Source organism: Lithobates pipiens, unplaced genomic scaffold (assembly GCF_037356315.1).
Source record: "Lithobates pipiens isolate NorthernLeopardFrog02 unplaced genomic scaffold, aLitPip1_a1.2 Scaffold_18, whole genome shotgun sequence".
Classification (NCBI taxonomy): Eukaryota; Metazoa; Chordata; class Amphibia; order Anura; family Ranidae; genus Lithobates; species Lithobates pipiens.
In genome coordinates, this window is record NW_027507758.1 from 570,182,205 (window position 1) to 570,254,293 (window position 72,089).

The 72,089-nt window shown below is 41.6% G+C and overlaps 3 protein-coding genes across 3 annotated transcripts in view; all 3 read right to left on the minus strand.

Annotated features, from left to right (window-relative positions):
• The window catches only part of LOC143990286 (interleukin-17F-like), a 5,670-nt gene extending 348 nt beyond the window's left edge, over nucleotides 1–5,322 (minus strand). The window contains exons 1-3 of the mRNA XM_077490345.1: nucleotides 5,236–5,322; nucleotides 2,264–2,469; nucleotides 1–1,234 (exon numbers count right to left, since the gene is read on the minus strand). The exon at nucleotides 1–1,234 is cut by the window's left edge and continues 348 nt beyond it. Of these exons, the coding sequence (XP_077346471.1) occupies nucleotides 1,000–1,234; nucleotides 2,264–2,469; nucleotides 5,236–5,259 (465 nt within the window). The 5' untranslated portion in view covers nucleotides 5,260–5,322 and the 3' untranslated portion in view covers nucleotides 1–999. The remainder of the gene's footprint in view (nucleotides 1,235–2,263; nucleotides 2,470–5,235) is intronic.
• A 17,974-nt stretch (nucleotides 5,323–23,296) lies between these two features.
• LOC143986778 (interleukin-17F-like) lies at nucleotides 23,297–27,044 on the minus strand. The gene is made up of 3 exons (XM_077485183.1): nucleotides 27,021–27,044; nucleotides 25,407–25,615; nucleotides 23,297–23,546 (listed from the first exon to the last, which is right to left on the minus strand). Exons 1-3 carry the CDS (start codon nucleotides 27,042–27,044, stop codon nucleotides 23,297–23,299), a joined length of 483 nt encoding a protein of 160 aa, XP_077341309.1.
• Nucleotides 27,045–66,579: 39,535 nt separating this feature from the next.
• Nucleotides 66,580–71,137, minus strand: LOC143990287 (interleukin-17A-like). The gene is made up of 3 exons (XM_077490346.1): nucleotides 70,949–71,137; nucleotides 68,899–69,104; nucleotides 66,580–67,039 (listed from the first exon to the last, which is right to left on the minus strand). The coding sequence occupies exons 1-3, from the start codon at nucleotides 71,135–71,137 to the stop codon at nucleotides 66,805–66,807; spliced, it is 630 nt and encodes a 209-aa protein (XP_077346472.1). The 3' UTR covers nucleotides 66,580–66,804.
• Nucleotides 71,138–72,089: the final 952 nt, after the last annotated feature.

A 72,089-nucleotide genomic window follows, 5' to 3' on the forward strand; every position in this document is an offset into this window, starting at 1 on the left:
GGTCAAGCCTACAATATAGTTGGGTGACAGGATGTATGTAAAGTGCACCTGTCATTGTGCAGTAAAATATATACTGCAAAGGACTAGGATTAAGAAATACATAGCACCGGCTAGGTATGTTTCTTCTCTTGTTACGAAACAAATTTGGAAGTTGAATGACTGTTTACACTAACCTTTGCCACAACCTAAACTCCTTGTGCTATCATGGTAACGTATATAAAGTTTATCAAAAGCAGCAAATTCACAATGCAAGGGATACAAGGACACACAGACCTATGTTAAGTGTCTAACAGGAAACTTTCAAATTAATCCAAACCTTGTTCATTGAAGAAAAAAAAAAGGGATAGTTCACACCTTATCTACTCAGACCTCCAGCATGATCTACTTTGTATGGTACAGAATGCTTTGCTCCTGGGCTTCTCTTTTTCTGAATTATATTACCTGACAGCTAAAGTGTATCCAAAGACACTTCTTTTTGTTTTTGGATGGAGTGTAGAAGGGTTAGAACCTCTGCCATGTTTTTTTTTCTGTCGGTGGGAAGATTCACCCATTCTATTTGTCCTGGTCCATTGCCACCATTGTCCATTATCCATTGTTATGGGACAGAAAGCAAAGAGATAATCTAATATTTTGAGTTGCCAGAGTAAAAGACATGAAATCCTCCATTAAGGACTCTTTTTCCAGTGGCAAGAATCTAACAGAGGATTTTAATTAGTGTGGAGAGATTTCTCCTTATTTCCTGTCGTGGCAAAGGAAAATCTCCCCAATGGGACACAAAGCGGAAAAAAAAAAGCTGACAGGAGTTGAACCATTCCTTACGTTATCCAAAAGTTTGGCTTTGGATATATTTCAAGTAAACTCTTTGAGTACATTAATATTATTTTAGGTGTGGAACTTTTTTTTTACCCACGGCGAGTGGGAGGTTCTGTCCTTATCCTTTAGAGAACTATGTATGGTGGGTATGTTAACAGAGTCCAGTAACATCACTCTTATTCTGTGTTATTGCTCCTGGACCGTGGGCCGGACACAGGTGCAGCCAACAGTGACCATCTTCTTCTCCAGCTTGAAGGTGGGGACACAGCCTTTCATCTCCCGATGGACAACCAGGATTTCCTGACTGATGGGAACCGAGTTCAGGTTGATGTCCACATTACCCTCTGCATCCAAACACCCAGTATGGAGACACTTGGCTTCAGCAATTGTAGAGGGAAATCGATTGTTGTTTACATCATAGCTGTGAACAAGAGAAAGCATACATTGTAAGCCATTATGGAGCGACCTCAGACAACAAGTAAAGTCAGTCAGAGAACTTCTAATGGTAACTGGGTCTACTGGCAAAAGGACTAAGATCACAACCTGAATACATTTTACTGAGCTGAGAGGAACACCAAGGTAACCACTTCTGAGCTTTCCTTCTGAGCGTTAGTCATGCTGATCCTCCAATTTCACCACTCTAAAATCCAGAAAGAACACAGCTATACCAATCCAGTCTGTGCTTAGTGGTTGGTTTACAGCTAGTCACGTTGCAAAAGAATTTTCAATTTTCTCCTAAGCTTAGTGAATGTGGTGGAATTTTGCTTTGCAAAGAATACCCAATCACATGCAAGGAAAATTAAACCAGCAATTTGCTTACACATGATTCACCAAATTCATTAAGCTCTGAACTAAATTTCCTTGCAAAGTGAACAGTCTATTTTTCTATAGTAAACCAACCCCTATGTACAGACTGGATTGGTATAGCTGCTTTCTTTAAAGTTTTTGGAGTAGTGCAGAAACATTTTGTATTCATACATTTCATTTTGTTCATTTCTTTTTAAATTTCGTTTGTCCCTTTAGGTGGACATCTACACACCTAAAAATATAATAAAGCCTAAAAAAGTTGTTTTGTTGCAATATTATTATAAAGTATTAAAAACATTTTTAAAATTTCAAATTCTATTTAATGAAAGCATCTGCATCATAATATAACTTGTGTTGTGCGGCAGGCAGTATAAATATTAGGACGGGCTGAACAGAAATACCAATACTTTGGCAGGGAGAAGAGCTCCCCTTTACTTATTGCAATGGTATATTAAGCTACATTTAAAGTTAAATGCAAAAGTTTTAATAAAAGACATCTTTTTAATTATTCTCTTTTCAAACTATGAAAATGTAAGCTAATGTGAATTATAAATAATGCACATTTAGAAAAAAGCTGCACACACAATCTCCATATTTGTCTCCTAATGCATTTTTATCAGAGATGGCAGAAGTAAAGAGTTACCTGTACTCCCATGGAGAGAGGGAACGTGTCCTCACATCACCGCTTATGGCGAGGGCCCCCTGTCCATTAATGTTCAGATTAACTTTCACTGATGGGGGGAACTTTGTACCAAGCGCACACCCTCCTTTTTTGTGATGGGGATCCACAGCCGCAATAGGGATCAATAGGGAGTCTCCCAGGAGCAAAACCAGCACAGTGAGCTGAATCTGGGAGGAGCAAATAAAGACCAGTTAATGATGTAGAATTTACAACACAAGTGGGTCATTTCTTATAGAACAGAGGCTGTTCACTTGGCAAAATGAATGTTTGCTGAGCTTAGTAAATAAGATAAAATTATGTTTATTTACCTCAACCTAATAACAAAAAGCCTGATTTTTCAACTTCCATTACTCATAATTGAGTATTCAAAGTGAACAGAGGTTAATCTTATTTACTTACTTTGCATTTTGCAAATTGATAATTCAGTTTGCTAGTGAACAGCATTTACTCTTTACTAAAGCAACTCCACTGGATTGAAATCTGTAAAAATGTAATTGTTATCTGATCACAAAAAATATGTTTGATTGGCGTTGCAGATAAAAATATTTTTGCAAAGAGTTTTTTTCTACAGAAAATGCCACAGTTAAAGATCATGTGCCACTTTTTGCATGATTTCCCAGTTTGAAACACCCAAAATTGCAGTGAAAATCCAACAAAACAATTCCAGCCTATAGGTGCTTCTAAAGCCCCATACACACTATCAGATTATCTGCTGAGTTTTTCCTTCAGATTTACCAAAACCATCTAATATGAGGACAAACCTTAGGAGTTTCAATGTGTATGCAATCAGGCAGGCCCTTCTACTACATGGTTTTGGTAAATCTGAAGGAAAAACTCAGCAGATAATCTGATAGTGTGTATGGGGCTAAAGCTAGCCCCACTACAATTTTGGTAATTTTAGTTAATTGCCAGAGAGGGTTCAGTTCCAGGCAATCATGTTTCTACCAAACAAAATTGGTGAAAAGAAATTGCCAAATATAAGAACACCAGAATAAAGAAACTCTGACCTAATACAGCTATTCAATCCTTTCTAATGCTAGACTGGTGTATTTGAATATTTTAGAGTCTTTTTTCAATGTAATCTGAATGTGTCTCACACTTTTTTTTCTTAGTTAAATCAAAACTGATAACAAAAAATAAAGGAAAGCACAATTACCAATTTTGTTAAAATTACATTTAAATTAAAATTCATTCAATACAGTTTTGATCAATATGGATGCACAAGTAGTGAAATTGGGCAATCAGATTATATGATCACAGTACATATTCTGTGTTGTGTTTGCTTTAATTTGCAAATCACATTTAATTAACTTAAAAGGAAGGATATTTTCGAAAATTATATATTTAGTTCTGACCAGAAAAAAAAAAAAAAAAAAAAAAAATATATATATATATATATATAGAGAGAGAGAGAGAGAGAGATAGAGAGAGAGAGAGAGAGAGAGAGAGAGAGAGAGAGAGAGAGAGAGAGAGAAAATAATGTTTTTTTAAATTGTTATATTTAGTTCTGAGCATAAAAAATAAAATACTGGTATAAAGAGAAAGAAGAATAGTTTTGAAAATTTTATATTTAGTTCTAAACATAGAAAATAAAATATAAAGAGAAAGAAAAATATTTTTGAAAATGTTATATTTAGTTCTAAACATAAAAAAAGAAAATATAAAGAAAAAAAAGGTGTAGGAATGCTCAATGGTAATTTAACTCTTTATGTCTCTATGATACTTTTAATATTGTACAGCAATACAATTCAGTTGTTGCATTGTGCAACAGATAATCACACCAATAACCTCACAGATTGTTGATCCAGGGAATATTTGATCGCCTGAGGGGATCAAGGAAGAACTGTAAAATGTACGGTTGGTGCAAATTAGACCATGCTTTATTACCTTCCTTTGGACAAATTGTGGGTTTAGAGTTCGGTATATAAGATATATATTATAGGTAATAACACCAAGGATTGTTGATTCAAGGAATATAATTGCTTAATGGGGGATCAGAAGGGATTTTTTTTCCCTGCTGGAGCAACTGTGTGTGTATGATTGTGTATATGGAGGTTTTTTTCCTTTTTAGCCTGAATACTATGTAACTATATGGTTTTTAAACATTTAAATTTATTTTTCGAATGGTTGGGTTCAATGAACTTATGCATTTTTTCAACCTGACTAAAGCCAGCTATAGATGGATTGAATCTTGGCCAGTTCAGTAGCAACTTCAGTATCCCCAGCCTGTCAAATATTTTGCATGCGATTACTGCCAGCAGCTATAACTGCCTGCAGTATTCATTGCTTTCTGCCAGCAGAAAAGGCTCCCTACCTGCAGAACACAATAGCACTGCCAGAGGGAATCCCCCATCAACATTGACTGTGTTGATGAGGGAAACCAGCGATTTTCTTTCCTGCAATCCATGGTTGCAGAAAAGAAAATTGAGTCATCTATGGGTTGCTTAACTGTGTAATCTCTCTATGCTGTAAAGCCTTTACATGCCTTTAAAATATCATTTTTAGCCAACAGAAAATTGTCACGGAGAAGAAAATAAAAAATAGGACTCCTGCTGCCCTGAATTACAATTTGAAACAATATGATAAAATAGGCATTTAAATATCCATACTAGCCAACAGAAGTTGTCATGGATGAGGGAAAATCTGACAATGGAATAATGACAAAGACTCAACATTTCATGTCTACATTTTTTCACAAGCTGAAAGTGAAATAAGAATTTTTCCAACTGTAAATCGTTGGCAATTTTAAGAGTATTTACTAGATACACCGTGAGAAAATATTTGCAGAATAAGTTTGCTGCTCTGGCTTACAATTTGTAACAATATAATAAAAACGTAAAAATGCCAGGCTTCCTCTTAATTTTGCATGGTTTGAGAGAGACATCTAATCAAGAAAGCTGAAAATAAATAAGGGTCATTAAAGTGGTCCTCACCATGGTGGCTCTTGTGATGTCCATAGTTCTCCTCTGTCCTCTATGTGAGTGTCTCTGCAGCAGGTAGATGTTCTGAGCTGTACAGCAGGTAGGTGCTCTGAGTTGTACATCAAGTTGGGACCCCGGCATTATATATCCAGCTTTGTGGGCTTTCCACTGCTCTCTGATAATCTGTGGTTTCCTCTGTTACTCTATTTGTTGAGTTGAAGGAAAATATTACCTTTATAAATCATATAGACAGTGGTCAGGCTTCCTGAACTGGAACGTATTGCTGATATATGATAAACCATATTTGCATATCTCTAGCAGACGTCACTGTGTCATTTTCATTCTGGTTTTCATTCAGAAATAGTTCATGAGTTGTGGCTGTGTGTATGTTGTCACACTGACATGTTGGCGTTTGTCAAAAAGTAAACTAAGGTCGCGTACACACGCGGGGACTGTTCGCTCAACTTTGTCTGCTGAACAGTGTTTCAGCGGACAGTCCGCCCGTGTGTGGGCTTTCAGCGGACAGTTTCAGCGAACAGTCTGCTGAACAAAGTTTTTCGGAATTTCCGAAAAACTGTCCGCTGAAACTTTGTTTCAGCGAACAGTCCCCTCGTGTGTAGGCTTGTTCGTCAAACTAAGTTCCGCGCATGCTCAGAAAGGATTTACACGCCGAAGGTTGCATTGCAGTGTATAGGACGTCGTTTTCTAGTCCCGTCGTACGTGCCGTTCACGTCATCGCGCACGGTTTCAGCGGACTGTTCGTTCATCGTGTGTGGGCAAGTCCGTCCATGCTAAGTTTGAGCGGACTGTCCGCTGAAACTGTTTGACAAACAAAGTTGAGCGAACAGTCCCCGCGTGTGTACGCGGCCTAAGAATACTAAAGCCACTAAGAAAAAAAATCTTTATTTAATTTGATGTTAATACTAATTCCAGGTTGGGCAGCACCAAAGACCAAAGAATCCTTCTCGATCAGTAAACCCCTAGCCCCCCTGGATTTTTCTTCAATTTCTATATATATATATATATATATATATATATATATATATATATATATATATATATATATATTTATATATCTTATTTTGGTGTCTGAATAATGCAAAACAGGTTCATGATGAGGGTCCCAAAAATGGCATGCTATCCTTTTAATTCAAGTAAAAAATCCCTACACATGTTTATATATATATAATCACTGTACAAAATTATTATATATTAGCCACTTCAATATCAGGCACTTTCCCCCCTTCCTGTCCAAGCCAATTTTCAGCTTTCAGGACTGACTTTCCGACCGGATCACGCCGATATACGTTGGCAGAATGGCACTCCTGCGCTACCTGACGTACCTGACGTACCTGTAAGTCATTCCGCAAAAGCAGGATAGTGGCGGCCCGTGATCGTGGCGAGGAGAGGCAGAATGTGTAAACAAGGCATTTCACTGTTCTGCCTAGTTACATGACAGGGATCTACTGTTCGTTCCCTGTCATCGGGAACAGTGATCTCTGTCTGGTCAGTGGTAGGGATGAGCTTCGAGTTCGAGTCGAACTCATGTTCTACTCGAACATTGCCTGTTCGCCTGTTCAGTGAACAGTGAACAATTTGGGCTGTTCGCAGCAAATTCGAAAAGCCGGAACACCCTATACAAGTCTATGGGAGAAATCTAAAGTGCTCATTTTAAAGGGTAATATGCAAGTTACTGTCCTAAAAAAGTGTTTGGGGACCTGGGTCCTGCCCCAGGGGACATGGATCAATGCAAAAAAAAGTTTTAAAAACGGCCGTTTTTTTAGGAGCAGTGATTTTAATAATGATTAAAGTGAAACAATAAAAGTGTAATATTCCTTTAAATTTCGTAGCTGGGGGGTATCTATAGTATGCCTGTGAAGGGGCGCATGTTTCTAGTGCTTAGAACTGTCCCTGCACAAAGTGTCATTTGTGCAGGAAAAAAAGTCATTTAAAATCACTTGCGGCTAAATTGTCGGCTCCCCGTAATACAGAGAACACTCAATGAGTGTTCTCTGTATTAGCCGACAATTCATTCATTCATTGATAAAAAAAAAAAAAAAGCATGGGGTTCCCCTAAATTCAATTACCAGGCCCTTCAGGTCTGACATGGATATTAAGGGGAACCCATCTGTGCCGCCTATCAGTGCCCATTCGTGCCACCTACCAGTGCCCATCTGTGCCGCCTATCCATGCCCATCTGTGCCGCCTATCCATGCCCATCCATACCGCCTATCCATGCCAATCTGTGCCAGTTAAACAGTGCCAATTTGTGCTACCTATCAGTGCCCATCCATGTCGCCCATCAGTGCCGCCAATCAGTGCCCATCAGTGCCGCCTATCAGTGCCGCCTATAAGTGCCACATATCAGTGTCCATCAATGCCACCTCATCAGTGGCACTTCATTGGTGCCACCTCATCGGTGCCCATCAGTGCCCATCAGTGTAGCCCCATCAGTGCCCATCAGTGAAGGAGAAAACTTACTTATTTACAAAGTTTTGAAACTGAAACAAAAAAAAAACATATTTTTTTTCCAAATTTTCGGTATTTTTGTTTAGCAAAAAATAAAAACTGTAGAGGTGATCAAATACCACCAAAAGAAAGCTCTATTTGTGGGAAAAAAAATTATAAAAATTTCATTTGGGTACAGTGTAGCATGACCGCACAATTGTCATTCAAAGTGCGACAGCACTGAAAGCTGAAAATTGGTCTGGGCAGGAAGGTGTTTAAGTGCCCTGTATTGAAGTGGTTAAAGCTGAATTCCTGGAATTTAGTGCCTTTGTAAAAAGTGAAGCTATCTCTCTATTTTTGGGAGCCCAATGCTGATGCTTCAGGTCTAAGCATCTTCAACATTAGAGTCGGTGCAGTTGCTATGCCTGCCCCTCTCCTCCTCCTGCTCAATCACAGAAGCCTTTGTTTTATGTGAACTCATTTACAAAATACAAAGGCTTCTCTAAATGGGCAGCAGAGGGAAAGGGTGGGCATTGCTGCTCTGTGTGCCTCTCTCTCTTCTCTTACAGCCCCGTGCATCAGTGTATGCTCCGGCAAAGCCAAAAACCTGTCAGATATAAATAATAGAGATAAGTTCTGGAGATGTCATGTACCTCCTTGAACTTAAAGCAGAGTTCCACCCAAAAGTGGAACTCACGTTTCTGGCTTCCTCCCACCCTCCGGTGGGTTTCTGTTTTTGGCAGGTCCCTGTCCCCACTTCCGGCCCCCCCTCCTCCTTGCTTTGCCACTGGCCTAATTAAAAAAAAAGTGCAGCGCGCTTCAAGTATGCACAGTAGGGAACCGTCTGTGAAGCCGAAAGGCTTCACTGCTAGTTTCCCTTAGATGGCGGTGAAAACACCCGACAGCCGATCTAAAGAGGCTCCCTGAACAGGTAAATGTCCATATATTAAAAGTCAGCAGCTACATTATTTGCAGCTGCTGACTTTACATTTTTTTTCCTAGGCTGGAACACATCTTTAACTCTTAATGTGCTTACACTTTTTACAAAGTGTCTGAATTCCTGGAATTCAGCTTCAAACATGTCATCCTTTAGTGACCTGGAACATGTAAACAGATCAGGAACGCGGTTGAAAAGTCAAAAGTCCCTATTGGGATACTTGCTCCTGATCACCAACCTAAAGTATTGAGGCCAGGGTGTTGGGATGACAGCCAACTAACTAGCATTTTCCGAAGCGATGGAGCCTCCAGTTCTCCCCATGGTATGTTTATTTTTAAAGGAGGCCTAACGCCGATGTTCAAAATGTTCACAAATGAATAAGAAACACATTACCAAAATCGGTTATTTTAATTATCACAATATCAGTTATTAATTATCATGGTATGAAAGTCTGAAGCTTGAATTGTTTATCAATTACACCAGATTAAAGATACATTTGCATATTGAAAGTTTTGTGAAATATGCCACATGTATAATATGATCAAAATAAAAGAAACCTGTATTAGAAATTCATAAGCGTACAGAAAAACGTTATGCCATGTGAAATACGCAATGTAAATGCCTTTTAGATATTACGTGGGTGATTTACTTAGCCAAGGAAGCCTGTGTTCTATGAACACCAAATCATCTGCAGAAGAATTCAACAGAATAGGAATTTCCTTTGCACATGATTAGATGAAGTGAGTACAATGATCAGCAGGACAAATAGAGAGAGGAAATCTTCCTAGCGGTGACACAGACAGTAATAAAAACCTGGAAAGGCACTTCCCTAATGAAAAATATATAGTGCGGTGTATTTTCCTGTTAGTTTTGGATACATTGGGAACACTGTATCCAAAACTAAAAAAAAAAAGTACACTGCAATATACTGAATATTTTTGAAGTGACACAAGGGAACAATCTGAAACATTACCAGGTTCTGCTTTTTTTATGGTGCAGGGACTTCGTGGCTTTGTTACTAGACATTTGCATTAGTTTTCGTCCGAATGCATTTTCGTCCAAATTTCAGGTATATTCATTTTCATTTTGACAAACGATAACGAAAGCACAGAAGCCGAAAAATAAAAGATCCAACATAAATAAATGCTTTATTTTTGTTTTTGTTGATACAACAGTTCGATATAGAATAGGAGACTCTACGTGATTCTGACAATAACAATCTGTATCTATAGAAGCTGTGGTCGAATGTGCCTAACCTTACCTCTATTAGTCCAAGATTATATAGAGAAAATATTTGACAGAGAGAAAAGATTCGACATAGAGAGAAAAGATTCGACAGAGAGAAAAGATTCTGGAATTGGGTGGGGGAAGTAAAATAAAAATAATGATGATGATGAATGTTATTGGCTGATTGTAACCAAAAAGGAGGAGCAGTAAAATAGCTAGAACTAATTACACATGTACAGCCAACTTACTTTTACTTACGATTGCTAGCAGAGAGACACGCACACACTGAATCAGTTCAGAAGACATTCAATCTTAGCTGGTCCATTTGAATTGTCACTTGTCAGAGAACCTGAATTATTATTAAAGCCACGTATACACGTAGCCGTCTGTCCGACTTACTTAGTCTGGCGGACGTCCGCCAGACTGTCCGTCGAAATTTCCGAACGGGCTACTTGCCCACACACGGCACTTTTTCAGCGGACTAATACGGCGTACTAAGTCCGCCATACTAACTCCGCCGTACTTTCGAAATGAACGGACTCGCCCACACACGCGGAGGAAAGTCCGCTCATTTCGAGCGCGTCTCCAGGTAGGCGGGGCCCGCGAAGGAGACATCGCTGGCCCTGCCGCCTGGTATGGACTTAAAGGGGAACCCCAACGCCAAAAAAAAATCGGCGTGGGGGTCCCCCAAAGTCCACAATAGACCCTTGTCCGAGCAAGTTACTCGGACGGCCAGGAAAGGGGGGGCGAGCGAGCGCCCCCCTCCTGAGCCGTACCAGGCCGCGTGCCCTCAACATGGGGGGGTGCCTTGGGGAAGGGGGGGCCCCGCGGCCCCTCCACCCCAAAGCACCTTGTACCCATGTTGATGAGGACAAGGGCCTCTTCCCGACAACCCTGGCCGTTGGTTGTCGGGGTCTGCGGGCGAGGGGCTTATCGGAATCCGGGAGCCCCCTTTAATAAGGGGGCCCCCGGATACCGGCCCCCCACCCTATGTGAATGAGTATGGGGTACAATGTACCCCTACCCATTCACCTGTAAAATAAAAGTACAAAAAAAAAAACACAACACACAAGATAAAATAATTTATTGCACAGCTCCGGGGGTCTTCCGTCTTCGGGTCTTCGGGGGTCTTCTCGCCGGACTCCTCCGCTATCTTCTTGTAGCTCTTTTGCTAGCGGAGGAGTCCGGCTTTCTTCCTCGCCGCCGGCCTCTTCTTCCGACTTCGGGGGTCTTGTCCCCCTCTTCGGTTCTTCTGTCGCCGCCGCCGCCGCCGCCGCCTTCCGTTCTTCTTCTTCTTCTTCTCCTTCTTCTCCTGGAGATGTTGACTCGACGCTCTCTCCGGCCACAATGCCAGGGACGCGCTGCGAGGCCACTTATATAGGGACAAGGGGCGGTGTCACATGGCTTTATGTCACATGGGTTGGTGTCACATGGTGACCCCGCCCTCTTACGATGTCACAGTCCCCATGTGACATCAACCCATGTGACCAACCCATGTGACATAAAGCCATGTGACACCGCCCCTTGTCCCTATATAAGTGGCCGCGCAGCGCGTCCCTGGCATTGTGGCCGGAGAGAGCGTCGAGTCAACATCTCCAGGAGAAGAAGGAGAAGAAGAAGAAGAACGGAAGGCGGCGGCGGCGGCGCGCGGCAGAAGAACCGAAGAGGGGGACAAGACCCCCGAAGTCGGAAGAAGAGGCCGGCGGCGAGGAAGAAAGCCGGACTCCTCTACTAGCAAAAGAGCTACAAGAAGATAGCGGAGGAGTCCGGCAAGAAGACCCCCGAAGACGGAAGACCCCCGGAGCTGTGCAATAAATTATTTTATCTTGTGTGTTGTGTTTTTTTTTGTACTTTTATTTTACAGGTGAATGGGTAGGGGTACATTGTACCCCATACTCATTCACATAGGGTGGGGGGCCGGTATCCGGGGGCCCCCTTTTTAAAGGGGGCTCCCGGATTCCGATAAGCCCCTCGCCCGCAGACCCCGACAACCAACGGCCAGGGTTGTCGGGAAGAGGCCCTTGTCCTCATCAACATGGGGACAAGGTGCTTTGGGGTGGAGGGGCCGCAGGGCCCCCCCTTCCCCAAGTCACCCCCCCATGTTGAGAGCACGCGGCCTGGTACGGCTCAGGAGGGGGGGGCGCTCGCTCGCCCCCCCTTTCCTGGCCGGCCGGGTAGCGTGCTCGGACAAGGGTCTGTTGTGGACTTTGGGGGACCCCCACGCCGATTTTTTTTCGGCGTTGGGGTTCCCCTTTAAGTCCATACCAGGCGGCGGGGCCAGCGACGTCTCCTTCGCGGGCCCCGCCTACCTGGAGACCCGCTTGAAATGAGCGGACTTTTCTCCGGGCGGGAAAAGTCCGCTCATTTCTAAAGTACGGCGGACTGGCATACACACAGCCGGATTGTCCGCCGAAATGCGAGTCCGACGGACAGAATTTTGGAAAAACCGAAATTCTAAGTCCGTCGTACTGTCGGGTCAAAAAAGTATGCCGGAGGCTACACACGGGGGGGATTGTTTGGCGGACTTGAGTTTGCCGGACTTTTCCACCGGATTGTTTGATCGTGTGTACGCGGCATAAGCACAGCAGCAGAACAATGGTGAAGCAAGCTACAGTTCAACTTAGCTTTTTCCTAATAATCTGCTGCTATTGTGTTAGTGTGAGAACCTTATAGTGATACTAGTGTTGCTGCTAGTGTTGTTGTGATAGCCTCAGTGGCTGCCTGTGATGTGGGGGGATTTATTATTACAGAATCTTGTTACCTGTCTGATCAGTGATCGCTATCACCAGTCCACCAGTTTCTCTTTGAACAAGTATATAATATATATATATACAGAAACACTTGTAGATGGCCCAGGAACGTCCTCCAATGCCTCCATGTCGCTCTCACAATGGATGCCGCCATATTCCTTATTATCAGTCACTCACTATCTGACACCTGACACTGTGAGACTCAGATCATTCATTCAACATGAACGATGGAGATTCGACAAAGCAACGAGAAACACACACATTTATAATAATATACGACGGAGCATCGAAACTGTACGTCGCTGCAATTGTACATTTCCGGAGTCAAATGCTCCGCCTATAGGCTATATAAAGTTTAGCAGCTCCGTTGAATCTTCTTTATACATTCGACAGACACCATAAGCCTTCAAAGACAGGTTCGACCATAATTCATGTGGATTTTTGGACAAATGCAATTTTTGAATGAAAAACAAAATAAATAAAAACAAATTTCGGGAGTAACTAAATAAATTTATTTTTCAGACGAAAACGAAATTCCGAAACAAAATATTTCACTCTGCACATGTCTATTTGTTACTGAGCCTTGGTGCCCAATGGTCCAATACTTTCTGCAAAGGCAAAGTAAATTTGGATTTCAAGAGGTTAATTATAGGGTAGTGGTTATAGTTATATTTTAAGGGTTTAAATTTTAGGTTCTTATTAAGTGTGGTAGTCTTAGGGTATGCCTAAGGGATGTGTAAGGGAAGGTAAGATATTATGGACTAATTTGGGGGGTATAGTTTTATGGTGGAGGTGGGGAATCGATGATAAGAATCCCCTACAGCCAGTAAGGTTGAGCTCTGTAAAGAGCCCAAAGAGGAGGACAAGTCAGAAGATATCTCTGTTTTGTCTGCTGAACATCTGGCAGCCAGCTGGGATGACAACAAGTCTACTACAGAGGCCTGTCCTGCGGTGACACCCACAGAGCGGGCACAGGTTCCACTCATGTTGGAACCTCTAGGTCCAAGGAAGGAGGAGTTATCCTCAGTGAAAGAGGAGGTGCCTGAGAAGTGGCAGGAGGCCTTGTGGAATGCCCCTGAGGTTACATCAGTGGCTATGGAGTCTGCTGCCCCTACTGCATCCAATGCTGCCCCTACTGCGCCTATGGAGACGACAGAAATTGGTTCCTAATCCCGGTGAAGGCTGAAGTCCTTGTTATCTAGAAGGGGGGAAGAAGATGAGGGGGGTGAGTCTATCAGCACTCAGGAGGCTGCTCAGTGGTTGACTTCCTACCTTCCTCCAGGACGAGAACTAATCAGGCGGCTGACACTCCTGCAGGACTACATGATTTGAAAAGTTTAGGAACTCTATGGGCTGGAGTTCCCTTATGTCACAGAGGCCCTCTTCCGATATGATTGAGTCACAGCAATAGCACATGTATGGAACAGCAGCTTGGGAGAACCTGTTGGTTAGTTTGCTTACCATGATTTACATGTATACATAGATAAATATGTAAAGCTACCCCTTTAGGAATAGTGAAAATCATACAATTATAATGGTGAATACAGTTATTATTATTATCATTCAGGATATATATAGTGCCAACAGGCTGCACAGTGCGTTACAATATAAAGGAGGACAGTGCAATTACAATGCAATTTCAAGTGGTTGTAAACCCTGTTACACCACTTTTACCTACAGGCATAAGCATGAGCAGATTATTACACCCCAAAGTTCAAACACACATGCGTATGTGTATATATATATATATATATATATACAGTATCTCACAAAAGTGAGTACACCCCTCACATTTTTGTAAATATTTTATTATACCTTTTCATGTGAAGACCATGAAGAAGAAATTACACTTTGCTACAATGTAAAGTAGTGAATGTACAGCTTGTATAACAGTGTAAATTTGCTGTCCTCTCAAAATAACTCAACACACAGCCATTAATGTCTAAACCGCTGGCAATAAAAGTGAGTACACCCCTAAGTGAAAATGTCCAAATTGGGCCCAATTAGCAATTTTCCCTTCCTGGTGTTATGCGACTAGTTAGTGTTACAATGTCTCAGGTGTAAATGGGGAGCAGGTGTGTTAAATTTGGTGCACTGGAAGTTCAACATGGCACCTCATGGCAAGGAACTCTCTGAGGATCTGAAAAAAAGAATTGTTGCTCTACATAAAGATTACCTAGGCTATAAGAAGATTGCCAAGACCCTGAAACTGAGCTGCAGCACGGTGGCCAAGACCATACATTGGTTTAACAGAACAGGTTCCACTCAGAACAGGCCTTGCCATGGTCAACCAAAGGAATTGAGTGCACATGCTCAGTGTCATATCCAGAGGTTGTCTCTGTGAAATAGACATATTAATGCTGTCAGCATTGCTGCAGAGGTTGAAGAGGTTGGGGGTCAGCCTGTCAGTGCTCAGACCATATGCCACACACTGCATCAAATTGGTCTGCATGGCTGTTGACCCAGAAGGAAGATGTAAAGTTGTGCATCATCTTCCAAAGATGATGTACAAGAAAGCCCACAAACAGTTGCTGAAGACAAGCAAACTAAGGCAATGGATTACTGGAACCATGTCCTGTGGTCTGATGAGACCAAGATAAACTTATTTTGTTCAGATGGTGTCAAGCGTGTGTGGCGGCAACCAGATGAGGAGTGCAAAGACAAGTGTGTCTTGCCTACAGTCAAGCATGGTGGTGGGAGTGTCATGGTCTGGGGCTGCATGAGTACTGCCGACACTGGGGAGCTACAGTTCATTGAGTGAACCATGAATGCCAACATGTACTGTGATATACTGAAGCAGACTATGATTCCATCCCTTTGGAGACTGGACCACAGGGCAGTATTCCAACATGATAACGACCCCAAAAACACCTCCAAGATGATCACTGCCTTGCTAAAGAAGCTCAGGGTAAAGGTGATGGACTGGCCAAGCATGTCTCCAGACCTAAACCTTATTGAGCATCTATGGGGCATCCTCAAATGGAAGGTGGAGGAGCGCAAGGTCTCCAACATCCACCAGCTCTGTGATCTCATCATGGAGGAGTGGAAGAGGACTCTGGTGGCAAACTGTGAAGCTCTGGTGACTTCCACGTCCAAGAGGGTTAAGGCAGTGCTGCAAAATAATGGTGGCCACACAAAATATTGACACAGAACCCATTAATAGCGAGTACGTCACAAGCTTTTTACTCAGCCTGCCACACCCATCACATCTCCTTCCACCGCAGCCCAATGACACCGATAAAACATAATCCTGCATTCCCAGCAGGCCAATCGGATGCGTTTCTCACTGGAATGTGGCAATCACCTGACATCAGAGCCCTGCATTTCTTTTCCAATGACCGACTTTGATCTATACCAGAACTCCCCACACAACCCTCAGGGCGCCCCCTTCCCGCTGTGGGTTTATTTTCAAATCAGACACTTCCTGACGTGTCGACAAACGAGATCGGACTTTGCAAGGAAGCTCACGCTATTTGAAACGCTATGCAAACAAACGGAACCACAACGCCATGTCATCTCCAGTATATATGCGATGTTCTTCTCAACACACAGCCCAAAAGCCAACTTGGCCATTCATAGTTGGGAAACTGACCTATCCTTGTCTTTGACGGACGTTGACTGGACGAATATATACACACACATTCACAAAGGCTCCACAAATGTCTCCGTACAGGAAAACAATTTTAAAATATTCTCACACCCGCCAAACTCCACAAACTTGATTCAAACATAACTCCTACATGTTGGAGATGCTCAGAAAGCACGGGCTCACTTCTACATGTATGGTGGTCCTGTCCACGACCGTTTTGGAGGGAGATCCACCGCCTTATATGCCAAATTACCACGCTTCCCATCGACTTCTCCCCAGCGCAAATGCTTCTACACCATTCTACACTCCCCATGAAGGTATACTACCGCTCTCTAGCGCAACACCTGTTAAATGCCGCAAAGATGTGCATTCCACCTCTCTGGAATTCCAATACACCTCCTTTAGTTTCTGACTGGATTAAGCGATCTTCCAACATGGCTGAGATGGAAAATGTAATATACCAAGCGAAAGACACATCATCTAAATACTGGTCGACTTGGGCTTGCTGACATCACTTCAGAGCCTCGGCAGAGTGTAGCCAACTGTTAACCAGAGTCCCCCCACCTTAAGAATCAGATATCCAAAATTCCCATTTGAGCAGGAACACAGACACTGTTCCACAACAAACTCTACACCTCTTGACTCCCGTAGGTATTAGGACCATACTACTGGCCGTCTATATGGAGATCGACGAACGAACAGCAGACCTCTGTTAACTAATAGTTCTAGATATCCTTAGAACCCTGCACCCGAGGTCGTTACCTCAGATGACTAGCTCCTAGTGGACGTTTACTAATACTCCAATTGGTACCACTTAACTGACCCACCATCTCTGGCCACACGGGGGTATTATTTGTTTGTTTTTGTTCCGTGACCTCCTCTCCGCTCCTGCCTTTTTATGGCGCCATGCTATTTTTGTAAGATCTAGCTAATTCAGTGGGTAAGGTTATCTCGTAATAGATGCCATGATGGCAATTGGTGGTTCCCCCCCCTCTCGGTAATCTACCCCTCGCTCTGAGCTTAGTAGTCGATCTGGTCGACAACCCTATTCTTGATAGACACATACCCAATGCTTATTAATTCTTCTGTTTATAAGTTGGATATACTTGGTAAACTTGTTACAACATCGTTGAGCTTTGTTACTTTGGAAGAAAAATAGATGAACAGAAATAAATGGCTTTATTTACAAAAAAATATATACACACACCCACACCCACACACACACCCACACACACCCACACCCACACACACACACACACACACACACACATATACACTATATTCCCAAAAGTATTGGGACACCTGCCTTTACACACTCATGAACTTTAATGGCATCCCAGTCTTAGTCCGTAGGGTTCAATATTGAGTTGGCCCACCCTTTGCCACTATAACAGCTTCAACTCTTCTGCAAAGGCTGTCCACAAAGTTTAGGAGTGTGTCTTTATGAATGTTTGACCCTTCTTCCACAAGCGTATTTGTGAGGTCAGACACTGATGTTGGATGAGAAGGCCTGGCCCACAGTGTCCGCTTTAATTCATCCCAATTCTGTCGAGTTGAGGTCAGGACTCTGTGCAGGCCAGTCAAATTCCTCCACCCTAAACACGCTCATCAATGTCTTTGTGGATTTTGCTTTGTGCACTGGTCCAAGGGATTATGGTGTGGGGTTGTTTTTCAGGGGTTGGACCTGGCCCCTTAGTTCCAGTGAAGGGAACTCTTAAGGCGTCAGCATATCAAGACATTTTGTATAATTTTGTGATCTGAACTTTGTGTGAACAGTTTGGGGATGGCCCCTTCCTGTTCTACCATGACTGCACACCAGTTCAGAAAGCAAGGTCTATAAAGACATGGGTGGTGGAAAATGAACTTCAAATGCAAAAAGTCACATTATAATAGAAACTAAAACATATAAAATGAAGTGTAACAATCTAAAATATAAAAATTCCAAAGTCTATCTGTAGAGGGGTTTCCACCATCCCTGCTAAATTTTGAAAAAAAAATCTTATGCCCTGTACACACGGTCGGACTTTCCGACGGAAAATGCGCGATCGGATTTTGTTGTTGGAAAATCCAATCATGTGTGGGCTTTTTCCGTCTGAACTTCCGACACACAAAGTTTGAGAGTTGGATCTAAAATTTTCCGACAACAAAATCCGATCGTTTAATTCTGATCGTGTGTAGACAATTCCGACGGACAAAGTGCCACACATGCTCAGAATAAATTACGAGACAAAAGCTATTGGCTACTGGCCTCTTTATAGTCCCATCGTACGTTGTTGACGTCACCTCGTTCTGAACGATCGGATTTTCCAACAACTTTGTCCAACCGTGTGTATGCAAGACAAGTATGGGCCAAAATCTGAAAAAAAATCAGACAGATTTTGTAGTCGGAATGTCCGACCGTGTATACAGGGCATAATTTTCATTTTGATGTGTATTACATGTGAAATCACATATCACTGGAATTATTGCAACGGAAGTTAATCTGTGCAGCAAATATCTATAGGAGTGGTTTCCACCATCCCTGCTAAGTTTAATTTTTTATGTCTTTTTTCAGTTTGATGTGTATTATATTTCACATTACATATCACAGAGACTGGTATTGTGGTAATATTGAAGTTTATTGAGATTTCCATACATTAGAGGGTTCCACCATTATTGTTAAGTTATTGATCAGTAAGTTAGCGCTACACTTTTTATTTTTTTGTGATGTGGGAACACGTAACAGTGCTTGCCGGCAAGCCTTTTATGGCCATTTTTTTTTATTTTACTTTATTTTTATTTTATTTTAAAAGGGGCTTTGACCCTTTGATGAAGTCACGTGTTCAGTGATGCAACGTGTTAGGGAGGAGCCAGGTGTCGTCACTTCCGGTCGAGGCTGACACCAGGAGTATCCTACTTAGCTGTACTCAGGATTTTAAGATTGTAAATTACTATTTTTCATTTAAATACATGGATTGATTATACTACACTATGGAGCCCCCCTCTTTATTGCAAGATCCTACAACATCGGATTAGCTTAAAGTCCATCTTAGTATCATATTGCTGTGGCCATCTGCGGGGATCGATCAATCACTGAGGGTTCTGGGTGTATTTATACCAAGGCCTGACTTGACCTGTAGGGGTCTTTATATGAGGGGAGAGGCTGGGGGATATGAGTGGTGCACCACGGATGGCGATAATTATTGGATGAAGTGGATTTTGTTCGATCATACTGCACAAGTGCATATGCACTTTGTTCTTTTTATATGAAGGGATATTACATTCTAAATGATTATTATAAGTGGCTTTGTACTAAACTAAGAATTCATACTTGTTATTCTGTATGAAATTGGCAGGACCTCTCACTCTTACACCCCTTTCACACCAGGGCATTTTGCAGGCGCTATAGCGTTAGAAATAGCGCCTGCAATCCGCCCTAAAGAAGCTGCACCATTGTGTGTAGTGTGAAAGCCCCGAGGGCTTTCACACTACAGCGGTGCACTGGCAGGACATCAGAAAAAAGTCCTGCCAGCAGCTTCTTTGAAGCGGTGAAGGTGCGGTGTGTTTACTGCTCCTCCACTGCTGCTCCCTATTGAAATCAATGGGGCAGCGCTGTAATACCCTTTCGCGGCCGCTAGCGCAAATACGGCGGTAAAAATAGCAGCATTTTACCGCCGACGCAATGGGCGGTGTGGTGTGAAAGGGGTCTTTATGTTAGTTTTTTTTGGCCAGGCTTTGGGGAAGCTTGGTGTACAAGTATGGTATGGTATTTTTATAAACTGCACTACTGGGGTCTTTTGCCTGCATATTTTTTTTATTCTGTTTCAATAAATTTATATTGAATAAACTTCAAAGACAACATCATTTCAAATGCACATCTTTTTTACGGATGTATGCAGATGTAACATCCAAGAAAAAGGATGGGTGTCCTAGTATTAGGGCATATGGTTAATGTGATCTCATTGTCATGTTCTAGAAACCAGTGGTGATGATTTGAGCTTTGTGACATCGTGGCAGCTTAGTGCATTATCCTGCTGGAATGAGCCATCAGAAGAAGGGTATATTGTAGTCATTAAGGGGGTACATTGTAGTCATTAAGGGGTGGACATGATCAGCAATAACACTCAAGTAGGCAGTGGCATTTAAACAATGCTCAATTGGTACTAAGAGGCCCAAAGTGTGCCAAGAAAATATCCTCCACACCATTACACCACCACCAGCCCGAACCGTTGATATAAGGCAGGATGGATCCATGCTTTCATGTTGTGTACGGCAAATTCTGACCCTACCATCTGAATGTCACAGTTAAAATTGAGACAAATCAGAGCAAGCAACGCTCTTCCAATCTTCTATTGTCCAATTTTGGTGAGTCTCTGCAAATTGTAGTCTCAGAATCTTGTTCTTAGCTAACAGGAGTGGCACCCAGTGTGGTCTTCTGCTGTAGCCCATCTACTTGCGCATTCAGAGATGGTATTCTGCATACCTTGGTTGTAACAAGTGGTTATTTTAGTTACTGTTGCCTTTCTATCATCTGAATCCAGACTGCCCATTCTCCTCTGACCTCTGACCGCAACAAGGCATTTTCCTCCACACAACTGCCGCTCACTGGATATTTTCTCTTTTTTGGACCATTCTCTGTAAACTCTAGAGATGGTTGTGTGTGAAAATCCCAGTAGATCAGCAGTTCTTGAAACACTCAGACCAGCCCGTCTGGCACTAACAACCATGCCATGTTCAATGCCACTTAAATCCCCATTCTTCACCATTCTGATGCCTGTTTTGAACTTCAGCAAGTTGTCTTCACCGCGTCTAGATGTCTAAATGCGTTGAGTTGCTGGCATGTGATTGGCTGATTAGCAATTTGTGTTGCCAAGCAATTGAACAGGTGTACCTAATAAAGTGTATATATTTAGAAAAACTTTACAAGTTGGAGGCTATTCCAGACCTGGCTCCTATTTTTTTTTTTTTCTTATTTCTCCTCTTATCCATCCCCTCTTCTTGAATACCCTTAAAAATCATTAAAAACCCAATCCACACGGTCAAAATGGAAGTTACATTAATACAACTCATATTGGACATGGATGTTCCACGATGCTTTGTCTACATCAGTGGCCTCCTAATCGCGGCCTGGGGGCCGGATATGGCCCTTTGCTTGCCTTTTTTCTGGCCCTTCGGGCACTTTTTCTCTCATTGATACAAGATACTATTCCTCCCACTGACATCAACAATATAGCATAATTCTTGCAAGTGCTATCAGCTATAGGGCACTATTTCTCCCACTGATGCCAATGATGGGGCACTATTCCTCCCCTATTACCAAAGATGCATTTGTTACTCCCACTGACGCCAGGACAATTTCTTCTCCCAATGGCCACAGTCCCTCTAAAGTCTGAAGGACGGTAAACTGGCCCTTTGTTTAGAAAATTTGAAGACCCCTGGTCTACATCCTAGTTTCTAAAGCTTTGTAATAATTATCCAAGCGGTGTCTCTCACTCACTGCATGTTTATTACTAACTGTATTGAGACTGCACTTGCTGGCTATGTTATGCTTTGTCTTGGATTGTGCTTTTATTCTATCTCCACTTTTTGTGGACTGTACAGTATAAATAAAGAATTAAAAAAAAAAACAATTCAACAATACAACATTCAACTTTATTTATTATAATATAAAAATAAAAGTAGTAAAACAAGGTGTAGATAAAAAGATATAAATAATATAAATATAAATACATAGTTAAAATGCAGTTACTATAACATTTGCAATGTACATTGCTACGCATGTAATCTCACTTCATCAGTGAAACTGATCCAATATATATATCTGGTAATATATAATAAAGGCAAAGGCCAAGTTCTGTAGAATCTGTTAAAGGTGGTAATCTTATGGGCTGACCCAATCCTTGGTCTTTCATGTCACTAGGACCATGCCACATCACAGTGGACAGGAGACAACTAGTGGGATAATAGCTTCACCGTACTGGTTAAGCCTACAATATGGCTAAGTAACAGGATTTATTTAAAGTCATTGTGCAGTAACATATATTATGTAAAGGACTAGGCATGGGAATGTTAGGCACAAGCTCTACCTCAGCTATGAAGCTTAGCGTAATTTGGAAGTTGAGTGATTTTTCACACCAAAACCTAAGGCACCAAACTCTCCCATAACCTAAACTCCTAGTGCTATCAGGGTAAGATATAAGAAGTTCATCATTAGCAGCAAACTCAAGATCTAAAGGGTGCCAGAACTCAGAGAACTAAGGTAGGTGTTTAACAGGAAGCCTTCCAAATTACACTAAAGCTTTTCATTGAAATAACCAGACACAGCATGATCCATCCCTTATGGTACAGAATACTTCGCTCCTGGGATTCTCTATTTATTTGTGAATTAAATTACCTGACAACTACTGTAATATGTACCCAAAAGCATTTTTGTTTGTTTTTGGACAAATTCTGAAAGGGTTAAAACCACTGTCCATTTTTTATTACTGTCTGTTTCTGCTGAGGAGATTCATGCTCTCTATTTTTCTTGGTGATTGCCATGAGACATAAAGGGGGTTATTTACTAAAACTGGAGAGTGCAAAAGCTGGTGCAACTCTGCATAGAAACCAGCCAGCATCAATGTTTTATTGCCAAAGCTTAATTCAACAAGCTAAAGTTAGAAACTGATTGGATACCATGCACAACTGCACCAGATTCTGAGTGCACCAGTTTTAGCAAATCTTCCCCAAAGTGGTGAGGTAATCCAATATTTGAGTTGTCAGAGGAATAAAGGTGAAATCCTCTGATGAGGACATTTGTTCCAGTGACAACTGTCTAACAGAGGATTTCCATTGGTGTGGAGAGAAGAAGTAAAGGAAAATCTCCCTAATGGCACATAGAGAGTAAAAAAACTTGACGGGGTGTATTCCTTACCCTATCCAAAACTTTTGCTTTCGTTTAAGTAAACTCTTTGAGTTCATTAAGATTATTTCAGGAGTGGAACATTTTGTACCATTACATAGTTTATAAGGTTATAAAAAGCCACAGTTCCATCCAGTTCTATCCATGTGAGAGGGTCAACCGTTGGGAATGGGTCATGTTGGAGGTTCTGCCCTTCCCTTCTCCTTTATTTAAGGCTGGCAGGTTAGCAGAGTCCAGTAACATCACTCTTGTTCTTTGTTTTGTTCCGAGGCCCTATACCGGACACAGGTGCATCCAACAGTGACCATCTTCTTCTCCAGCTTGAAGGTGGGGACACAGCCTTTCATCTCCCGATGGACGACCAGGATTTCCTGTCTGATGGGGACTGAGTTCAGGTTGATGTCCACATTACCCTCTGCATCCAAACACCCAGTATGGAGACACTTGGCCTCAGCAATTGTAGAGGGGAATCGATTGTTGTTTACGTCATAACTGCGGTCAAGAAAAAAAGCATACATTGTAAGCCATTATGAAGCGACCTCAGACAACAAGTAATGTCAGCCAAGGAACTTCTAATGTTATCTTCAAATGCAAAATTCACAACTTGAATCATTTTTAATGAGCCAAGGGGAGCCCTGGTGTCACTACTGCTTTGCCTCTCCTTCTGAGCATTAGTCATTCTGATTCTCCAATTTCAATGAGTTCATTTACTAAAGGTAAACAGCCTGCTCCCTTTGCAATGGAAGTTGCACTTTGTAAGGGCATTTTGAATGTGGTGGATGAAGAAAAAAAACAGCAATTTTGCTTAACCTCCCTGGCGGTAATCCCGAGTCTGACTCGGGTTTGGATTTTACTAACAGACTCGGGATCGCATCGCTGGATGCAGGGAGGACACAGAGAGAGTTACTTATCTTGTCCCCTGGATCCAGCGATGTCTTCCGCGCTGTGTGATCGAGCTGTCCTCCGCTCGATTCACAGTGCCGAATGCCGCCCAGCTCCGTTCCCTGCAACGTTACGGCGCACGGGAGTGGAGAACCGCTCCAAATTCAAAAAAGTAAAAAGACACAAAACACACAAAACACACACAGCACTGTAATCTTACAGATTACAGTACTGTATTAAAAAATACACACCCCCTTTGTCCCTAGTGGTCTGTGCAGTACCCTGCATGCACTTTTATATTATAAATACTGTTTTTTCTGCCTGAAATGTGGAGATTGTCCATAGCAACCAAAAAGTGTCCCTTTTTTCAGTGTTTTTGGATTTGATTACATTATTGAATACTTTTTATTATTATTTATTATATTATAAACTTTATCATACCCGGGATGTCTACTAGACTCTGGTTTGAACAGATTTAAATAAGTTATTCCTAAGAATTACAGGACTACAATATAAAATGCCAAATTTCCATGCTAAATAATTGTACCGCTTTCAGCACCTAAAACCAGAATTAATCATACCGCCAGGGAGGTTAAACATGATTAGATATAGAAGTCAAAAAAGCTTAAACTCATTCACTAAGCCCTGGATAAAATTCCATTGCAAAGTGAACAGTCTATTTGCCTTTAATAAACCAATCTCTAGGTACAGACTGGATTGGTATTGCTGCTTTCTTTCAGGACATTTAAAGTAGTGTAGAAAGACATTACTATTCATACTTCAAATTTTGTTCTTTTTTTCTCTTTAATTGGTCGACTTGGTGCCCCATTAGGTGGACATTTACAAAAGTAGACATATAGGGGGAGATTTACTAAAACTAGTGCTCGCAGAATCTGGTGCAGTTCTGCATAGTAACCAATCAGCTTCCAGGTTTTACTGTCAAAACTTAACTGAACAAGCTGAAGATAGAGGTGATTGTTTACTATGCAGAATTGCACCAGATTCGGAGTGCACCAACTTTAGTAAATCACCCCCGATATACTAAAGCCTAAAAAGGTATGTCTTGCTGCAATATTATTTTAAAGTGTTAGATATGTTTTTTTTTTATCATTTTAACCTCTATTTAATGGAGTTGCCTGTAGTTCTATATAGACTTGTTCTGAGTGGCAAGGCAGTGTAAATACCAGGACTGGCTGAACAGAAATTACAATCCTTTGGCAGGTAGAAGAGCTCCCACCTTCTCATTTCCAATGGTATATTAAGCTTAAAAAGGATACTGAGGGGCATATCGTTAAATGCAAAAGATTTAATAAAAGGTAAAATGTTCCTATATTTTTTACAAACTATTAACATGTAAGAAAATGTGAATTACAAATACTATGCATTTGGAAAAAAGCTTCCCATACAAATGTAATAACTGCCCTATTCTAATAGTTGTATTTTTTTTTTTTGAGCAATAGCAGAAATTACCTGTACTCCCATGGAGAGATGGAGCGTTTCCTCACATCACCGCTTATGGCGGGAGCATCCTGTCCATTAATGTTCAGATTAATTTTCACTGATGAGGGGAACTTTGCAACAGGTGGACATCCTCCTTTCTTCAGATGATGGAGATCCACAGCCACAATAGGGATCAACAGGGAGTCTCCCAGGAGCAAAATCAGTACACTGAGCTTAATCTATGGGTAAGAAAATGAGGACCAGTTATTGATCTATAATCTACAACACAATTAGGTTGATTTCTTATAGAGTAGAGCCGTTCAGTTCACTTACTGCAAAAGTAATGTTTGCTGAGATTAGTAAATAAGACAACGCTACCTTTATATCAAGCTCATAACAAAAATTCTGTTGTTATTGCAATTGGGGTTTCAAAAGGAACACAGGTTCACCTTATTTACTTTCCCATGCAATTGTGTTTCTATTGAAATAAGGTTTTCAAAAATTGGCAACAAAATTGCCAAATATAAGGACACCAGAAGAAAGAAATTTTGACCTAGTACAGCTTTTCATCTTTTCTAATGCTATACAAGTATGTATAAATATTTTTATTGTCTTTTCTCAATGTAATCTGAATGTGTCTCTGTTTTTTTTTTCTTAATTTAATTAAATCGGTTAACTAAAAAACAAAGGAAAGAAAATTAACCAATGCTGTTAAATCACTTTTCAATTACTATTCAGTCAATATAAATTTGACGAACAAACAGAGGGATTGGACCATTGGACCAATATAGTGCCAATTTATTTTCCTTTACATAACAATTCATATTTTAATACATTTAATAAAACATATATATATATATATATATATATATATATATATATATATATATATATTTTTTTTTTTTTATGCTGAGCATAAACAAAAGAAAAAAAAAAGGAAGAAAATATTTATCATTCAGTACAATCATGTACAGGAATGCTTGTGTGTAACTTAACTCTTTCTGTCTTTATATATATTTACTGTTGTCCATCAATACAATAGATATATACATTTTGCAAATGATATTCACACCAATGGCACCACAGTTTGTCGATCCAGGGAATATAATTACCCTAGGGGGATCAGGTGCAAATTGTATTTTTCTGTATGGGAGCAAATTATACTATGCTTTTACCTTCTTCAACTATGGGTTTAGGGTTCTTTATATAATATCAGATTTTTAATTTGTTTATTGGTTTGGTTTCCCAATATTTGGACTTTTTTCAACCTGACTATGTAATCATTTTATGCCTTATTGCCTATGCAGACCTTCTCTCCTTGCTAGCAAACAAAAAATGGTCATGGAGGAAAGAATTAAAAAATATGAAAATGGAATGATCAATAAGATGCAACTGTCATATGAGTACATATATGCATAGGGCAGAAAGCTGAAATAAGATCTTCTTAAACCTTGGCACTTACAAGAGTATGTTAAAGATGAGAGAAGATACCGTATATATATATATATATATATATATATGCTTCTTTTTTTTGCTACTCTGGCTTACAATTTGAAACAATATAATAACAAGGTACAAAATGACATGGTTTGAGAGTAATGTCTAAATCTAAAAATAAATTATGGTCATTAAAGTGGTCCTCACCATGGTGGCTCTTGTTTTGTCCATAGTTCTTCTCTGTCCTCTATGTCAGTGTCCCTGCAGCAGGTAGATGCTCTGAGTTGTGCAGCAGGTAGAAGTTCGGAGCTGTATAGCAGGTAGGTGCTTTGAGCTGTACAGCAGGTAGATGCTATGACTTGTACATTAGATTGGAACCCCAGCATTATATAGGCAGCTCTGAGTAGTGGAAAGCCCTACTCCCTAGTAGTCTGTGGTTTCCTCTTTGACATCCATGTACCTAGCATGTTCCTATTGTTTGATGAGTCGAAGGAAAATCTTGCTTCAATAAATCATATAGACAGCAGCGAGACTTCCAGAACGGGAATGTTGTGTTGGTAACTTATTAACCAAATCGGCAAATAAGTTCTCTAAGATATTTGCATATCTCTTGCAGACATCTCTGTGAAATTGCATTGTGGTTTTACATTCATAAACTTTTCATGCTTTTCATCAGCTTAGTTTGAGTTGAAATTGCCATGTCGGTATGTTTTTAAGAAGTGAAAAATGGGTGTGAAAAGTGTCAAAACCCAAAGAGACAATTAGAAAAATAAATGTAATTGCTATAAGCATTTTTACCTGGTGATATGATATTTAAGTGCTCATGTTTGAATTAAGTTTATTATTACAATTTAAGTAACACCAAAACTTTTTTATGTACCGTATTTATTGGCATATAACACGCACAGGCGTATAACACACACCCTAGTTTTAAGAGGGATGTTTCAGGAAAAAACTTTCCACAGCCCCCTGCATAGTACACAGACCCCTGCACTCACAGGGGACCCCCAGTCTCTTGGGACAGCACTGCCAGCAGTACTTTAAAGTTAAGAAAAAATCACTGCCAGCCCCTTCTCATACACCGTTCCTCCTGTGTCATTGTCATAGCAAATCAAAGCTTCTAAATACCTCATTAACCACTTCCGGACCACCGTGCGTGCAGGGATAAATCCTAACTTTGAAGAGGAACATTGTTGTTGTGGCAGCAGCTAGCAGCCATAACTAGTGATGGACGAACGTTTCGCCCGGCGGTCGTTTCGCGGCGAATTTCCGACATTCGCGGTCCGCACGTTCGAACGCCTTTTTCCGTCGTTCGCCGCGGCGGACTTACGTGTTTAATGTATACAAGAACTTTAACCTTTGGTGACACGTTTATCATGTGATACAGGACAGCCAATTGAGACATGACAGCACATGGACACTTGTACATTCCCCCTAACCTATAAATACACCCGATCCGGTGGCCATTTTACATTCTTTCTTCTGTTACGATAGGGACAGGTTCCTGTGTGGAGTAGGGAGAGATAAACCACTAGCTATTTGGTACACAAAAGTTCTTTTCAGGACTGGTATAGGTGTTAGGTGTTGATAGGTTTGCTGTGCTGCTGATTCTTGCAGCAGCCTGAGTGTCTTTTGTTAGTTTAGAGAAAGGGAAAGGACGGTGTATGCTACAGGGACAGCCAGATTAGTCTTTCATCATCATCATCATCATCATCATCATTAGCTGTTACTATCAAGGTCCACAAAAGAGCTGTTCCAGTAACCACTAATCGTTCTCTTTTTTTGCCAATTTGTATAAGGACAGGAAGGAAGCAGTGTTGTCAGGCAGTGAGGGTAATTTTAAAGACTTGCTGTTATTATTAGTTCCACAAAGGTTCTTTTCAGGACTGGTATCAGTGGTACAGTAATAGGCTTGTACATGTATAATATTCTTTCTTCCAAATATAGAAAGGATATTATACTTGACTGCTGCCCTTCTGCTGCAGTCTGCTAAACATTCACAACTCACTTGTTCCACAAAAGTTCTTATAAGGACTGGTAACTTGGTATAGGGTGCTACGGTACATAGGCTTGAGTGCGGTACAGTCTGCTGTTCTGTAAGGACCGCTATCGGTCCACAATAGATAGGGTTGACGTGCACCACTGCTGACCGCTGCCCTATACTGCAGCAGTCCTTCAGCGGTATAGGGACTGACGTACAGTCTGCTAATCACTAACACACAACCTGCTTGTTCCACAAAAGTTCTTATAAGGACTGGTAACTTGGTATAGGGTGCTACGGTACATAGGCTTGAGTGCGGTACAGTCTGCTGTTCTGTAAGGACCGCTATCGGTCCACAATAGATAGGGTTGACGTGCACCACTGCTGACCGCTGCCCTATACTGCAGCAGTCCTTCAGCGGTATAGGGACTGACGTACAGTCTGCTAAACACTAATACACAACCTGCTTGGTCCACAAAAGTTCTTATAAGGACTGGTAACTTGGTATAGGGTGCTACGGTACATAGGCTTGAGTGCGGTACAGTCTGCTGTTCTGTAAGGACCGCTATCGGTCCACAATAGATAGGGTTGACGTGCACCACTGCTGACCGCTCACCTATACTGCAGCAGTCCTTCAGCGGTATAGGGACTGACGTACAGTCTGCTAATCACTAACACACAACCTGCTTGTTCCACAAAAGTTCTTATAAGGACTGGTAACTTGGTATAGGGTGCTACGGTACATAGGCTTGAGTGCGGTACAGTCTGCTGTTCTGTAAGGACCGCTATCGGTCCACAATAGATAGGGTTGACGTGCACCACTGCTGACCGCTGCCCTATACTGCAGCAGTCCTTCAGCGGTATAGGGACTGACGTACAGTCTGCTAAACACTAATACACAACCTGCTTGGTCCACAAAAGTTCTTATAAGGACTGGTAACTTGGTATAGGGTGCTACGGTACATAGGCTTGAGTGCGGTACAGTCTGCTGTTCTGTAAGGACCGCTATCGGTCCACAATAGATAGGGTTGACGTGCACCACTGCTGACCGCTGCCCTATACTGCAGCAGTCCTTCAGCGGTATAGGGACTGACGTACAGTCTGCTAAACACTAATACACAACCTGCTTGGTCCACAAAAGTTCTTATAAGGACTGGTAACTTGGTATAGGGTGCTACGGTACATAGGCTTGAGTGCGGTACAGTCTGCTGTTCTGTAAGGACCGCTATAGGTCCACAATAGATAGGGTTGACGTGCACCACTGCTGACCGCTCACCTATACTGCAGCAGTCCTTCAGCGGTATAGGGACTGACGTACAGTCTGCTAATCACTAACACACAACCTGCTTGTTCCACAAAAGTTCTTATAAGGACTGGTAACTTGGTATAGGGTGCTACGGTACATAGGCTTGAGTGCGGTACAGTCTGCTGTTCTGTAAGGACCGCTATCGGTCCACAATAGATAGGGTTGACGTGCACCACTGCTGACCGCTGCCCTATACTGCAGCAGTCCTTCAGCGGTATAGGGACTGACGTACAGTCTGCTAAACACTAATACACAACCTGCTTGGTCCACAAAAGTTCTTATAAGGACTGGTAACTTGGTATAGGGTGCTACGGTACATAGGCTTGAGTGCGGTACAGTCTGCTGTTCTGTAAGGACCGCTATCGGTCCACAATAGATAGGGTTGACGTGCACCACTGCTGACCGCTCACCTATACTGCAGCAGTCCTTCAGCGGTATAGGGACTGACGTACAGTCTGCTAAACACTAATACACAACCTGCTTGGTCCACAAAAGTTCTTATAAGGACTGGTAACTTGGTATAGGGTGCTACGGTACATAGGCTTGAGTGCGGTACAGTCTGCTGTTCTGTAAGGACCGCTATAGGTCCACAATAGATAGGGTTGACGTGCACCACTGCTGACCGCTCACCTATACTGCAGCAGTCCTTCAGCGGTATAGGGACTGACGTACAGTCTGCTAATCACTAACACACAACCTGCTTGTTCCACAAAAGTTCTTATAAGGACTGGTAACTTGGTATAGGGTGCTACGGTACATAGGCTTGAGTGTGGTACAGTCTGCTGTTCTGTAAGGACCGCTATCGGTCCACAATAGATAGGGTTGACGTGCACCACTGCTGACCGCTCACCTATACTGCAGCAGTCCTTCAGCGGTATAGGGACTGACGTACAGTCTGCTAATCACTAACACACAACCTGCTTGTTCCACAAAAGTTCTTATAAGGACTGGTAACTTGGTATAGGGTGCTACGGTACATAGGCTTGAGTGCGGTACAGTCTGCTGTTCTGTAAGGACCGCTATCGGTCCACAATAGATAGGGTTGACGTGCACCACTGCTGACCGCTCACCTATACTGCAGCAGTCCTTCAGCGGTATAGGGACTGACGTACAGTCTGCTAATCACTAACACACAACCTGCTTGTTCCACAAAAGTTCTTATAAGGACTGGTAACTTGGTATAGGGTGCTACGGTACATAGGCTTGAGTGCGGTACAGTCTGCTGTTCTGTAAGGACCGCTATCGGTCCACAATAGATAGGGTTGACGTGCACCACTGCTGACCGCTCACCTATACTGCAGCAGTCCTTCAGCGGTATAGGGACTGACGTACAGTCTGCTAATCACTAACACACAACCTGCTTGTTCCACAAAAGTTCTTATAAGGACTGGTAACTTGGTATAGGGTGCTACGGTACATAGGCTTGAGTGCGGTACAGTCTGCTGTTCTGTAAGGACCGCTATCGGTCCACAATAGATAGGGTTGACGTGCACCACTGCTGACCGCTGCCCTATACTGCAGCAGTCCTTCAGCGGTATAGGGACTGACGTACAGTCTGCTAAACACTAACACACAACCTGCTTGGTCCACAAAAGTTCTTATAAGGACTGGTAACTTGGTATAGGGTGCTACGGTACATAGGCTTGAGTGCGGTACAGTCTGCTGTTCTGTAAGGACCGCTATCGGTCCACAATAGATAGGGTTGACGTGCACCACTGCTGACCGCTCACCTATACTGCAGCAGTCCTTCAGCGGTATAGGGACTGACGTACAGTCTGCTAAACACTAATACACAACCTGCTTGGTCCACAAAAGTTCTTATAAGGACTGGTAACTTGGTATAGGGTGCTACGGTACATAGGCTTGAGTGCGGTACAGTCTGCTGTTCTGTAAGGACCGCTATAGGTCCACAATAGATAGGGTTGACGTGCACCACTGCTGACCGCTGCCCTATACTGCAGCAGTCCTTCATCGGTATAGGGACTAAGAGTTTTGTCACAGGGTCATTTAAAAAATGACAGGCAGAGGAAGAGGCAGGCCCTTCCGCAGGGGTGGTAGGGGTAGGGCAGGAGCAACAGGCTTGAGCCAAAGTGGGAAGTTGCAGAAGGTGCGTTCAATTACTTTAAAGGATGCACCAGACTTGGTTGAGTGGCTCGCTCAGCCTTACTCTTCTGCACCCTCCTCATCCTCTCGATCTGCACCCTCTTCTTCACTCTCTGCTATGTGCACCCCCAAAGACACTACCACCAACAACACGACCACCACCACCACCACCACATACCTTCCGCTTGAGTCACTGGAATTATTTTCCGAACCATATCAAGAGGACATTTCTGATGCGCAGCCACTCTTGGTATTGGATCAGGAAGAGGAGGTAGCAACAAGCGCTACTCAGCAGTCTGACGCCAGTACCCAGATCAGCCCAAGGAGGAGGTTGGTCCCCGGTGTTGCTGCCTACTCCGAGATCTCTACTTATAGCGGTGGGGAAGGTGACGTTGATGATGACGTGTCTAGTGATGTCACGTGGGTGCCCACAAGAGAGGAAGAGGAGGGGAGTTCAGAGGGAGATATGGACCAGCAGATAGGGAGGAGAAGCAGCAATGACTTACATTGCACAGCAGGGACAAAGCAGACTGCAAATGTATCAGGAGCGAGTCATCGACCATGTACGGTCACATCTGGCGCTCCCAGGACACCGGCACATGGCTCCGCAGTGTGGGCTTTTTTTAACGTGTCCGCTGCTGACAATAGCGTTGCCATCTGCAATCTTTGCAGTCAACGCGTTAGTCGCGGTAAGCCCAATACTCACCTAGGGACGACCGCCTTAAGAAGGCACATGAGCAGCCATCACCGAGCCCAGTGGGAGCAACGGAACACACAAAGCCACACTGCAGGCTCTCACCGTCCAGCCTCGTCTTCTACTTCTCCTTCTCCTCTCTCCTCACAATTGTCCTCCACTCCACCTTCCATCACGCCAAGCTCACATTTTTCTGCAAAAAGGCAGGCTTCCGTGGGCCTAATGTTTGAGCGTAAAAAAATGATGACGCCGGATAACCCTCTTGCCCAACGGTTGGCGGCTGGCTTGTCAGAACTCATAGCCCGCCAACTACTGCCATATAAACTGGTGGACTCGGAGGCCTTTCGCAAATTTGTGGCCATTGGAACACCACAATGGAAGGTCCCAGGAAGGAAGTATTTCTCAGAGAAGGGCATCCCAGAGCTATATGGCCATGTTCAGCGGCAAGTGAATGTATCTCTGGCACACAGTGTCGGTGCCAAGATACATCTGACCACAGACACGTGGTCTAGCAAACACGGGCAGGGAAGGTATATCAGTTTTACTGCCCACTGGGTGAACCTTCTGACGGCCGTCAAGCATGTAACCCGTGGCACCCGTGTAGATTTGGTTTTACCGCCACGGATTGCATGCAGGCCTGACTCTTCTTCTCCTCCTCCTACTCCATCCTCCTCCCTCTCCTCCTCAGCTGCCTCCTCCTTTTCCGCTGCTAGCGTCTCTTCCACTGCACCGCCCAAGCTCCCCAGAACCTATTCCACATGCCAGGTGAGACGTTGCCATGCCGTGCTGCGTCTGTTGTGCCTGGAAGCAAAGAGCCACACTGGCCCGGCACTCCTTTCAGCTTTGCGTTCACAGGCAGATGAGTGGCTAACACCGCTCAATTTGACAGTTGGTAAAGTGGTGTGTGACAACGGTGCCAATCTGCTTAGCGCATTGAAACAGGGCAAAATCACGCACGTGCCGTGCATGGCACACGTCTTAAACTTGGTCGTGCAGCGATTCCTTGTCAAATACCCTGGGGTCCAGGACATCTTGCGGCAGGCAAGGAAAATCTCGGCCCATTTCAGAAGATCTTACACGGCCATGGCTCGCCTTGCTGACATTCAGCGGCGACACCATCTGCCGGTCAGACGTCTTATTTGCGATTGCCCGACGCGATGGAACTCAACCTTCTATATGCTTGATAGGCTGCTCCAGCAGAAACGTGCAGTTAACGTCTACCTGTATGAACTCTGCGAAAGAAACGGTTCTGGGGAGCTGGGTTTTTTTTCACCGCGCCAGTGGCTGCTCATGCGCGACACATGCAGACTTCTGCGGCCATTTGAGGAGATCACCAAACTGGTCAGTCGCAGCCATGGCGCCATCAGTGACATGGTACCTTATGCCTTCTTTCTGGAGCGTGCATTGCGTCGTGTCATTGATCAGGCTGTGGAGGAGCAGGAGCGGGAAGATGAGGAAGTCGCAATGCTGGATGAATTCCCAGGGGGGGCTACTCTATCTGAGACAAGTCAACAACAGGAGTCTGATGAGGAGTCAGAGGAGGATGGTGCCGGGGCGGATGAGCAGGAGCAAGAAGAGCATGCTTTAAACCTTTCTGGGATCCCTGTTGTGCGAGGATGGGGAGAGGAGAATGAAGAGGACGACATTATCCTGGATGATGAGCAGGAGCCAGGCCACCACACCGCTTCCACTTTAGTGCAAATGGGGGCCTTCATGCTCCAGTGTTTTAATAGGGACCCCCGTATAAAAAGCATGAGGGTCAAGGACCAGTACTGGGTGGCAACGTACTTAGACCCCCGGTACAAACACAAAATGGCGGAAATGTTACCGCCGTCGCAGAGGGCTGTCAGAATGCAGCACTTCCAGGCCTTGCTTCGAGAAATGCTGCATTCTGCTTTTGCGTGCGCTGGCAGAGGAGCAATTCCCACTCCCAGAGAAGGATTTGCGGGTACCAATCCAACAGCGCCTGCAAGAAGAGGCCGGTTTGAAGATGTGTTGGTGACTTCGGATATGAGGTCATTCTTTCAGCCGACCCATCGACAGGTGTCATCCGGATCCAGCATCAGGGAACGCCTAGACCGTCAGGTGTCCGACTACATTGGGTTAACGGCCGATGTGGACGCTCTGAGGAGTGATGAACCCCTAGACTACTGGGTGGGCAGGCTTGACCTCTGGCCAGAGCTTGCCCAATTTGCAATCGAACTGTTGGCTTGCCCCTCATCCAGTGTCCTGTCCGAAAGGACGTTCAGCGCAGCAGGGGGGATTGTGACCGATAAGCGTACTCGCCTAGCTCACCACAGTGTTAACTACCTCACATTTCTAAAAATGAATGAGGCATGGATCTCGGAGGAATTCAACACATGTGACCAGTAGACCATGTATATGTCTATAAACTATTTTTTTAATCAAGCACACAGACCTTCTTAATTCATTTGGCTCACTTCCTTGACCCAAAAAAGCACACCGTACTATATGCCCCTACCCTCCTCTTTGAAGAGGTTGAGCGGTGTCATATTTCTACTGGGGCTGCTTATGATATCCCTGTGCTGTGCTGACTTCCTCCTGGGGGTTCTTATTATGAAGGGATCACACTATCCCTGTGCTGTGCTGACTTCCTCCTGGGGGTTCTTATTATGAGGGGATCACACCATCCCTGTGCTGTGCTGACTTCCTCCTGGGGCTGCTTACGGTGCTGCTGTCAGTGCTGTATGTCACGGTGCTGCTGTCAGCGCTGTATGTCACGGTGCTGCTGTCAGCGCTGTATGTCACGGTGCTGCTGTCAGCGCTGTATGTCACGGTGCTGCTGTCAGCGCTGTATGTCACGGTGCTGCTGTCAGCGCTGTATGTCACGGTGCTGCTGTCAGCGCTGTATGTCACGGTGCTGCTGTCAGCGCTGTATGTCACGGTGCTGCTGTCAGCGCTGTATGTCACGGTGCTGCTGTCAGCGCTGTATGTCACGGTGCTGCTGTCAGCGCTGTATGTCACGGTGCTGCTGTCAGCGCTGTATGTCACGGTGCTGCTGTCAGCGCTGTATGTCACGGTGCTGCTGTCAGCGCTGTATGTCACGGTGCTGCTGTCAGATGCCTCTATCACGGTGCATGTGTCATTCCGGTATGTCACGCTGCTGGTGATCATCTCCTGCACCCTCTTCTTTGCCTACCCTGGTCCCTGACCTTCCCTCTCCTCCATTGCCTTCATTAGCTCCATAGTCCTGAATTGTTAGAACAATTTCCCAAATAAAATAAAAATGCTTGTAGTTATCGATCCCAAATTCACCTCATACATGTATTATGTCATTGTCCAGATGGTGGGACTACGTTTTACCCCCTAATAATTACCACGTGGCCGCAAATTCGACATGAAGGTTTGCAAAGTTCGCCTCCCATTGAAGTCAATGGGGCCCGCGGCGAACGTTCGGTTTCGCGAACGTTTGGGTCCGTTCGCATTTCGCTTTCGCGAAACGTCCCGTCGGAAGTTCGTCCATCACTAGCCATAACTACGGTATCCTCTTCTTTGGCCAGTGGTCGGGTTTCCGATAATGTTGGACTCTGTGGCAGATTCTGCACTCCGGTGCTCTCCGCCGCTTACCCGCGCCATTGGCAGCGACAGAGGTGATCGGATCCTCTTCCTTGCTGGGTATGGAGACAAGTGAGTGGACGATGGCCCCCATCCCCATACCATTGCAGGGTGGAAGCAACGTCAAAACGTCACTTCTGCCTATAGCTCTTAAAGGGCCTTTTTTTTTTTTTTTTAAATGATAACATTTTATTTATTTATTTATTTTTATTTTTGCATTTTAGTGTAAATATGAGATCAGAGGTCTTTTTGACCCCAGATCTCATATTTAAGAGGTCATGACATGCTTTTTTCTATTACAAGGGATGTTTATATTCCTTATAATCGGAATAAAAGTGACACAATTTTTTTTACCCACATCAGCCTTGTAAGAATTGACCCCCTTCCTGACCAGAGCACTTTTTGCGATTCGGCACTGAGTCGCTTTAACTGACAATTGCGCAGTCGTGCGAAGTGGCTCCCAAACGAAATTGACATCCTTTTTTCCCCACAAAAAGAGTTTTCTTTTGGAGATATTTGATCACCTCTGCGTTTTTTATTTTTTGCGCTATAAACAAAAAAAGAGCGTCAATTTTGAAAAAACGCATTATTTTTTAAATTTTTCCATAATAAACATCCCCCAAAAATATATAAAAAAACAAGTTTTTCCCTCAGTTTAGGCCGATACGTATTCTTCTACATATTTTTGGTAAAGAAAATGCAATAAGCAATTATTGATTGGTTTGCGCAGAAGTTATAGCGTTTACAAAATGGGGGATAGTTTTATGGCATTTTTATTAATAATTATTTTTTTTAAATGGTGGCGATCATCGATTTTTATCATGACTGTGACATTATGGCGGACACATCGGACATTTTTGGCACATTTCTGGGACCATTGTCATTTATACATCAATCAGTGCTATACAAATGCACTGATTCCTGTGTAAATGACACTGGCAGTGAAGGGGTTAACCACTAGGTGGCACTGTAGGGGTTAAGTGTGTCCTGAGGATTGTTTCTAACTGTGGGGGGGTGTGGCTTTTGTTTGACATGTCACTGATCTCTGCTCCAATCACAGGGAGCAGGGATCAGTGACACTGTCACTAGGCAGAACGAGGAGATGCTTGTTTTTATTTTTTTATTCAAAAAAGTGTATTTTTTCCCCCCCAAAAAAAACGCTGCACAAATACAGTGTGACAGGACGTATTGCAACAACCTCCATTTTATTCTCTAGCATGTTAGAAAAAAATGTATAATTTTTGAGGGTTCTAAGTAATTTTCTGTTTTGAATTTGTATATAACAAATCTCAAAAAGAGGTTCCGTCCTTAAGTGGTTAGTGCCGTTATGTCATGCTACACGTGACCCCTCTCCTGCTCCAATCTAAAGCTACACTCGGGAAGGAGGAGCAGCGGCTGTAAAGAACGGCGTTAATGAAGTATTTAGAAGCTTCTTAACACAGGAGGAGCATTGTATGAGAAGGTGCTGGCAGTAATGTTTTCTTAACTGTAATCTATGCTGGCAGAGCTGTCCCAGGACCAGGAGAGGCAGGCCGGCATGACACACCCCCAATGTGTGGCACCTGGGGCAGACTGCCCAAAATAACACGCAGGCACCGTTTGCCCTCTATTTTCAGGGCAAAAAAGTGTGTGTTATACACCGATAAATACAATATTTACTTTTGGCTAGAGTTGGGAAGGATAAAAACTTCTGTAAGGTTTTTATTGTCAGATCTGCTTCTCTCTGCATACAAATCTATTAGAATGCAAAAACAGATTGAAACAGATTAAATGCAGGTCAGAAAGAGATCAACTGAAGGTATATTGCAGCTGTCAACGATATACGAAGGCTTTCAAAAGCTTCTCAAACTCAGGTCAAAAGAAAAATGTGTTTTCTCATCAGCAAGCCTTCATTGAAACCCTTTTTCTGATGACCACTGTGTCAATGGGAAATCCAATATTTTTGAGGTTTCCTCAAACGGAAGTGATGTCCTGACTGACACGGTCATTATTTCTGACAACATTAGGACGATAAACAACTACAGTATGGCTCCCAGTGGTACCAATGTCCCCACCCTAAGCATTTTTTGGGTACAACGACTGCATCATATGTGTGCAAGATAGATAGATGGATAGATAGATAGATAGATAGATAGATAGATAGATAGATAGATAGATAGATAGATAGATAGATAGATAGATAGATAGATAGATAGATAGATAGATAGATAGATAGGATTAGAAAAGGATTTGAGGCAGCCTACTTTCAAAGAAGATCTGTGATTAGTACGCTAAGATGTTTTGAACAGCCTACCAGGTCTTATTTAAATTGATAAAAATAAACAATTACATCTTGTGGACTGCCCCACGCACATATACTGCAGCAGGGCAGACCTAGTACGTGATCTGACACTTCGGGGTCGGGGGCAGGCCAACCCGTTCCCACTGTGATTGGACACAGCGGGAGCCAATCAGTGGGTTCGGCGGATGCGATGTCCGCTTGGACCAGCTAAATGTTCAGGAGATAGGCAGAACAGCCTTCTGCCTATGTATACCATGCAGACCACCGTTCTGTGAGAGGGGAATGTACTGATCCTGTGATTCTGCTGAGCAGGAACACGGATCTTTACCTTCTCCCGGTCAAAGAACAAAGAAGAACCCCCTATGGGTGGGACTTTACCGACACTACCACATAAACAAACAGTATTTGATAAATATCAAGTATTTATTGAAAAACAAATATAGGATATTGAACATAAACGTGGATGTATGAATACAAAATATGCAAAGAAAAGATATAGCTTCCTGAACCCTAAGTCAAAGCACCTCCCCCACAGTTAGTAAGAACTCCCTAGGAACACATTTAACCCCTTGATCACCCCTGATGTTAACCCCCTCCCAGCCAATGTCATTAATACAGAGATAGTGCATATTTTTAGCATCGATCACTGTATTAGTGTCACTGGTTCCCAAAAAGTGTCAGTTAGGTGTCCAATTTGTCCACCGCAATATTGCAGTCACGCTAATCGCCACCATTACTGGTAAAAATAAAAATATCCCGTAATTTTATTTAAAAATATAGCCTAGATACCCTGAGTCTGTCTGTGAAGTGGCACATCTGTATGATGTATACAACCTAATACAGCAAAACTAACATTTTCAAAAAAAATACAGTTTGAGATTTCTGTTTTGTAAACAAATGACTGAGGATTCCCTTCATCTATAGCAGACACTTGTTGTAGATGAAGGTCTGGTATAGATGTTAATGAGGGACCTCACACAAAAAGAAAAAAAAAGTGTTTCCCCAAATTCTATACCAGACTCTTCTGGTCTGGTATGGATTCTAAGAGGGAACCTCACCCAAAATCCAGAAAGAAAAAGTGTGCCTCACCCCCAAAAAAAATAAAAAAACCAAACCCTTATCTAAGCATTCAACCTGTCAGGCCAGGAAAGGGGAAAGTCTACATCTGGGGGAGGGGGCGGTATCTGGTTGCCCCCTTATTATTAGAGGGCCAGGGTTGTGGGGAAGAGTTCCTTATCCTCATAAACATAAGGACAAGGTGCTATGCCAAGGGAATTTTTCCCAACAATGTACCTCCATGTTGTTCTTTTCTTCTATCTAATAAATGGTGCCAGGTAATATCACTGGGTGCTAAGTATGCATTGACAGTGGAAGAAAGAAAGAAGCTGTCATATATAGTGGTGGGAGAAAAAACTAAAAGTCAAGTGTGGGGACAAACGCCCGAAACAAGCAAAACTGGGAACCCATCCCCAATATAGAGAAATAAAGATTGTATAGCCAGGCTTAGTGCATCAAAAGATTGGGTCTATTCATTGTGTATTGCCAACAGCCCTAATACAAATACAGACTCTTACATTTCTCCCATGGGACCTTTTACAGCAAAGAACTGTTTATATAAAACAATATATATTTTATTTTTACAAATGTAAAATATATCCTCATAAAAAAAAACTTATTCTGTCAAAGTGATACATATTTGAAATAAGTGACACTAGATTAATGCAATACCCATATACCAACTGGCAGGGGTAAATCTTATATACACATCCAATGTTAGAATTTCTTCACAAAATACCCCAACAAAGGAATCCAGTGCACTTCAATTTCTTCTTTAAATATCTTTGCCAACATTTATTTAGCTGCTACTATAAGGCCTTGAAGAAGTGTTGATTTTTTTGGGGAGTATCCTGTACCACTAACTCTCTCCACAAGTTATTGAGAAATGTATCTTTTGAAACTAAAGTTACATAGTTACATAGTTAGTTTGTTTGAAAGTTCATGTAGTTCAACCAATAAAAGGGAAAAAAACTTAAAAAAATATATATTTTTTTACTATCCTATATACACAATCCTATACCCAAAGTTGATCCGTGGGAAAGCAAAAAAAAAAAAAAAACAGCAAAGCATGATCCAATTTGCTCCAGCAGAGGAAAAATTCCTTCCTGATTCCCCAAGAGGCAATAGCATATTCTCTGGATCAGCGATACCTATAAATGTTAGTATCTAGTTATATTATGTACATCCAGGCCTTTTGTAACCATTTCAGCCCCCTTCCTGACCAGAGCACTTTTTACAATTTGGCACTGTGTCTCTTTAACTGACAGTTGCGTGGTCGTTCGATGTTGTACCGAAACAAAATTTGCGTCCTAATTTTCCCACAAATAGAGCTTTCGCATGGCGGTATTTGATTACCTCTTTTATTTTTTGCACTGTAAACAAAAAAATAGCGACAATTTTGAAAAGAAAAAAATTGTATTTTTAATTTTTGCTATAGTAAATATCCCCCATTTTTTTTTAAATGACAAATTTCTTTATCAGTTTAGGCCAATATATATTTTTCTACATATTTTTGGTAAAAAATCACAATAAGCGTATATTGATTGGTGTGCGCAAAAGTTATAGCATCTGCAAACCATGGGAAATATTTATGGCATTTTTATCATTTTTTTTTCTGGTAATGGCAGTGATTTGCGATTTTTAGTGGTATTGCGACATTGCCACGGACATATCGTAGACTTTTGACACTTTTTCAGGACCATTGGCATTTATACAATGATCAGTGCTATAAAAATGCACTGATTACTGTGTAAAAGTCACTGGCAGGGAAGGAATCAACACTAGGTGGCGATCAAGGGGTTAATTGTGTGTTCCCTCACTGTGTTCCAATTGTGTGGGGATAGGAGTGAGTAGGAGAGGAGACATATAGTTTTTTCTACTTAGTAGCAACACATGATTGGCTCCTCTCCTCTGACAGCACAGGGATTTGTGTGTTAACACACACAAATCCCTGTGCTGTTGCTTGTGCATGTGATCGCACATGGCAGGCGGGGATCGTGTCCGCTACCCAGACGCATCGGTCCCACCGCCCACGCACATGCCCTCTGGTGGACAAGAAAGGGTAGGATGAACTCTTATGGGATTTCACCCAGGAGAGCCATTGTGCCGCAGTATATCTGTGTGTCATGGTCAGGAAGCGGTTAAAGCAATCTACTGAGCTGGACAGAACCAACTCTTGAGGGAATCTATTCCACATTTTCACAGCTCTTACTGTGAAGAAGTCTTTCTGTATTTGGAGAGTAAATCTCTTTTCCTCCAGACATAAAGAGTGCCCCCTTATCCTCTGTGATGACCTTAAAGTGATTAACTCAACACCAGGTTCACTATATGAACCGCTTATGTATTTACACTTGCCCCTTAATCTCCTCTTCTCAAGAGAATAAATTCAGTTCCTCTAATCTTTCCTCATAGCTGAGTTCCTCCATGCCTCTTATCAGTTGTGTTGCCCTTCTCTGCACTTTCTCCAGTTCCCTGATAAAAATTTTGTGAACTGGTGCCCAAAACTGAACTGCATATTCTAGATGAGGTCGTACTAATGATTTGTACAGGGGGGCAAAATTATATCTCTCTCTCTCTCTGGGGTCCATACCTCTCTCAATACAAGAAAGGACTTTGCTTGCTTTGCAAACCACAGATTGGCATTGCATGCTATTATTAAGCTTATGAGCTACCAGAACACCTAGATCTTTCTCCACCATTATACTCCCCCTAGTATGTATTATGCATGCATATTCTTAGCCTCCAAGTGCATAACTTTACATTTATCAACATTAAACCTCATTTGCCACATAATTTCCCTATTAACCCCCCTGGCGGTGTTCCCGAGTCTGACTCGGGGTGGATTTTTCATACCAAAAGCGGTATCCCCGAGCCAGACTCGGGACTGCATCGCTGGATCCAGGAGGAGGTTTACTTACCTTCTCCCTCGGATCCAGCGTTGTCTCCCCGCTGTACGAGCGAGCCGTGTCTCGCTCGATGCATTACATCGCCGATCTCCGTGCCCTGCGAGCGTTGCGACGCACGGGCACGGAGATCGGCGCCAAATTCAAAAAGTGAAACAAACAGTAAACATACAGTATAATGTAATCTTACAGATTACATTGCTGTATGTAAATATTTCACATCCCCGTTGTCCCTAGTGGTCTGCCCAGTGTCCTGCATGCAGTTTTATATAATAAAAACTGTTCTTTATGCCTGGAAACTGGAGATTGCCCATAGCAACCAAAACTGTCACTGTACATCAAAAATGATTTTAGACCAGCTAGAAAACAGCGATAATAAATTAGAATCACTCGCAGAATTGAGCGATAGCGATTTGTGGGGAGATCCGTCATCAAATACTGAAAAGTAATGACAGTGACAATTCTGCAACTGAGCAAATTTCAGTGTTTTTGATTTGATTACATTATTGAATCATTTTTATTATTGTTATATTATTATTTGGTACAATTATTTATAATTATTTATTATATTATAATTTATGATTAAATTTTTCAAACTTTATCATACCCGGGATGTCTGCTAGACTCTGGTTTGGACAGATTTAAGAGAGTTATTTCTAAGAATTGCAGGACTACAATATAAAACGCCAAATTTTCATGCAAAATAATGGTACCGCTTTTAGCACCTAAAATCCGAAATAATCGTACCGCCAGGGAGGTTAAACAGAGCATTGAGGTTGGCTTGTAATTTGTAGACATCCTGTAAGGACGTTATTCCACTGCATAGCTTGGTGTCATCTGCAAAGACTGAAATGGTACTTTTAATACCAGACCCTATATTAGTTATAAATATGTTAAAAAGTAAGGCTCCTAAATTGGAAAAAAGTACAGCCCCCCACCCTCGGCGCACTCCATACTAGAATTAGGGACGTGGAACTGATGGAGAGGATGACCGCCAGGATACAGGACCGGATTGAGGCCCACGACGTGGTTTGGAGCCCATGGAATCTTCAGGAGGACCGGCTGTGATTTGATGCGGAGACCACACACGGTGCTTACCCCCCTCTTCCTTCCCCCACCCCCCCTCTCATCCCCCGTCCCTCTTCTATTTCTTAAAAGTTCTCTCTCCTCTCTCTTATCCCTTCTATCTTCTATTCTCTCGCTTTTGCTCTCCCCTCTCTTTTCTTTTTCGCTTAACTTCTCTCTTCTTTTCCTTTTCTTCTTGATTCTCCAATCTCCTTTGTTCTTGTTTCCATGTGCCCTATGGTTCCTTTAGAAAGATGCTTTGATAACAACGACTGGTGTGAGCAGTTAGTAGTACTTGTAGATATCAGTATCTAGCTATTGGGCTACCTCGCTGGACAATATGATGGTTGGCGCTAAATATCTACATCCAGTGCTGGCCCGGTTGATCGCGGAGGAGTCTTTTTGGCCTGGTCTATACCTGTTCCAGAGGGCTCCCTGTGGGTTAACGGGCGGAAGGCCCCTAATGTTTGCTCATTTTCTTTCTTGTGGAACAGATGTGACGTAATACAGCATGATGTGTAATGCATTGTTGGAAACAATAAAAAGTTAATTGATAAAAAAAAAAAAAAAGTAAGGCTCCTAACACTGAACCGTGGGGTACACCACTAACAACCCTAGAGCAGTGTTTTTCAAACTTTTTTCTCAGTTAAGGCACCCTTAAAAATGATGGATGGTCTTGAGACACCCCATTCTAAAATGTGAATACATTTTCTAATAGCTTTACAGAATGCAGCAGCATCCACACGTAGGACACCCAACATTATAGGTGATTTATTCTTCCAAATCAAATACACTTTTGCACACTGGTACTGACTATTATTCCAATATTCCTCTTTTCCCTCAATTTCTCTCCATCAGTCAGCTAATGTCATCTCAGTGCTGAGGGAGGGGGCACAGGGGGGGTCAAACAAGGATGCTGTGGAGCAAACATACACCCTCCTTATTAACTGATGATGTAATTGGTTATTAGAATGCCAGTGTCTGTTATAATGGTGCATAATGAAAACCTGAGGCTTTGTGTAACTACAAGGCAGGCTTGATCCACATGTTGGCTTGTATACAATTTTGATATATTTTTAGGCATTTTGCCAAGGCACCCCTGAAGAAACCACAAGGCAATGGTTTAAAAAGGCTGCCCTAGAGTGTACTGTGACTGAAGCAGGGCTCAAGTCCTGCGGGAACGCATGGGAACGGAGTTCCTGTACTTTTTCCACAACAGGAACTCAGTTCCCATTAGCATCCTGCAAGACTTTAAAGTATGCGAGCTGTGTGGCAGGTCATAAACCAGCAGCTGCGGGCACAGCTCGCAATAGTAAGTGCCACACACCTGACCATTCAGGCATTGCCAGTAGGGGTCCCCATGACAGCTTCCGCTTCGATCTACCTGTCAATCACAGCTAGCTGATGGGTAGATCAGGTCTAAGTCTAGCTGAGGGGTAGATCAGCTATTCTGCTCACAGAACATGCAGGGAGAGAGGTGAGCTGAGGGAGGAACATCAGTTTGGGGTGGTAAGTTGAACACAATACCTGGCAAAGTTTAATGCCAGGAGAGAAGTTTATGTGGAAATATGTGAAGGGTTGGAATAGCAGCGAGTGTGTGTTGGAGCCCTGCAGAGTTTGCAGCCCCCCAAGCTAACATACATCTCCTAAGCAGGAACACATCACTATCTCCCCAAGCATACTGTCCAGATAATATGCAGTTCATTTATGACCTTTCCGTTTAACCCTGTGTTATCCAAACTCTGTTCAATGAAAAGTGTAAACTCACCACATAAACACTCTTTTTACAAAATAAAATTCCCCAATAAAGTTTAAAACATGATGCTCACATTTCCATGGAAGCACAATTGAATGAATGCTGATTATTCAGAGAATTACTATATTTATGTTTATTGAGGATTGTTATTTTTTATGTACTAACAGTTAAGCTTCATACACACAATACGAAAATTGGATGAAAAATACCACTTTTGAAGTGTTCGTGCATATGAGCGTATCATTTTTTTTTTTTTTTTTTTTGGTGGGGGAGTGGATCTTGGGTGGGAGTTCCCACACTTTTTTCCCCAGGACTTGACCCCTGGACTGAAGTCTGATTGTTACCACTGGTGGGTCAGTGTGTTGTTGGGTGCAGTTGTGGCTATAGGGTGAGTCACTATTGGTAAAGTCTGGAGAGCCTGGTAAATTCCAGCAGCTCCCTTGGGAGTGAGTGTTAGAGTAATATTAACCATGCCCACTGACATGTGTCATGCTGGGGGAAGACATGGCATTTATTCTGTATGCCACTAGCTGGCTCAGTGTAGGCCACAACTGTGGAATTTTCGGATTGCACCTGAGCATCTGTGTTGGCAATAGGGTGGAGAGGCTATACAAACTGCCTACTCTAAAAGTGAGCATAAAACATATTCTTTAAATTCCCATCTCCTTTCACTGTATAATTTTAAATAAACTGTATAATTTTAAAATATAACAAAAAAAAAGGGACAGGAAGTGAAAAGAAATCTAATTAGACACAGATGAGAAAAAAATGAAATGGGTTATAACTCTTCTTTACTCTATCCAAAATGACAGAAAAATGTTTTGCCTTTAGTTCTACTTTAATAACCTTTAGATATTGATTCATTATATAAGTTGATACGTTCATCATTTGGCAAAACCAGTAAAAAATAAATAAAGACGATCTTTGAGTAGTGTAAGACATATATAGAAACTGGGTCACATTGTAGCGATCGCGTTAAACTTTAAACATTTCAAATAGGTTCCATTTAAATTTTTCCGTGAAGTTACGTGTGCAGACACAGAGCAGCCTCAGTCAAATAGATTGTTTGTGTCATGATTGCAGTTTATTTACTGGAAAGTTGACTTGCGAAAGCCTCAATGGTTAAAAAGCACAAGTGTGATATCTCTGTTTGAGAAGAATGGCAGTAGATCACTCTGTGACCTCAGACATCTAATAATAGAAGGTTATTAAGTCTGGAGATGCTATTAATAGTTATCTAATGACATAAACAGGAATGTAGTATGTAGAAATCAGTGATGTTTTAGTGTAGGTTGACCCATTTTTTTTAAAATAAGGCAAGAACCTTGATGTTCCCCTTTCAGAAAGAAGGACTCCAAGTTGATGAGATTACAGGATGTTATTTTGTTTGTTTGCCTTTTAAAGCTACATGCCCATCCTAAAGGCAGCCATAGATGGGTGGAATCTCAGCTGGTAAAGCATACGATTACTGTCTCTATAGCTAGAGGGCCATAGATAAGGGGTACCACCAGTCCTCCTGCATAGGGCCCAGGCCAGCAGAGGGGCCCAGGCAGCGGGGTGAATTGAATGTGGGCAGGAGGGTGATCAGTGTGGCAAGGGGGCCATTACTGCAACCATTCCCCTGTATGGCTCTCTCTACAGCAGCTGAAAGCTGGCTTCTTCTCCTCTCAGCTTTCAGCTGATGCAGAGAGAGCCATACAACAGATGGGTTCCAGTAATTGTCCCCTCCCCCATCACACCGATCACCCTCCCTGTGCACCATATGTTTCCCCCTGCTGCCCAGGCCACTTGTGTGCACCCATTGCTCCCGCAGTGCTGCAGGACTCCTTCCTCTCCTTTCTGCTGGCAGCTGAAAGCATACAATAGGATCCTTCAAGATTGAGAGTGGGGAAAGGGTCCGGTAAATATGTCATATCCTGAATGAACACAATGAGTGATCGGTACCCCAGTTGAGAAAGGCTGATCTATATCATATAAGAATTGTGATGTGTGAAATCCTCCCCCTTTCTCCAGCATTGCCAGCACTTTGAAGATAAATGTTTCTAAAAAATGTTATGACTTTTTTGCTGTTACCAAATATTTGGATTTGCTTACCATATCTGTGGACTTGTGAAATATAACTTTGACTTCTGTCTGTTGTTACTATAGCTGGGGAGGTCAAAATATGGGAACCAGTGGGAAGGATTTCTGACCTAGTGAAGGAGGGCCCACATGCTTAGCAGTGGCAGGAAAGGTTCCCCTACATGCACCTGTCTGGCAATCTGGGCTCCCATGTTTCATGGGTGCAAGGGTGGTCAGTGGGAACCCTGTGGACTAGGCCTACAACCAATGTGGACAGAGAGTTCTCTCATAATCAAGTAAGAGTATGATTCCTAATATGGCCTTAGAGCCAACTTTGTTGAGGAACCTGAACAGCAGAGTGAATGGGAGAGACGGTTCCTTGGGTCTCAGACCCAAAATCACAGAAAATTTTTACTGCAGTCTTTGGTGAGGGAATTGGCTTAACAACTCACTGCAAGGTGGTAATATAGATTTTTGTGGTAGTTGGCAGGATAGTCCACTGTCAAAGAATAGGCATGTCAATGGTTGTGAATCATTACATGATTGGTGCCTGAGTAAAGTGTAATTAAGTGGGTGCACAAGAAGGACAATAAAGGTGGTAAAAGAAACAGAGTTGTATGCTGGAGGAAGAGAAAAAGTGTAAAGTTCAGCTGCAGAGCCTATAATGGTGTTTGAGAAGCTCAAGATGGAATTGACAGCTTGTCATGAGTGAGTATTTGATACTGGATTGTTGTCTCAGACTAATTCTCAATGAGGCTTTAAGACTGAATTTAGTGCTAAACCTAAACAATAGAGTGAACTGGAGGAATGATGTTTTGAACCTCATGCCTATCAACACCAAAAACCTTCACTGGAGGCCTTGGCATCGGGAAGGGCTTAACAACCTGCAGCAATGTGGGACTATAAGCACAAACAAGTGTTAACTAGGCAGGTTCAAGTAGACCCAAATGTGACCAAAGACAGTCTATAAGTTGATTTTGCGTTTGCATTGAAAAACAAAAACAGACACCAAAGTATAGAAATTGCCACAAAATGCATTTTTCTGCCCAAGGATCCCATGGTGGTTAGTAACATGACCAGATGCCCTGGCATTTTGGTCACCTGATTTCTGTTATAAAAAAGGATCGGCCAATTTGAACTTATCTTCTTCCCCAGAAATATAAATTTTATGTTTGCAAATACGTTTTTTTCCCAAACCATCTGCTGGTTTCTGCATTTTTTTATGAATTCTCGTCGGGGATAATTTCATGATACTGTTGGAAATATGTGCATACATATGTATTTCCAGACACGAAACTGGAATTTCAAATATTATTAACAATGGTTAGAGCCTATGTAGTGTTTACACTCCACTAACCTTTCATCGCACTATACAAAAGTGTAATTATGTTGACTGACAGAGGAAATTCCTCTTTCTTCCCAACTTCTTCCTCTTAGTCAGTGGCCTTTGGCATTGCACTATATCAATTGCATCCCTCATTTACAAAGAGATGACATCACAAAAGGCTGAACAGTTGTCACAGGTACATTGGAGAAACAATACATAATAATGTTTGTGCTACTTTTACCACTAATAACATTAATAATAATAATAATAGTTATAATAATAATAAAACCGTCTTTATCAACAATTTAAACTGCACATAACAGCAAAATTGTTTGACATGGATTTATGATGTTCACGTGCTTGTGCTATTGCATTGTTAATGATAAAATTTCATACATTGAATATCATTGGATGCAACTGCTCCTTCAGATAGTGGTGCCTGTGCCATCCACACCACATCTAGCTAGGTAGACCCTTACACCTTATCACACTGGCCATTCAATCTGTCTTGGCAATTGAATTTCAGCTACTCTACCACTGGTGAGATGTTGTCAAGCCAGCTTATCTCCAGGAAGAGAAGGAGACAAAAAGACTCTCACGTACCACCCCCTGTAACCAATCTATATGTTTTATTTTCATTTAACCACTTTCAGACCGGACCAATTTGCTGGTCAAAGACCAGACCACTTTTTGCGATTCGGCACTGCGTCGCTTTAACTGACAATTGCGCGGTCGTGCGACGTGGCTCCCAAACAAAATTGACGTCCTTTTTTTCCCACAAATAGAGCTTTCTTTTGGTGGTATTTGATCACCCCTGCGGTTTTTATTTTTTGCGCTATAAACAAAAATAGAGCGACAATTTTGAAAAAAACGCATTATTTTTTACTTTTTGTTATAATAAATATCCCCCAAAAATATATAAAAAAACATTTTTTTCCCTCAATTTAGGCCGATACGTATTCTTCTACATATTTTTGGTAAAAAAAATCGCAATAAGCGATTATTGATTGGTTTGCGCAAAAGTTATAGCGTTTACAAAATAGGGATAGTTTTATAGCATTTTTATTAATAATTTTTTATTATTTTTTTTTTACTAGTAATGGCGGCGATCTGCGATTTTTATTGTGACTGCGACATTGTCAGGGACCCATCGGACATTTTTGACACATTTTTGGGACCATTGTCATTTATACAGTAATCACTGCTATATAAATGCAGTGATTCCTGTGTAAATGACACTGGCAGTGAAAGGGTTAACCAGTGGGTGGCAGTGTAGGGGTTAAGTGTTCCTAGAGGTGTGTTACTAACTGTGGGGGGGTTGGGCTTTCATTTAGTGAACACTGATCTCTGCTCCAATCACATGGAGCAGAGATCAGCGTCACTAGTTGCTAGGCAGAATGGAAAAATGTTGTTTATACAGCATTTCCTCCATTCGGCCGCTCCGTGAGACGATCGCGGGGATGCCCGCGGCGATCGAGTCCGCGGGTCCCGCGACCGGACTCACGGGGGTCCCGACCAGCGCGGGAGCGTGCCGCCGGCGGCGCGCTCCCGATGGCAGGGCGGCATCGAATATTGGACGTACATGTACGCCAATATGCCTGCCCGTGCCATTCTGTCGACGTACATCGTCGTGCGCTGGTCGGGAAGTGGTTAAACTACCTTAATGCAGTGTTAATTTCGTTGACGAAAATATTTTCCTAAATTAATCTACCACTATTTTAGTTGACTAAAATACGACTAAAACTAAAACAATTCAGATGGCTAAAATACGATCAAAAGTAAAATGGCATTTTAGTCAAAAGACTATGTGACTAAATCTAAATTTGACGTTAAAATTAACATTGTTAGATATCACAACAGCTAAATCTCTGTCTGTAGTACATGCTCAACTTTAATACCATAAATAATAACACATTAGATTTTTCTCCAAGAATTTATAATGACTTTGGCAATTCTAGAGAAATGCTTAAAATGTTGCATTACAATTTAACCACTTAATAACCGCCCTATAGCCGAATGACGGCTTTAGGGCGGTTTCTTAACTGTGGGAGGCCATCATATGACGTCCTCCCAGAATTCCGCTCTCGCGCGCCCCCTGGGGCGCGCACTCGAGAGCATCCGTGACCGCCGGGTCCACAGGACCCGGCGCATCACGGATCACGGTAAACGGCCGCTCGTCGCGGCCGTTTACCACGTGATCGCTCCGTCAAATGACGGAGTGATCACTTGTAAACAAACCGGCGTCATGTTATGACGCCGGTTCCTCCCTCCCCCTCTCTGTACTGATCGGAACAGCGGAGGGGGAGGAGATCGGTGTCAGCAGCGATGTGGGCTGCATCTGCAGTGCCCACATCGCTGCTCACCGAAAATTAACCCCTCAATTCCCTGCAAATACTCGGCAATACCCTGCCATTACTCTGCATTACTCTGCAATACCCTGCAATACCCTGCATTACTCTGCATTACCCTGCATTACTCTGCATTACCCTGCATAACTCTGCATTACTCTGCATTACCCTGCAATACTCTGCAATAGTCTGCATTACACTGCAATACTCTGCAATACCCTGCCATTACTCTGCATTACTCTGCATTACCCTGCATTACTCTGCAATACCCTGCAACACTCTGCAATGCTCTGCAACACTCTGCAATGCTCTGCAACACCCACCAATACCCTGCAACACTCTGCAATGCTCTGCAACACCCGCCAATACCGTGCAACACTCTGCAATGCTCTGCAACACCCTCCAATATCCTGCAATGCTCTGCAACGCTCTGCAACACCCGCCAATACCCTGCAACACTCTGCAACACTCTGCAATGCTCTGCAACACCCACCAATACCCTGCAACACTCTGCAATGCTCTGCAACACCCGCCAATACCGTGCAACACTCTGCAATGCACTGCAACACCCTCCAATATCCTGCAATGCTCTGCAACGCAATACTCTGCAACGCCATACTCTGAGATACCCAGCCATACTCTGATATACCCAGCCATACCCAGCCATAGTCGGTGATACCCTGCAATACCCAGCCATAGACACCCCCCCCCTCCCGCCGCCCTCCGGTGCTTCTACCGACTGGCCAATACTATCAAATCCAGAATCTTTTTTTTTTTTTTTTTTTTTCAGGCTTCCCAGCTTAGAGGTGAGATGCGGGGTCTTATTGACCCCACATCTCACTGTAAAGAGGACCTGTCATGCCATATTCCTATTACAAGGGATGTTTACATTCCTTGTAATAGGAATAAAAGTGATCAAAAAATTTATTTTTGGGGAAAAAAATGTCAAACTAAAATAAATAAAGTAAAATGAACAATACATTTTTTTTTTTTTTTTTTTAAAGCGCCCCTGTCCCCATGTGCTCGCATACAGAAGCGAATGCATACGTAAGTCCCGCCCACATATGAAAACGGTGTTCAAACCACACATGTGAGGTATCGCTGCGTACGTTGGAGCGAGAGCAATAATTCTAGCCCTAGACCTCCTCTGTAACTCAAAACATATAACCAATAAAAAAAAATTAAATCGTCGCCTATGGGGATTTTTAAGTAGCGACGTTTGGCGCCATTCCGCGAGCCTGTGCAATTTTGAAGAGTGACATGTTAGGTATCGATTTACTCGGTGTAACTTCATCTTTCACATTATGCAAAAATTGGGCTAACTTTACTGTGTTTTTTTTTTTTTTTAAGCACAAAACAGTTTTTTTTCCAAAAAAAGCATTCGAAAAATTGCTGCGCAAATACCGTGCGAGATAAAAAGTTGCAACGACCACCATTGTATTCTCCAGGGTGTTTGCTAAAAAAACATATATAATGTTTTGGGATTCAATGTAATTTTCTAGCAAATAAATGATGATTTTTACATGTAGGAGAGAAATGTCAGAATTGTCCTGGGTGCTCCAGAACGCCTGATGGCGCTCCCTGCATGTTGGGCCTCTGTAAGTGGCCGCACTGTGTAAAAGTCTCACACATGTGGTATTGCCGTACACGGGAGTAATAGCAGAATGTGTTTTGGGGTGTAATTTGTGGTATGCATATGCTGTGTGAGAAATAAACTGATAATATGACAATTTTGTGGAAAAAAAAAAAAAAGTAAAAAAAATCTTGATTTTGCAAAGAATTGTGGGAAAAAATGACAACTTCAAAAAACTCATCATGCCTCTTACTAAATACCTTGGAATGTCTTCTTTCCAAAAAGGGGTCATTTGGGGGGTATTTGTACTTTTCTGGCATGTTAGGGTCTCAAGAATTGAAATAGGCCGTCAGTACTTCAGGTGTGATCAATTTTCAGATATTGGCACCATAGCTTGTGGACTCTATAACTTTCAGAAAGACCAAATAATATCCACCAATTTGTACTTATTTTTACCAAAGATATGTAGTGGTATAAATTTTGGCCAAAATTTATGAAGAAAAAATTACTAATCTGCTAAATTTTATAACAGAAATGAAGAAAAATTCATTTTTTTACAGAATTTTCTGTATTTTTTCTTTTATAGCACAAAAAATAAAAAACCCAGCGGTGATTAAATACCACCAAAAGAAAGCTCCATTTGTGTGAAAAAAAGGACAAGAATTTCATATAGGTCCAGTGTTGCATGACTGAGTAATTGTCATTCAAAATGTGAGAGCACCGAAAGCTGAAAATTGGTCTGGTTATTAAGGGTGTTTAAGTGCCCAGTGGTCAAGTGGTTAACTAAACCCATTAGATTTTAGTTGACTAAAATGTACTGGAGATTTTAGTTGACTATAATGTACTAGAGATTTTAGTCAACTAAAATTCAACTAAAACTAAAATAATTCAGATAACTAAAATACAACTAAGGCCACTTTCACACTTGTACGACCTGAAAGTCACACGACTTTGATGCAACTTTGATGCGACTTGACGCAATGCCTGTGTAATCTTGTAACCTCAAGTTGCATTAAAGTCAGACCAAAGTAGTGCAGAGACTAGACATGTGCATAACAGAAAAATGTGTTTTGTTTAGTTTTGGATAGATTCATTATGTTACTAATTTTGCTTCGTTATGGAATTTCTATAGTTTGGTTTCGGAATTTGCTTAAGTTTAATTTGGTTTTCGATAAATTTTCATTTTTGTTAAAATTTGTTTAATTTACGGATTCCAACTTTTCAGAACGATTAGAATTTGGATCAGTCAAAAAATTATCAACCGATACAAATTCTGTGTGAAGAAATAGCTGGTTGTTAAGCAGCGAGCCGGAAATGTGGCCACCTGCGTCCCTAACAACCATGAGTCATCATCTGTCATCGGTCTTCCCCACTGACAGATAAAGAATGCTGGCATTTCCCCTGGCAATAGAATTTTTTTTTTTTAAATGGCGTAGGTCCCCCCCCCAGTACATACCAGGCCCTTCAGGTCTGGTATTAATTTTAAGGGGAACCCCATGTGACTGGAGTCACATGGCGTCCATATAACACAGAATCCCTTGGAGAGGTTGGGAAACCCTTGTTTCAGCTCCCCATGTACCTCTTATGTCTAAGTCACCCTATGTCCATTAGGGGCACAGGGTGACTGAGATAAATGATGGACAGCTGTTTAATGCACAATGAGAAGGTGGTTACTTAAATGTAACAGCAATATTTATCCAAAATATCTCCCAGGATATCTATAAAGACTATTCCTGGTTTGTTTGATTCTGAACTCAACATGGTAATTGAAAGAGCTGATCACAGGCCTCTAGAACTGTGTAGGAGCTGGACAGTCTACCCCTACTATAGTCTGTTGCCAACTAGGCTGAGGAAGGAGGAGATCACTATTTATATTGTAAATTGTAATTAGCTTCTGCTATTGTGTAAAGGTGTCCTGTGTTTATATTTATGATAATGTGTCTTCTGAGCTGAAAGATGGCAAATCTGTCATGAAAGGTCATGCCTTAGTGTCACCTATCTAAATGATTATCTAACTAGCTCATGTTAATTAGGTTTCTGGTTACAGTTCATGTTGAGCGACCAAACGAGTACTGTCTCGTTTGTGGTTGTCAGTAGTTGGAATATCTGATATCTATATTCAGACTGGAGGAAGCGGTATGTGATGAAAGCACTCAAGTGGAGTGTGGGGAATTTTGTTACACCCCACGCCAAATAAAAAAAACATGGGGTCCCCCCAAAATCCATACCAGACCCTTATCAGAGATGGGGACAAGGATCTCTTCCTGACAACCCTGGGCTGTGGTTGTCGGGGTCTGAGGGTGAGGGGCTAATCAGAATCTTGAAGCCCCCTTTAACACAGGGGCCCCCAGATCCCGCCCTCCCCAAGGGAATGGGTATTGGGTACATGGTACCCGTACCCATTCACCAAAAAAGTGTAAAAAAGTAAAAACCACATGAAACAGTTTTTGACAAATCTTTTATTAAAAAAAAAATTGTTTCCCTTGATCCATCGTCATTCAAGACGCCCGTTGACCCGCCATCTGCCCACTCTTCGCTTTGACAGTTCTTATATAGGCAAGGGGTTGGGCCACCCGGGTATGTCACCCTCCCTCTGACGTCACATGATGGGGCAGTGCCATCGAATGATATACCCAGGTGACCAAGCCCCTTCCCTATATAAGAGCTGACAAAGTGAAGAGAGGGCAGTCGGCGGGTAGCCTCTTAGGAGGCAAAGAGGTTTTTGCAATTTTTGCAATTTTTCGTGTTGACGGGCATCGTTATGACGATGGATCTACATCGAGGGACACTTTTTTTTAATAAAGGATTTGTCAAAAACAGTTTCCTGTGGTTTTTACTTTTCAACACTTTTTTGGTCAATGGGTACAGGTACGATGTACTCGATACCCATTCACATGGGGGGGTGGGATCTGGGGGCCCGCTTGTTAAAGGGGGCTTCCAGTTTCCAATAAACCCCTCACCCACAGACCCCAGCAACCACAGCCCAGGGTTGTTGGGAAGAGGCCCTTTTCCCCATCAACAAGGGGACGAGGTGCAAAGCACAAAGCACCCACCCCCCTCATGTTGAGGGCATGTAGCCTGGTATGGTTCAGGAGGGGGGCACTCGCTCGTCTCCCCTTTTCTGACCTGGCAGGCTGCATGCTCGGATAAGGGTCTGGTACGGATTTCAGGGGGACCCTACACTGTTTTTTGTTTTTTTTACATGTTTCTATTGCCTTAAATGATGTGGTGTTTCCCTTAAAATCCCTATCAGACCCAAAGGGCCTGGTATGGACTGACGCCATTTTTTTTTCTATTGCTGGGCAATTTCTGACATTCTTTATCTTTACATTTATCATTTAAATTTAAATTTAACATTTATCTGTCAGTGGGGAAGCCTACTGACAGATGATGACTCATGGTTGTTAAGGACATAAGCGGACGGCTTCCAGGCCCGCTGTTTAACAACCAGCTATTTCTTCACACAGAATTCAGATCGGTCAATCGTTTTTCGACCTATCCAAATTCTAATTGTTCTGAAAAGTTGGAAGTCGTTGCAAAACGAATAAACAAAACAAATTGTAATGTATTTCAGCTAAATCCGTTACTATTCGTTACTATTTCATTCGGAGATTCGGACATATCCGAATCTCTGAATAACCAAACATTTCTCTGAATTTGTATTCGGACTGAAACTAATTGTAAATGTCTAGCATGGACTACTTTGAAGTCACTGCAACTTGAAGTCACCCAGATATGAACAGTACTCATTCAAAATCATGGGGTATAACTTGGCATGTGACTTTGCAGTCCAAGGTTGCAGGACAAGTTGCACAAGCGTGAAAGGGGCCTTAAACTAAAATGGCATTTTAGTCAAAAGTCTATGACAAAAGCGAAATCAAAATTTGACGTCAATATTAACACTACCTTAAAGTTACAATTACTTACCTTTTTTTATCTACCTAAAAGTTTTTTTGGCCAATCATTTTTTTTGTTCACAAGCCAGCCAGTGTAGAAGCGTCCACTATGCACTTCTATATCTCTTCCTTGTGGGTTAGACACTGTCCATTGGCTGCCCCAAATGTCCATCATTAAATCTTCAAAAGGCATCCTCACAACCCACAGGGTTTTGAAGCATTCCAGTGCATAATAATGTGCAAACACAAGACCAGTTGGCTGAGCAGAGGAAGTATTAATTACTAGTTGCCTTACCAGGGAAGGCTCTGCAGGAGAGTATGCAAGAGAACATTCTGCGTTATTAAGGGCTTTAAAAAAAAAAAAAAACACAGCTTGGGTAGTGAGCTGGGAAAATTTATATTTTTTTATTTTTTTACCAGTGATGGATTTTAATTAAAGTTAAGACTGAAAGTTGGATCCAAGTGAGCAGCAGAATGGGTGTGATGTGGAGGAGGGGTGCCCTTGGGATACCTGTTGCTTCCAATGTCCCATGCAGAGATGGAGGGTGTCTGGTTGGAACACTTTCAATAAAAACAACTAGGTCATAGAAATAGGAACATGCCCTAGTGAGGGGGCAGCTAAAATTAAAAAGCAGTAACATTTGCCAGTTGGTATATTTAGGGCAGGACCATCCTAACTTGTATTTGTCTGTTACGTTATTTAAAAGTCTATTGTATTCCAGAATGTGTAACCTAAGCTAAGAAGTTTTTTTTACTTTTTATCTGAAACTTCCACAGCCACTTGCATAGCATCACGGGTCACACCTGTGACCTTACCCATGTTCCAGGCAGGCCTGGGCGGCCGCTGCGGGCCCAGCACAGTGATTCTGCACTCGGTCTGCAGCCGTTGTCTGTAAAAAAAAGTTGGATCCATACCCCTGTGGCTGCCCCAGGTAACAAACTTCTCTCCAGGAAGCCTCCAATGCTCATTTCTACTAGTGCTCTGTAGCCAATCAGGGCTGGATTAGGTAACACTGCTACTGAGCTGCCATCTATGCTGTGTACTCGGGGGAGCTGGACAGGCCAGCAGATTAGTCCAGGACCTCAGGAATATAAGCAGAGAGAGACAAATTCATAGCTTCTTTTTGGAATGCAGGGATAGTTAAAACAAGTCTGACAATTGACACAAGAAAACTGTATAATGTATGGCCAGCCTTATTGAACAGGCATAACAAAATATTACAATGGCATATTATATACCAGAACAAAAGGGAATAGGGTATATAAAGTAGTTTATTGTTAGGGTTTACATACTGTACATTACACTTTGGTTAAAATATATAAAAAGGCAAGCTTTTTTTTTCTCCAGAACTCCAGCAAAACAACACCAAAAATAAAAATGAACAGCCAATTAAAGTAACTGAAGACCAGTTATCATATATAGATCTCCCAACAGCTAAATGTGTACCTTTAAATAATCCATAATCTGGTAAATATACCGCAAATTTGAAAGAAGCTTCAAGTGAAAGAGAAACTCGTTCTACATACAAGTTACTTCAGGTCACTATGTAAAAAGAAAACCTAAAACAAAAAATGTGTGCAAACATACAAATGGAATAAAAATGGGTTGCAGGAATAGTACACAGACATGTTCTTACTTGATGGGTGTGTGCTTGGCAGAATTCCAGATATTAGCTTAGCCAGATATTAACTTAGCAGTAATTCTAATGAAACATTGATAAGAAGTCTATGTTTATAATTCATTCTAATAAAAGTTTAAAGAGTATCTAAAACCATGTCCGTAGATGTGGTGGATACTGGATAGTGGTGACTGAACTGGGCAAAGTTTGAGAAAATGTGCAAACCCTGAACATAGGGCCTGAACCCCACTGAAGCCTATGGGAGCCAAATGTAGTTATTTTTCTGGCCTTTTTAAAGCCCAATTTGCTATGTTTTGGTCAAAAAAGTGCACAGGTAGCTGGGCACTGCCATGGGGGACATGTAAATATGAAAAATACCATTCATAAGAGAGTAGGTCTTTTATTGTGGAATAAATTGCAGCATTAAAAAAAACGCAAATCTGTCCCACATATTAAGGGCTTCTCTCACCACTCAGTGCATTCCCCTTCCCCTCCCCTGTCCTACCACTCATCAATCCCTTTGACTTCTGTTTTTTTTTTTTTGTTAATATCTCCTGAGAGGGAGGTCAGGAGATATTCCCTGTTACCCCTGTTAATACTTTGAATGACTTATACCACTGTCTTCAGGCACTGGACACTTATGGGTGACTGAAGTTCTCGTAGTGAAGGGGAGTTATGCTTCGCCCCTTCACTTGCGAATGGTTCTTCACATACCGGAATCAGTTACCTAGGGTCCTAGCCTGGGAGCCACAAGTTGTTGTGGGGCCCTGGGAAGATAAGAAGCATGGGTTAGTGGAGTAGAGTGGTTCCTGTATACAATAGCAGCACACAGATCATAGTCACTCGGAGTAATGTGACGGGACTGCTGGGTGGGTGGAGACCGGTACAAGCTCCATGATACCAGCTTAGAAATTCTGTACACCTAAGAAGAGGGGAATGCTAACTGAAGTTGTGTCCACAGTGCAGTCAAGAGTGTAGAAGTTTGGCCACAGATTGCAAAGCAGTAACAAGTGTTCCCTTTTAATTTGGGGGCACGAGCCCACACCAGTGCATCCCCGTGCAGGCAAAATGGCCTTTGCACAGGTGTAAGCTTAAGCATGCCCATGTGAATGAAGATTTATATGGAGATCATTAACAGCCATGTTCCTGCAAATACCATAATTTACTGAGGGCCTAGCATGTGGCATGGGCATGACATGTGCTCATGTCAAATGTGGAGGATTCAATACAGCTGAAGTCAGGGCCAGGGCCGGCAAGCTGGAAAATTGTTGTGCAGTGCATTAAAAATTTAGCTTTTTTTTTCCTTAATTCTTACTATTTGCAGTTTAAAAACTGTACCTTATGTTAACCACCAACATTGTTGTACCTGGACTCTGTGCTTGCCTAGTAAATCTAACTGTAATTAAATGTAATTATGTAATTAATTTAGATTCATTAATTTGTTAAATGTGTAATGAGAACAAATATATTTAACAAATAAATAAATATATTTAACAGTCCACGTTAGTATACAATCTTCTACATAAAAACAACTTGCAAAAGGAATGATATATGTAGTCCTTATGATAATATTCAAAACAATTACCTGTTTAAAAAAAAAATCAAAACAATATGAAATTCTAGGAATGAGAGCATTCTATATGTGCCTTACAAATTCTGCCATGTTCACACCAACGAATAAAGTGAACCACTCACCAGATTATGCAAAGCTAACAGAAATAACCAGAGAGCCCCCAGTATCCTACAATGACAGACTATATCAGCCACAAAGGTAAGACATGTTAGGTAAAAAACATTGCATTTTATTTAGAAATGAATTTAAAGATTTGAGTGATATCTAGGGTATCATTATTATTATCATTGTTTTAGATTTGCATGTATCGTTTGGATGAGACCCAAGTCTATTTTCTTTATTATTTACTCACCAGGTTATATTAAGCTCAACTCCTTAGAGTTTTTAATGAAAAGCAGACACCACCATCACCGGGGGTAAGGATGGAAACGCACCAGAATGTAGGACCTCACGCCATAATAGAGGTCAATAAAACTCCAATTAGCAAGGTAGTGGATAATGTGGGACTTAAAGTACCTCGTCCTGTCCGAGCAGAACTCACCAAAAAATACTAAAGCACAGAAAAAACTTTAATAATCTATATTGAGTTAAAAAGTACAAATAAGAATCAAGTGCACAAAAAAGGAAAAATGTGAATACAAAGAGTACTAAATAAAATAAACTACACTACCATAAATGCAACCCCACAAAAATAACCACTTAACGATGGCCCGCTGTATATATACAGCAGCACTTTAAAGATGGATATCTCTGTAACGGCAGCAGCTGCTGCCACAACTGAGGTATCCATCTTTTCAGTGGGCGGTTCTGTTCACGATAATGGTGGCCTCTGCGGCGGATTTGCCACAAGATCACTGTTATCGGTGGTGGGAGAGGGGCCACCCCCCTCCCGCCACTCTCCCGCACCTTCTGCCGATCGGGTCCTTCTCCTTCCTTGGTATGGCTACGAGTGAGGGGAAGATGACCTCCACCCATCTCCATACCATAGCAGGGCGGAAGTGACGTCAAAACGTCACTTCCGCCCATACGTCTTAAAGGGCCATTTTTGTTGTCATTTTTTTAATGACAACATTTTTCTTTTTTATTGCATTTAAGTCCAAATATGAGATCTGATGACTTTTTTGACCCCAGATCTCATATTTCAGAGGGCCTGTCATGCTTTTTTCTATTACAAGGGATGTTTACACTAGAGAGCTAGAGCTGAGCCTAGATGCCTTGGTCATGAGGACGGAGTTACTGGGGCCGTGCTCATGAGGACAGAAGACCGCCAAGCATCCAGAACAAGATTTGTGTTGTACCAGGACTGGTGAGCAGATTCAACTAGCCTTGTGTTCCCACTGTTAGGGATCCAATACAACCAGAGACTGTCCCTTTTTCCTAACTGCTCAAAAGTACTTCACTGAATGCAGTATTACTGAGATGGCAACAATTCACCATTTAACAGACAGGCCCCAATGTTAGCCACGCCTAAATTTGCACGTTAAACATTATATAATCACCTTCCAGGGACACCTCATTCAGGAACAACTATGCATACCCACATTCAGGGGTATAACCAGGTGTTGATTTACTAAAGTCAAATCCACTGTGCACCACAAATGCACTGCAAGTTCACTTGGAAGTGCAGTCACTGCAGATCAAGGGGAATCTCTGAAATGAGGGGAAACTCTGCTGATTTCTATCATCCAATCATGTACAAACAAAAAAGCTGTTTTTTATTTTCCTTATATATCACCTTTAGATCTACAGCAACTCCACTTCCAAGTACACTTGCAGTGCACTTGTAGTGCACAGTGAAATTGCTTTTAGTAAATGTAACGACACCTTGAGTATGAAAGGGGTTAAAGCCATTTAGGACATTCCATTTCCGAACCCAAAGGCAGCTAACGAACACTCCAATCAGCCCAACAAGAAACCCATATGAATAATTCTTCCCCCCAAGTACGAGATGAGGCTCTGTACGTAGGGTCAAACAGGAATCAGACACTTTATTGAAACGAACGCAGGCTCTTTTTATACACTTGAGAATACTGCAGGCGCCACATGAACAATGACCCGGATCCACTCACAACATCACACAATGGTTACATAACGAGCCCCCAATACACATTATTCTGAGTGTCAATACCTCCCCTAGCGGACAACAGTTGAGTTCATTAGCATACTTAATAATAGGTGAAGGGAAAACTGCCTCACATAAGATTAACACGATTTACTTATCCAGACAAAGGCAACATCGTTAAGCAATAGACGGTCGGTCTCTTACATTGAACTTCCTGGAATGCCCATATTAGGAAGCATACTTCCTGGCCATAGACCTCACAGTGTGCAGGGGATAAAATCTTCATATTTCTTGAGAGATATTGTTAATGAATATTACTGTCCCATTTGATGTAATCCAATCATATTCTCAGGGTTCATTCTTTTCTTGGTCACTCTGTGCCCAAAAGTGACTCCAGTCACAATAAATAAACCCCACCCCAGTTTTGAAGTGCACAGTGAATTTGCTTTTCGTAAATAAACTCCTGTGCACTTTGCAAAGTGCAGTTGCACTCGGCAAGTTCAGTTGCTCCATAGCTTAGTAAATTAGATAAAGCTTAACTTTTCAAAGAAAACCTAATCACCTGCAAGGAAAATAAGAGACATATTGCTCGCTAATGATTGGATGATGTTGGATGATGAAAGTCAGCAGAGCTTCTGCTCATTTACTAAGCTCTGGAGCAACTGCTCTTGCAGAGTGCAACTGCCCTTTGCAAAGTGCACAGTCTATTTGTCTTTAGTAAATCAACCCCACAGAGTGCCTTTTGGGACACTTTTTTTTTATTTGTTATTGCAGAGAGTTACTGTGAGTCTTTTAATTGTCATATTATAGTCTAGTATTCATGTTACTTACTTTAACACATTCAGGCATATTCAGTTAACTGTTTATTGCTTTTGTAATTTGCATTTACCTGCCTTGCAGCAAAATATTCACTTTAACTACCGTTAAGTAGGTTGTGGTCTATTTCCTGTGTGCCAATATAGTGTGATGGTATACCGAAACTTAAGTTACAACTAGGTGTGTCAGAGAGGGAAAAGCAGTTGTGACAGGTAATAGAGGACCCATCATACCAAGCAGGCTCCAGTGGGGGTAAGCGATGCACACATTACACCCGTATTTAGTGTATAACATGTACCATGTTATTTTGCAGCAGCTGACCTCGCCCCTTTCAACTCCCCCAACCCGTGACAGCAGACGGGGTTTCCTTTCCCAGCACTTACTGTCACATTTTAAAAACAGCGTAGCTGTGCACACTGCACTTTGTTCACAGAGATCTGTGAATAAATTAACTACAAGTCAGATCTGCCACTGCGGCAGGCAGCAGCAGACAGCGCCGATGAGCACCCTCAAAGTTTATTGACTCTTCCTTTACTTCAGTAACTGTCTGCCTGTATGGGAGGTACAGGTAGACAGCTGTACTGAGTGTCTGCAGGAGCATGACATTGCTCCCACTGTTCACTGATCTTGAGTGCAATGCTTTGCAGAGGACAGTGTAAAAAAATAAAAAAATAAACGTACATTTTTTTTTCTTACCTGAAAAACCATGTGCATTTTTATTTCAAACAAATGGTGAACTTAGCCTTTAACATTGAATTTAATTGGAGGCTATAATTTTCTTTTCATTTACTGTGCAATTTGAGCAGCTTACTATTGGGAATGTCAATAATACATTTTAATGTATATTAGTCATGCAGGTACATACAGTATGTATATGGGGGCCAGCCATTTCTCACCATTACATGCGCAGTATCTGCTTCCTGCTCAGTAGTGCTGCACAAATGTTGTGTCTTATAACACTGCAAGTCCACCAGTCAAATAGCTTGCCCGCTCTCTCTGTGGGCTACACCACCCATGTTACAGAGAAGAGTTAAAGAGGAAGTAAACCCTTGATCAAATTTTTCCTTCTCCCTCCCCTGCAAAGTAAAGACATGTTGTGCTAGTATGCATTGCATACTAGCACATTATGTGACACTTACCTGCAAACGAAGTCTGCACCATCCACGCTTCAGGCCGCACCCATCTTCACCCCTCTTCCTTTCAGACTCTGGCTCTGTGACTGGTCAGAGCCTTCTGATGTCACTCCCATGCAAGCGCGCGGGAACAACACTCACTACTGAAGAAATGGCAGGTGTGCCCGTTTATTCAGAGTGCATTCGCCAATGACTTCCTCCGTGCAGTATACTGTAAGTATCACCTAAACGCTGCACGTTCAGGACATATGTACCTATAGGTACAAAGTGTAAAGGGAGGTTTACAACCTCTTTAACCCCCCTGGCGGTATTCCCGAGTCTGGCTCGGGGTGGAATTTTCATACCAAAAGCGGTATCCCCGAGCCAGACTCGGGACTGCATCGCTGGATCCAGGAGGAGGTTTACTTACCTTCTCCCTCGGATCCAGCGTTGACTCCCCGCTGTACGAGCGAGCCGTGTCTCGCTCGATGCATCACATCGCCGATCTCCGTGCCCTGCGAGCGTTGCGACGCACGGGGGCGGAGATCGGCGCCAAATTCAAAAAGGGAAACAGACAGTATACATACAGTATAATGTAATCTTACAGATTACATTGCTGTATGTAAATATTTCACCTCCCCGTTGTCCCTAGTGGTCTGCCCAGTGTCCTGCATGCAGTTTTATGTAATAAAAACTGTTCTTTATGCCTGGAAACTGGAGATTGTCCATAGCAACCAAACTGTCATTTTACATCAAAAATGGTTTTAGACCAGCTAGAAAACAGCGATAATAAATTAGAATCACTCGCAGAATTGAGCGATAGCGATTTGTGGGGAGATCCGTCATCAAATACTGAAAAGTAATGACAGTGACAATTCTGCAACTGAGCAAATTTCAGTGTTTTTGATTTGATTACATTATTGAATAATTTTTATTATTGTTATATTATTATTTGGTACAATTATTTATAATTATTTATTATATTATAATTTATGATTTAATTTTTCAAACTTTATTATACCCGGGATGTCTGCTAGACTCTGGTTTGGACAGATTTAAGTGAGTTATTCCTAAGAATTGCAGGACTACAATATAAAACGCCAAATTTTCATGCAAAATAATGGTACCGCTTTTAGCACCTAAAATCCGAAATAATCGTACCGCCAGGGAGGTTAAAGGGGAGATATCACACCTCCAACTAACTGAACTTTTATTACTTCCATCAGCTCATCACCCCCAGTTACAAAATTTTGTACCACTTGCCTCACCCTATTAGATTGTAAGCTCTAATGAGCAGGGCCTTTTCAACCCTTCTTATATTTTATCGTATTATAACTATACCGTCTCCCTTTATATTGTAAAGCACTACGCAAACTGTTGGCGCTATGTAAATCCTGTATAATAATAATAACAAAATTCTATAGTTCTGTCCCAGGGTGGCAACGCTGCTGCTCCACAGATACAGTATGGTGAGGGAATGTTTTCCCCTTAGGACAGTAAGTGTGTTACTGGAAGCCAGGATCACCAGGTGAAAATAAGGGGAAAAGCCTGAAAACAAAAAGAAAACTGATGTATCAACCACATCTGGGAACTGGTAAGCAGCAATATATTACATATTTCTCCGTGCCAGGTTAACACTCTTTTTCCTGGTGCCCATTTTCACTAGGACTCAAAATGAAGGGAAAATTGAGTTGTCACCACAACAGGAATAGAATTCTTCCAGTTGGGACAGCTGTTCCAGGGGCAAGAGTCTCAGAGGTGTTTACCACACTTTGAAGCTATTACCTTCCACTCTATGTTGTAGCTATAGAACAGAACGTAAAAGGAAATCTCGTAAATGGGACACAGATGGCAAAAAAACAGGGGTTTTTACAATCCCCTTCTCCTTCTAAAACAACATTTTATTTATAGATATAAGGTAGAACTAAAGGCAAAACTATTTTTTTCCATTTCGGTTATAGTAGTGTAGGGTTATTTTTTTATTTATTTTTTCTGTCTGTGTCCCATTGGGGACATTTCCCTTCACTTCCTGTCTTATAGTTAAAACAGGAAGTGGAAAAAATGTGGGCATCCCTGGTTGTCACCAAAATTAGTGCCCCCATTGGAAAATTTTATTTCTGTTCCGGGGATAACTAAAAATTTGAGATTTTCTTTTACTTTCAAGCCCCATACACACTAACAGATTTTCTGCTGATTTTTTTTCCTTCATATTTACCAAAACCATATAATATGAGGTCAACCCTTAGGAGTTTCAATTCGTATGAAATCAGACAGGCCCTTGTACTACATGGTTTTGGTAAATCTGAAGACAAAAATCAGCAGAAAATCTGATAGTGTGTATGGGGCTTCAGTAACAGTAAACAGTAAACGGGAAAAAGAGAGAGGGTGAATCTCGCTAATGCTAATATAGTTGACTTGATACCAGCAATATATTGAATTATTGCTAAGCCTGAGACATATGAATTGCAAGTCAGAGACAATTGCTTGCACTAATCAAAGCACAAGATCATGTGATCTGAGAAAGCAGACCAACCCAAAATGTTGGAATTAAATTAAAATTTTCTGGATAGTAGTGATTAAATGTACTTGTTGACTGGACCCTATCTTTAATAAATAACACTACAAACAAGCAAATATCAAATCCATTACACCATTTATTTAAATAAGCATGCACTTTTAGAAATAAGACCAATAAATACAAAAAAAATTATAATTGTTAACAACCATATATATAAATATATAATACAATAGTAATAAAACTGAAAACAGTGCAATAAACTTGCTACGGAACAGATGCACTTATATCAGTGCTACTTTTTCTCTGTATCTCCCCAATACATTGACAGCAGAGACAGATGTCCCACAGAACAGAACATTGTGTAGTTATGACTGCTTTTGCATTGTGGGCTGGGCACAGGTGCAGCCAACGGTGACCATCTTCTTCTCCAACTTCAAGGTGGGGAAGCAACCTTTCTCACGATGGAGAACCAGGATCTCCTGTTTGATGGGGACTGAGTTCAGCTTAAGGTCTACATTGCCTTTTGCATCTACACATCCGTCATAGCGGCACCTGGCTTCAGTTATGACAGATGGGATCCTGTTGTAGTCAACGTCCTGGCTGTGAATAAAAAAATAAGGAAATGGAGTTAGTTTAATTACAAAGTAGCCACATACAGGTACCATATTCTTCATATTGTCCATGGTTGGGCACAAGCATAAGTAGAAGAGGCTACAGTCTGAGGCTGAGGTACCTTTGGAATATATTCCTTTCTCAGGAACCTCCTTCCTTCTTCAGGATCTTCCACATTATAAAGAATGTTTTAAACATGCCAGTGGATAATGGTATTCATTGTGTACCCTATATTTTTTGTCCACTGTTACATCTTTTTTACTGAACCTGCAATGTCTCTGATACATTGGAAGCTAATATTTGCCAAGCTGGAGTTGCCAATATCAACAAAAGGCCATATACAGGCATACCCCACTTTTAAGTACACAATGGGGTTTATTTACTAAAGCTGGAAAGTGCAAAATCAGGGTCACTTCTGCATAGAAACCAATATGTTTCCGGGTTTTATTACCAAAGCTTAATTGAACAAGCTGGGGTTAGAAGCTCATTGGTTTCTATGCAGAAGTGAGCCTGATTTTGCCCTTTCCAGCTTTAGTAAATAAACCCCATTGTGTACTTAAAAGTGGGGTATGCCTGTAGATTGGTAGGTTGTCATATGTCTGGTTTGTTTGCTATTTTGTATTGTGATGAATATACTCTGTATTCTTGTATTTTAACCTAATATTTACTCATTTGCTTAAGACTATAGATATTTTCTGTGTATTAGATAGACCTGTAACTTACTCTAATAAATGCTACATGTTAAAGCTTTTGCTTCTGGTCAAAAGAACTCTTATTTAACCCATATCATATCTTATGATTATTACATCAGAAATATAGATTTTAAAGGTTAACACAAGCAAGGGTCAAACAAATGTATTGTTCACTGTCTTTTAAAATGAAAAAAGCTCTTTAAGTATTATTAGATGTACCAGTAAAGTTTCACCTTTTGTGCCAATTAAGCTCTTCCTTTTGTATCTTTAAAGATAATGTAAACCCTAACAATGAACTTCCCTTATTTGATCCTTTTTGGTCTACTAAATATAAATTGAGAGCATTTTATTAAATCTACTTGATAAGGGCAGCAAATGAACAATTGATCCTGCTAGAAATCCTGTGAGCTGGTCATTTCCTGAGCTTCTTGCCTGTGCAGCACTCTTATCAGTTACATTGTTCTCAGAAAAATCACTGAAAAATACAGAATGCCCCTATTTTTTGTAAAGGAAAATGGGAGACTATTTAGTCCTGTACTAGGGTGACAGTGCAATGAGTGAGCATTGTCAGCCTAGAGCAGTAATTGTGTTACTGGCAGAATCACCTGGTAAAAATAAAGGAAAAAATCAATGCAGCCACCAGTTTGGGGATTTGACAGCCTCACTTTCTCCACCATCTTCCATTATTCCAGGATGGATCAGAACGATTCTACTTGGTCAAAGCGGTCATATGCCAGCACATGACCAATCAGAAAAGGCTCTGATCCTCTTCAGAAACCCTAAAGGAAGAAGAGCAGAGATTTCATTTATCACACTGCTGTACTAGCCTCTTGTAAAATGACAGCTATTCACCCACGGAGGCTAATACAGAGGTGGGGTTTGTATGGTGAGTAAATTTTGGTGAAAAAGCGAACTTACACTTTTATAAAAATTGGTGGGTTACTGTAAAAACAAAATTATGATTATTACTCTATTATCTGTCCTGTTTAAAACTACACTGAAATCATTTTTCTTGTAAAAAGCATTGCAAAGCTATTTACAAGTTAACCTTTTTAATTGTGACACTAAAGAACAAAACAATAAAAACAAAAAAGTTTAAATAATAATGGCTAATATAATTTGGAGGATGGTTTATAGGTGGTATGGTCCAATTACCTGTAGTCCCATGGAGAGCTGGATCTTGTCCTTACATCTCCTACTGATACATGGGATTGGCCACTGATGTTCAGACTGACTTTGATCGAAGATGGAAATGGCACGTCTTTGGTGACTGAGCATCCAACTTTATTATATTGTGGTAAAGCCAAAGTGTAACCAGGCAGTACAACACCCAGAAGACACAGCAATAATGTAAAGAGAGACTATAGGAAGGAAGAGAACAAATTAAAGTTGAACAGTGTTAAAATCATTTTACTATATGTCATTCAGAGCAAGATAAATATTTCATCTGATTTAAAAGGCAGTTAAAATGCATCTTTTTTATTTATTTTTTTCATTAAGGATCCAGTCACTATTATTGTTGCATTTGCACCTGCAATACTTCAAGCACAATAACATACAAATATACTAATGTTCTGAAGTCTATCCACAGCTCATAGATCCTCAGAGTCAGCTGTGGGTCTGAGTCACTACGCCAGAACAGTCTATTACAGTAAACAGGTTTTTTTTTTTTGTTTTTTTTTGGTTTTTTTTAAATCACATAGAAAATGGACTTACATTTTGACTAGGATCAGGAAAGGTTCATATAATCAAAAAGTGTAAAGCTGGCCATACCCATCAATCACAGCCTGTGAGGAGTGAGTTGGGAGTGGGGGGAGGGGCTGGGCTTATGGACACAGAGAGGTGGCTCAGCAGCGAGCCTGCATGAGTGCCCCCACAGCTAGCAGCTTGCTATGGGGACACTCAGCAAGTAAGAGGGGCCCAGAGCGCTGTAGAGGATCGGGGCAAAACAGCACAGAGCAGGTAAGTATGAAATGCTTGCCCTTTTTCTATATGAAAAAAAATCTTTACGATCACTTTACGTTTGGGGGATCTTACCCTTTAAATATACTCAATAAATCAACAAATCTTTCAACGACAATATCAAAATACCTAAATGATTAAAGGACCAACAAATTAAATGGTTGGTTTGTCAAAGGATAGAGATAGATAGATAGATAGATAGATAGATAGATAGATAGATAGATAGATAGATAGATAGATAGATAGATAGATAGATAGATAGATAGATAGATAGATAGATAGATAGATAGATAGATAGATAGATAGATAGATGAAAATTGCCAATAAAGGACCTACAAGTTAAATGGTTAGTTTGATAGATGGACAAATAAATAAATACATTGATTGATTGATGGAAACATAGATAGTTAGATAGAGAGATCTAAAATATTGGTATTAAAGGATCAATTAAATGCTGGTTTTCAAAGTTTACAAAGATAGATGGATAGATAGATAGATAGATAGATAGATAGATAGATAGATAGATAGATAGATAGATAGATAGATAGATAGATAGATAGATAGATAGATATATAGATAGATAGATAGATAGATAGATAGATAGACAGATAGATAGATAGATAGATCCGAAGAATTGACCAACAAATTAAATGGCTGGATTGTAAACGTTTGCATAGATAGATAGACATATAAATAGAACGGAAAATTTCCATTAAAGGACATACAAGTTAAATGGTTAGTTGGCATTGATAGTAAATGCTGGTTTTCAAAGTTTGCAAGGATAGATGGATAGATAAATAGATTGCTGGAGAAAGAAAGATAGATAGATAGATAGATAGATAGATAGATAGATGAAATCATTAAATTACTGGTTTGTCAAAGTTTGCATATATAAATAAACAAATAGAATAGAACATTGTCATTAAAGGACCTACAGTACAAGCTAAATGGTTAGTTTGCATGGATATGTTGTAGATGGATAGAAGTAATAAATTAATTGATGGATGGATAGCTAGATAGATAGCTAGATAGCTAGATAGATAACTAGATAGATAGCTAGATAGCTAGATAGATAAATAGATAGATAAATAGATAGATAGATAGATAGATAGATAGATAGATAGATAGATAGATAGATAGATAGATAGATAGATAGATAGATAGATAGATAGATAGATAGATAGATAGATAGATAGAAATAGTACATTCAATTTCCTTTCATAAATTAAATCCTAGTTCTTACAAAAGATGGTCTGAAGGTCTCCATAGTACTGGTGGCTCTTGTGTGAGTCAGTAGAGAGTTAGTAGAAGCAGTGAGTGGTACAGTGCAGGGCCCCTCTATTTTATACAGGGCACACTGGGGTTTCCATCTTTGTGTGGTTACAATTTGTGGTTTCTTATCAATGCAGCAGCGGTTTTTCTCTGCAGTCATTTCACCTTAAAGGATGTCACACTTTCTTCTTTTTTTTTCTACTATTAAAAGGAAAATGTAAGGTAATTAATCTTAAATTGTATGTCTGGTGGCCCATGAGCTGGAATCTGAAGGTAACTTATTAACCAGAGCTGGAAGGCTGACAATAATTTGCATAGTATTCTGCATTACCTTATAGACAAATGAGGTCATGGTTTAACAGTATTGTGTTTGACACGTGTGATTTTTTTCTGTTGTAACTAAGCAAAGCCACAGTTTCAAGAAAAAAAAAATTAAATTGTAAAGAAAAATAACATTATCATTACTAGCTTTTTGTCATTTGTTTTAAACAACCAAATTGCACCTGTTGGGATGAAGGTATACGCAAATGAGTTACCATCTTTGAATTTACCTACTTTAAAAGTTTATTCCATTCAAAACTGACATTTATTTTATATTTTTAGTGAGAGTTGAACCACTAAAGCTAAACTCCAGGCAAACAACTAAATATCCGGTTAAATTACTCATAAATGGGGCATCTTATCTGCCAAAAGAGGGTGACACCCCCTTCTCTGGCAGAATTAAAGTGAAAAAACACACTCAATAAAATTTCATATACTGTAGGCTTTAGAATTTTACAATTTCAAAAGTCATCATTACTGATGTTTTCAAATCTTGTTTTTATTAAAATTGTTAGAAATTCTGTATACAGCCGTACAGAACAGGCAGTGCACAGTCCACATGGGCTTTGCTGCTTAACTGCAGACAGAAAAAGGAAACTTTATTCAGGGAAAAGACACAGAGCATATCATGGATGCAGCTACAAATGTATAAACACTTCCATCTACTGGTTGAAGAATATATCTCTACTAAATACTGATGTACAGTAGTTGTTGCACAAAATGTAATTCTGTATTCCAACAAAAATTTTGGCAATCCTGCTATGAATGACCTTGTTCAGACAGTTTCTGTT

Bases quoted from the DNA above. Each gene is read 5' to 3' on its own strand.
- LOC143986778 (XM_077485183.1), bottom strand. From the start codon at position 27,044: ATGGACAAAACAAGAGCCACCATG. The intron at 25,616-27,020 runs GTGAGGACCACT...TCTTACCCATAG, and splicing joins ACAAAACAAGAGCCACCATG to ATTAAGCTCAGTGTACTGAT. The intron at 23,547-25,406 runs GTAATTTCTGCT...TCTTGACCGCAG, and splicing joins ATCTCTCCATGGGAGTACAG to TTATGACGTAAACAACAATC.
- LOC143990287 (XM_077490346.1), bottom strand. From the start codon at position 71,137: ATGACTGCAGAGAAAAACCGCTGCTGCATTGATAAGAAACCACAAATT. The intron at 69,105-70,948 runs GTAAGAACTAGG...TCCTTCCTATAG, and splicing joins AGACCTTCAGACCATCTTTT to TCTCTCTTTACATTATTGCT. The intron at 67,040-68,898 runs GTAATTGGACCA...TTTTATTCACAG, and splicing joins AGCTCTCCATGGGACTACAG to CCAGGACGTTGACTACAACA.